The following is a 72089-nucleotide window of genomic DNA, read 5'->3' on the forward strand; positions in this document are numbered from 1 at the left end:
TTTTACTTGAAATGAAAAAAACTTTGTGAAAGTAAATAGTTCCCCATAGTTTTTTTATAAATAATTCAAAGAATAATCTTTTACATGACAAAATAATTGAGAAAAAAGGCAATGATTTAAAAGATCTTGACTCTGGAGGGGCTGCCGTGAGTATGTTTGATCATGGTCTTTATTGATGATGATTTGATAAAGCAACACTATGTTATTGTTTTAAAGAGCATTCATAGCTACCATTTAATTGTTGAATTTATTGGTGTGTTACTTTTCCTACCTATAAACAATAGCAAGCACTATATTTGAGTTAAAGGGTGTACCATAGATCCAGCCAGGCTTTGTGACAAGGCAAAATCTTGGAGGCAGAAGGGTGCGGATTTGGTGGTTTATGCTGAAGGCAGTTTACCCAAAGTAAACATTTTAAAAAATATATAATTGTTAAATTTAGAAATAATATTCATAATTACTTCCAGCATGTTTAGTGACACTGTTAAACATATACCTCCAAAATACATTTAAAGCATATTTAGGTGATAGTTCTAATGCAAGCCTGTGGGAAGGATCCTTCCTACCTTCATTGAAGAGCTGTAAACAAACTTACAAAAGAATCAAAAGAGCTCCGCTAGGCTGCAACACTCCAGAAATAAGGAGAGTGCAATCCAAGAACAGATGGACAAGACATGAGACAAAAAACTGAGCTACATTACAGCTCCTTACATCAGCGTTTAAATATTTTCAATAATGTGGACTAAATGGTTGTCATCCAGCAGAGTTACATTATGGGCCATAGAGGACAACACAGAAAGATGATTTAGGACAATACTTCTACCTTCGATCGCTTGCCTAAGTATCTCCTTTCAAGCAACATTGCTACACAAAATAGCAATGTCCGTCGTTTCACAATCTACCCTTTGGATAATGTCTTCAAGAATTCTCATTTCATGCATTAGATTATCTCCCTCATTGCAAAATACCTTTACCTGGTCGGTGGGAAGGCCACCACGATTGAGCAGGACACCGATTTTCACGTGTTCCATAAATCAAAAGGTAAACGAATATATGATAAGCCCATGGTTATAGACTGGCTGGCAGGAAGACGTTATGATCCCATGCCTAAGCCAATGATCTACTTCCTTAGCCTAATCCTTCCAATCAATTGTTAGCATAGTCATAGTGTAAGCAATACATACCAAGTTGGAGAAATTCTTAATTGAGTAGAGGTTACCATTGTGCACTGCCTCTTTCCTTAATGCCCCTATTTTTTAGAGGACAGTGCAAAAACAACCCTCCAACTCTTTGACTTCCATCCCTTCTTAAAAGAAGTCGAGTACCACTGTTGAATTTTGGACAATGTTATAGCATGCCAAAGTCTTCTCTTAAATTTTCCCATAACATCCCCCACAAGTTAGCTGAAAATTTATAGAGAAAGAAGAGGCAAAGAGGGTCTTCTCCACTACAGTAGCATAGAGCACATCTACTGGGGAGGTGTATTCCCAGCTTTCTTAGTCTTTCTTGTGTTGGAAGCTTGTCTTCACATGCCAAGTATAGCCACCAGCCAGTCCTGCGGTGACCACGGTTTTGCCAAAACTATTCATGCCACTTGTGCAATTGATTTGTTGGTCATATCATCGCCGTACATCCTTCCTCCTCATCTCAGACACATCCTTACCAAGTCATATCAACTGATCTTCTCTAGGAGATCTTCAAGGTGGACCTAATGAAGTTTACTTACAACCATTCTGGTGATATCCTCATCCCAGTCCTATAACTCAAGTTCATTTGATAGAGACTCATGTCAACATTCGGGTTGATTTGGCCTAGGAAATCTATGTGAATTTATTGGACCATGATTGAGTTAGACCACCGGTCCAACCAAAACTTAATATTCCTCCATTTGTAGGGACCCATTCAACCTTATCCTTAACATCTATCCAATGTTTTAACGTAGACTTTGACAATCACCAATGTTGAGATTTCCTTTTGCAAGTTCAAATGTTGTCCTCTTGCAAGTATTTTTTTCAAGATGTCCAACATAGGCTTCCCTTAGTCAACACAGATATCACAAGATGAATCAAGAAAGCTTTGTTAATGCAAAAGGAGAATATGAATCAACACCCCCTTCAAGGTAAGGGATGCAGAGTTGCTTCCATGCTATGTAATGGAGAGTTCAGTGTTCCTAACTACCATTCCACGAAAATTTTACCATTGAAAATTTTGGCATAAATAAGACCCAATACTCTACCATCTGAGAATGAACCTTTTAAAGGCATAGTGTATCAGTGAAAAATAAGGCTTTACTCTTCCACATTGCTTGATAATTGGAGAACTTGAAAATAAGAAAATCACAAAGATTTGTTGTCAGCTTGCTTGTAAATAGGGGAAGCCCAAATAAGAGTTTAGAAGCAAAGCACTATTCTACCCCAGCATTCTATTAATAATACAAAGTCTTTCAGTGCCATGGTTTTTATTCCAATCTAATAGGCCTCTTCGAACATCTTCAACTTTACAAAGAAAGTTAATCAATGTGCATCCCCGCAGCTAACTACACCACTGCTCAACAACAATGTTGTGGCAAGCCTTTTATTACCCCAAAAAAGCATGTACTTGAAGAGCTTTTTTTCCAAAATAACAATTGATGGGATCATTAGTAAGCACCAATAGCATGCTATGATCAAATACCATTCTAGGATGCACTCAACTTGATTCCTATAATAAAAAAAAGCTCACCATCTAGGGCTAGCAAAGGTCCAATCCAATCTACACTAGATATTCCTTCCTTCTTCCATGTTGTTACACTAAGTAAAATGTTTTATGGATACTTCAAGAATGAAAAGTTGGCAATAAAAAAATGAAAGAATTGAAGATCGTGCATGAGTTCTGGTTGGGAGGTCCCCAATTTTATCCCCTTGGTTTCCTTGTAGCATTAAAGTCACTTAAAATGACACGAGGGAGAGAAATGTGATAAAATAAAGATGGCTGAAGATCACGATGGAAGAATTTCTCCTAAAATCAAGCAGTTGGTTGAAGATCATGTTGAAGGATCTTCCTAAAATCAAGCAATCAGCTGAGCATAAAGAAAGAATTTAAAATTCAAGGGTTACCTTGTTTATCTAAATCAAGATCCATGATTGTAGGATCTTTGTTGTAACTCCAACTATATATATCAATAAAGGGCTCTCTCCAAAATCATTCAGAGAGAGAGAGAGTTTCCCTCTTGTCGTGGATGTAGGCTGAGTTTAGCCAAACCACGTTAAGTGCTTGTGCCTTCTATTTTCTTCTCGTTTTTCATGGTATCAGAGCTAGAGTAATCGTGAAGAACAGAGGAAGAATAGAGAGATCTACTGTCTATTCTGTGGCTGCCACCAGAGGGTCACTGACTTCAACTGTTCTTCTTTTTTCTGTCGGGCATGCTTCCAATTCCATCTGGTGCTTTCTCTCTATCGTTCAAGATTAAAGTCATTTTGGCCTCTATATTTTTCTCTGCATATCAATATTGAACATGTGGTTATCACCGGCAGTAAAATTTCTGCCTTTTTTTCCTTTTCTGGCAAACTGATATCTATCGGCGAATGGTATCCCATACAAAAGATCAACAAAAATTTTGTTTTGATCAGTTCTGTTGGTGTGAATGCCTAAAGTTATAATGACAGCCTAAATTTTGCCCATGTTTCCGTCCCTATTTTGGACGCAGAACAAAGCACGAACTGCCCGGGAACCTGTCGCAAAAAATGGCTGGCGTTGTCAGCTCCAGTGACACCAAGGGTCGAGCAGTAGCTCATTGGAATCGTCTCCTCCTAAGGAATCTACATACCAATTTTTAGAATTTTTCTCGTTGTCTGTGAGGATATATGAATTTTGGAAGAGGAGCCTGTCGCTGGTAGCTCTCCAGCAACTACGACCTTTGAATCCTCTGCTTCCCTAATTCCTTTCCACGAATTGGGATTGAGGAGTCATCGTGTGATCATGGCACTTGTATCCACTGGTGTTCAGCTCTCTGGTCATTCTGACTATCGAGTAGTAAACTCTTGGACGTCCAAGAGTCCCCAAGAGGTCTCTGTGCAATCTCATATTTTTTTGAACCCTCAGCACGGAGCGATCAATTTTTGTGCGACAGCCAGCAAGCGTCTGGTCTTTTTGCTTGTCGACAGCCAACGAGTTCTGCTTTTCATCTTCATTTCAGCAAGGATCCATTGTCTGCTTCTTTTCTGAGGTGAATCATTAAGAACCTGCAGACATAGAAGGTGCTAGACACGTCTGTCATGTCTGCTGCTAATTCAACCACGTCTAGCTTTACTGCTCCTGCTTCTAATCCAAGAACTCAATGGAATGCATTTTCTAGCCTAGTCTCTATCAGGTTGAACAAAAACAATTATTTGCTATGGCATTCACAAATTACCAGTGTGATGAAAAGTCAAGGCTTGCTGAGGTACGTTAATGTTCTCTTAATGCCCCACCAGAATTTCTTGATGCTGATAAAACTAAGCCAAATGCAGAATATGACACATGGGAACATGCCAACCAGTTAGCCTTAAGTTGGATTATGGCAACTATGTCTGCACCTATTTTACCTCAGTTAATTTCCTACACCTCGGCCCGTCAAGCGTAGTGTGCCCTTGAACAACAATATGCATGTCTAACTTGAGGATCATTCAGTTGAAATGTGATTTACAAAATGTGAAAAAGGGTGACATGATTATTGCTGATTACTTGAATCACGTTAAGTTTTTGCATGACTCTTTAGCTACTGTAAATCATGTGGTTTCTGATTCAGATCTGGTTCTCTATACTCTTAATGGCTTATTGGCTTATCTAGTGATTATGAAGCGTTTATCACCATCGTTACCACCTTCAAACAATTACAAAGTTTTTTTGAAATCTTTTATATGCTGGTCATTCAATAAATCATCTTCGCATTCTTGCGCCACCATCATACAATAACAGCGACTCTTCCATTGTCACCTTTGTGGCCCAACATGGGCGAGGCCGAGGTAACTTCAACTATGTAGGTCGAGGTAACTTCGACTATGCAAGAGGTAGAGGAAGTGGTCGAAATGGTGGTCATAGTCGTAACTACAGCAATAATGGGCATGGAAACAATGACCCCAACACCAATTTAAAATCCGCTCAAGGAATCATATATCAATACTGTGGCCGCAGAAATCATACTGCCTGCCAGTGTTATGATATACCAAAAACGTTTATGGCTATGGCACTTAATGTTGGAGCAAACACAAGTCTAACCAATAATGATGCATCTCCTTCAAATACAGCTGATGACAATCAAGAGTGGTACTCTGATACAGGAGCCACACACCACTTGACCAACACCAATCAATCTATGCAAGGTATTGTTTCTTACTCTGGAGCTGATTTTGTTGTTGTAGGCAATGGAGAAAGACTTGCTATTAAAAGTATTGGTAATATCTTGCTACCATCCAAAAATACTGCCTTTACCTTAAAGAATATCCTGCATGCATGTACTAACGTTACAAAAGAACTTACTTTCTGTGGCAAAGTTTACAAAGGATAACTCTTGCAAAATGGAATTCACACCTCATGATTTTGTTGTTAAGAATATGCAGACGGGGGAGATAATACACAATGGACGTCTTAAAGATGGATTATGTTTGTGGTTCAGTGCTCTTGGAGACATTGCAGCTGCTGGAGCAAGGAATAAAGTGCGACACAAAGGTTGCAAAAGTTACTGTTATGTTGCACAGAGAGATGTTTCTAGACATTCTGTAGGGGACTCTAATAAGTTATTTGATTTATGGCACACACGTTTGGGACATGCTAATGCTCATTTGATGAATAAGATGATTGCATCAAAGTTAATTTCTGTTGATTTTGTGCATAAATATAAAGTGTGTTTTGTGTGTGTTTTAGTCAAGATGCATCAATTACCCTTTCCAAAAGCATATTTCAAGGCATCCTCTCTTTTAGAAATACTTCATGCAGATCTATGGGGACCAGCTCCATGTACATTTAGGGAAGGGTACAACTATTATCTAGTGATTGTAGATGATTATTCACGATTTACATGGATTTTCTCTTTAGTCAAAAAATCAGAAGCTTTTGCTTGTTTTCAGAATTTTCACAAGATTGTTGAGCGGGAACTTGAACACAAAGTGAAAATCTTTCATAGTGATTCTGGTGGAGGATTCTTGAGTCACACCACATCAAAACGGTATTGTTGAGTGAAAGCATCAACATATTGTGGAAATGGGATGGAGTATCCTCATTCAGACAAGTATGCCCACATGTTTTTGGATTGATGCTTTCAAAATGACAGTTTACATTATTAATAGGTTACCTATAATTGATATAGAAAAGGTAACACCATATGAAAAATTACTTGGTGAAAAACCTCAACTAGAGCATCTAGAAGTTTTTGGGTGCATGGTATACCTTCTTGCTAGACCTCACCACAAATCCAAACTTGCACCAAAATCTTATGCTTGCATTGTCCTTGGGTATGCTAAATGTCATGAAAACTACATTTGCTATAACCCTTTAGACAAACGTGCCATCATATCTGGACATGTCTTATTTGATGAAAGTACATTCCTTTATTTAAGCACTTCACCACCGACCACAGCTAAAGAATTGTTCAATGCTTGTGTGCAATAAACCCGATCCACCAATAGTGAAGTCTCTAATTTTTTTGCCAAACCCTTTGAACCATGTGACCAAAGTCCCAGCAATGAAGGTACCGAGCCTAATCCTACTAGCATTGAAACCAATATTGAACACACTGAACCTCTTCATCAACCTGAACCTCAACCACCATCGTCCCATGCCAACCACATCAGAACTCACCCTATGATCACTAGATCTCAAGATGGGAGACGAAGACCCAAATTTTTCTCTTATATGCTCTTCACAAAAACAAGACTTGGGAATTGGTACCTTGTCAACCTCATTATAAAGTTGTGGGTTGTCGGAGGATATACAAGGTCAAACGACATGCAGATGGCTCTGTGACACGATTCAAGGCTGTCTTGTAGCCAAAGGGTGTAGTCAAAGAGAACGAATTGATTATTCTGAAACTTTCAGCCCAGTCATTAAACCAACTACTATTCTATTGGTGTTGTCTATTGCTACTAGTCAGAGGTGGACTATTCACCAACTGGATGTTAACAATGTTTTTTTTTGCATGGCACACTAAAGGAAAAAGTATATATGAGCCAACTGCCAAGATTTGAGGACAATGATCATCCTGACTATGTGTGCAAATTGAAGAAGTCTTTGTATAGACTTAAGCAAGCCCTTCGAGCCTGATTTGGAAGCTTGAGTACGTATCTCATATCCAAAGGATTTGTAGGATTCAGATCTGATCTGTCTTTGTTCATATACACTTTGCCATCATGTATTGTGTATATTCTCATATATGTTGATGATATTATTTTGATAGGAAACTCCCCACTTGAGATACAGAACATCATCAATGAGATGAGTAACAAATTCTCCATCAAGGATTTGGGAAAGATCCATTACTTTCTTGGGATAAAAGTTGAATATAATGGATCTGTACTTTATCTTTCACAAAAAAAAAAATACATAAACGACATCCTTGTTAGAGCTCAAATGGGAGAAGCCAAAGTTGTTGTCACTCATGCTGCACCTAACATATTTCTCTCAAGATTTGAAGGAGAAAAACTCAAAGACGAAACACTTAACAGAAGTGTTGTGGGTGCGCTACAATATGTAACTATCATACATCCAGACATTGCATTTGCAGTTAACAAGGCCTATCAGTTTCTTCATGAACTCACTAATCTTCACTGAACTCATGTGAAACGGATCCTTCACTATCTTCAAGGAACTCGAACTTATGGTCTACATATACGAGCATCTTCACATTGGAAACTTGAAGCTCATTCAGATGCTGATTGGGCCGGTCACCCTGATGACAGAAGATCCACAAATGGTTTCGTCACTATGTTGGGAGGAAACATAATCTCTTGGGCATCAAACAAACAACACATAATAGCTCGTTCAAGTACAGAGGCAAAATATAAAGCCATGGTTGGAGCTACTACAGAGCTTACTTGGCTAAGGCACCTTCTTAACGACTTACAGGTTCCACTACATGAAGCTCCTATTTTAAAATGTGGTAATCTGGGAGCCACCTATCTTGTAGCCAATCCTATCTTTCATGCTCGGACAAAGCATATCGAAATAGATTTTCACTTTGTTAGAGAGAAAGTCACTAAAGGAGAAATTCAAGTTGAGTTTCTCAAATCTGAATATCAAATAATCGATATTTTAACTAAACTGTTACCAGGGTAGAGGTTTCATTTTCTCAAAGACAAAACTCACTCTTGTTGACACAAGTATTGGTTTAAGGGGGCAGATAAAATAAAGATGGCTGAAGATCACGATGGAAGATTTTCTCCTAAAATCAAGCAGTTGGCTGAAGATCACATTGGAGGATCAATTCTTAAAATCAGCAATCAGCTGAGCACAAAGAGAAAAAATTTAAAATTCAAGAGTTACCTTGTTTATCTAAATCAAGATCCATGATTATAGGATCTCTGTTGTAACTCCAACTATATATATATCAATAAAGGGCTCTCTCCAAAATCATTGAGAGAGAGTGAGAGTTTCCCTCTTGTTGTGGATGTAGGCTGAGTTTAGCCTAACCACGTTAAGTGCTTGTGTCTTTTGTTTTCTTCTCGTTTTTCAAGATGGAGGAGACAATCTGCCAAAGTATTCACATAACATGAAAAGCAGATGAATAATCATCTGTTTCTGGAAAAAATCGAAGAAACTCATATACATGCCAATCACCATAAAAGAAATTGTCCCTTTTTCAAGCACGACCATAGACCGAAACTCAAAGCGTGCAACGCACCAACAGGTTAAATGATAAGGCCACCACACTCCAACTATCCAACCAAGGGAATTGCTGTCAGGGTCATTAAAAAACCAAGCATAGTGAAAATGGTGTTTAGTTAAACTGTTAAAATTTATCCTTGTCAGCATGGTATCAAGGAGCAAAATCATGTAAGGAATGCCATTAGCTAAGGATTGCGGAAGAGCTCACCTCACTGTGTTTCTCATGAGGCCTCTTACATTTCAGGTTGTGACCTTCATCCAATGTAGTGAGAAAATTTGGTTCAACCGGTAGCATAAGGTTACTTGCATAGGTTCCCCTTCTAACTTGCCCCTTAGGTGATCCGAGGACTCGATTTTCTTTGCCACTTGCAACCACGAACACGGCACCCTTCACTGGCTCTATGGCATTCCTCCTCCACAAGATATGTCTGTCACATAGGTTAGATGTCATCTCATTATAGACTTTTGACAATGTCTTTCATTCATAAGTCGATTGTGCTTTGTATAGACTTCAAGCATGATTGCCATCTTGAGGAGATTTTCCTACTTCAAATGTGACCTAAGAGGTCGTTTGATTGCATTGGAACACCACAAAATAGAACAGACACGTTCTGTTTTGATAAAATCGACACAAATGCCAAACAGAGAACTGTCAAGACACACCGAACGAAGAACAGGGGGTATAAATAGTCGAGGTGTTCCAATGTGTTCCGTGATTTACCACGGAACAGCAGCACAACGCGTCGAAGGCCACAGACTCTCCCCGACCCCAACCTCTCCCGACCCTGACCTCTTCTTGCCCTCGCCCTTTCTCTTTCTCTCCTTCTCCTTCGTCTTTGCTCAAGCCGCTCCTTCTCCTTTGTCTTTGATCAAGCCGCTCCTTCTCCTTTGTCTTTGATCAGGCCGCTCCTTCTCCTTTGTCTTTGATCAAGCCGCTCCTTCTCCTTTGTCTCTACTCAAGCTGCCCCTTCTCCTCGGTCTCTGCCCCATCGCTGCCCTAGCCCTTTCACTTTCTCTCCTTTTCATATGTCATTTTTGCTTTTTTTGTTTTTTTTTGTTAGGGAAAATCGTGCGATGGAGGAGAGGAGGAAGAGAAAGGAGGAAGAGAGGAGGAGGATGGGAGTCGCTGCCCTAGCCCTTTCTCTTTCTCTCCTTTTCATATGTCTTTTTTCCTTTTTTTGTTTTTTTTTTGTTAGGGAAAATCGTGCGATGGAGGAGAGGAGGAAGAGAAAGGAGGAAGAGAGAGGAGGATGGGAGGGAGAGCTCTTCACCGGCCGACAGCCTAGGCACCTCCATCAAGCGGCAGAAAGGAGAGAAGGACGGAGAAGGACGAGGTTTCTTCCCGTCCTGCCGCAACCTGATGGTGTGGGTGGTGCTGTCTGGCAGCTCCGATGCCAGTGTGGGCACTGCTGCCGACCAGCTGATGGGAAGGGGAAAAACCCCTCCCTCCTCCTTACATTTTTCATGTATATGCTTACTTTTTTGTGCTTTATCTATGTTTGACTAGAATTGTCGTATGCAAACTTGAATTTTTTGAATTTATATGCTTTTTTGCTAGAATTTCTCATATGTGAAGTTGATTTTTTCTCTACGCACATGAACTTAAGCATGTTTCTTTAAAACTGATCAGACATGTCATAAGTCTTATATTTCTGCTTTACAAATTTTTATTACATGGCTCAGTTTATGATTCTTAAGTTCTACTGGGTAGTTAACGAGATTGACTTTTATTTGGTGAGATTGCTCCTCTTGTATTCCCAAGTGCAGTTGTAGCTTACCTAATTGGTCTTGCTGTATTCCCAACTGTAGTTACAGTTCTCAAGACTGCTCTTGCTGCTCTTCCCAATGTGGTTGTAGTTCAGCAAATTGTTCCACAAGTGCTGCTAAATGTAGATGCAACTTACTGGACTGCTCTTGCAGCATTTTCAAGTGTGGTTGCATTTCATCAGGCTGTTCTTGCTATAAGTCCAAGTGTTATTGTAGTCAACTAGACTGCTCTTGCTGCACCCTGAAAAATTGCAGTTTAATGGACTGCTCTAGATGTACCCCCAAGTGTTGTAGTTTACTGAAACGCTCTTGCAGTCTTAAGTGTAGTTGCAAATCACCAGATTGCTTTTGTTGTATGCCCAATTGCAGTTGCAGTTTACCAAACTGCTCTTGTTCTATGCTTAATTGCGGTTGAAGTTTTGTTGCACTCTCAGGTGCACTTTGATGTAAATGACCATATTTTGGTGTTTTTAGTATTCTTGATGTAAACAATCGTTTTTTGGTATCTTTTATATGTTTATGTAAATGATCCCAAGAATAGTATCTTTTGTAGTAATCCTATAAATGATCCCAGCAAATTTTTGTGTTCCTCATTTCCCCTTACAATTTCTAAATGTCGACGTTATGTTTTCTATGACTTGCAGAACACTTGATACATGAAGCATATCCATAAACCAATTACAATTTCTAAATGTCCATCTTTTGAGGTTTTTTATTGTTTTTTTGCTAAGGTTCATATTGATTATTAATTATGTAAAAAAAGTTGGAATAATAATATAAATAGATGGCAGCTCATGACGAATAATACGATTAGTAGCCAATATGTGTCAAATCACATTGAAGTCACACTCATAGTTTTGTACAGATATTATACTTTAGTTTGTATTGTTTGCAAATATTTCATCATTCAGTCTTCCTCAATGACACCGGATAGAACAAACGGTTTGAAAAGAACATAACAAACACCAAACAGGATAGACAGAACAAACAGAACTGGAAGACACGAACAAACAAAATGGATAGATCGAATAAGATATAAACAAACGTCAGACAGGACGGACATAACAGACATATGCGAAACAAATGCCGGATAAGAATAACATAGTGTTCTGTTCCTAAAGTCATCAAACGGTGGACAATGAACATCATTGTCCATGAGGACATGACAGTAGTGTAATAGATAGAACGTCTTGTCTGTCATGTTCGAGTGGACAGCAATCAAACAACCTCTAAAGGAACATCTGGTGCTTCTTTCGCCGCTGAGGGTAAAGGACGCGACAGGCAGGGAGCGAAGGGGTTCACTCAGGTTTTGTACAGGGGCACAAGCTGGGCCAATAGGAGGGTCAACTTCATCTGTCTAGGCCTTGTCGCTTCTCCTGAGGCACATCCTTATCTGGACTAGAAGGCTCTAATCCAATATTCATTGGAATCCCACGACTTTTTTTTTAAACTACGGTCTGTTATGTACCGGAGGTGAAAGAAGGGAAAGTTATGGTTCCACACATGTAAGATAGACTGAGAGGTCAAGCGACGCATGAGGACGGAGCCACCTGGATTGACTAGTCATCAATGTCAAGAGGGTTGGAAGGAGTGCCCTTCTCCTCCTCCTCGAGGTGCTTCAAGCTGCTAAAGCGGTTCAGCTGGAAACTGCTCTTACATGTATCCCGATTACACTTGTTATGCATATTTCTTTTTTTGGGCATCACTTCTGCCCACGGGAGGGGGACATCACTTCCTTTTTTGGAGGATTTTGGTTCCTTGTGCACCAATGGGCACCTCTCTAAAAGATAGGAATTGGTTTTGCATTTACAGTAGAACCTAATTCTGCCTCATAACAGATTTCCTGCATTAGTATGACATCAAGTTGAAAATTAAGAGGAACTTCAATGCACATGTGTACATAATCGACTCTTTGCGTCTAGACGCTAATGGGGTCAACCGTAACGAGGTTGTCATGTAGGGTTTTTGCTACACCTCATTCTAGAGGTTTGACACCAACATTGGGAGTTCAACCCAAATAAGCACTTGGAGGTTAGTTTTTATCTCCATGTCCAGAGAGGGAGTCACTGGTTGACAACAAAGCTTTTGCCCATTACCTTCCAAGCCTTCTACCTCATGACGAGCCACATATCATCCGCTTCTGCAAATCTGACTAGGAAATCACCTTTTCCTAGGGCGATGAACTGGGGTGGGAGGGATGTCTTCCATGATCTCTTCAAAGCCTTTGAACTAAACTTAGATTCAACAGTAACTCTCTTTGTTCGATAAAAGAAACACCCTAGAATTGACCATTGAAATGGTTCTTTCATAGCTTCTAGGGATGTACAATGGACCATTATTTGGTATCTACCTCCCATGTTGGTGACCTCCAACTCCTCCATGTCCTTACAACCCTGACTTGCATGCCCATCCATAATATTCACCCAAGAAACATGCGATGAGTTCTTCCATGCAGTCTGGGTTCTGCTATCCTCGATTGTTTTGCCTCCCTTTGTCCTGCCCTTTTCCGTATCCCCACGGTCCATCAAAAGCTTCTTTTTGCATCATTGATGGGCGGAGAGCCTCGCAGAGCTCCTGAGGGTATTTGGCCATCTATGCACAACGATCCTTCTTCATCTCTGAGGGATAAGGACATGCAAGCTTCCTGTGGTCAGTTGGTTAACTCGAATCAGCGGCTCAGCTGTCGGAGAATTGGCAGCCATGATGGCGAGGGGGCTCCTAGTCCTCGACACCGCAGGTTGAAAACCTAGCAAACTTTCTCTCACCTCCAGGTTGGGGGATTTCATCATTTAGTTTAAGATCAGACCTTCTCCCTCCTTTCTTAAATAAGAGTTTTTCTCAATGCAAGATGAAAAAAATGAACCATAGATTTTGTCATGAATCTTTCACTATATCAGTTAAAACATATTACATCAGATTTATGATTTTAAATCTAATGGTTTGTTTGGAGGGAGAGAAAGAGAAGGAAAGGAAGAAGTGAAAATGAAAGGAAAAAAAAAAGAAGAGAAAGAAAACGAGAAAAGAAGGAAAAGAAATGAATGAAAGAATGTGATTATAATAGAAATGAAAGAATTGTTAAAATCATGTTTGAAAATGATAGAATTTATATTAATTTACAATTAAACCACTACACCAGGCAATGAAGATGAGAAAAGATGTGTTGTGATAAAAAGATAGACAAAAAAGAGAAAAGAAAAGAAAATAGATGAACCTGAAGAAACTTCTTTATTGTGATGGTTTAGGTGAATAGTGGTGAGAAGAGACTATCTAAAAATATGTTGTTATCATGTAAAACATTGTTCATGCACAAAGAGAAAGAAAGGGCATATATGATAGAAAATGATAAGTTTTTCATTTCCTTTTCAATCTCTTCAATTTTGAAGGAATTGGATTTACATTTCATTCCCTCTTTTTTGTTTCTCTCCCTTTTACAACCAAACAAGTTTTTTACTCTCATTTCTTTTTTTCTTTTTAATTAATCAACCAAACAATTGATTGTTTTTTCCTTCATTTTCCTTAGATCCAAACAGGACGTAAGTAATTAAATGCCTTCTATTCTATGAGGTGTTTAGCAATCAAAACAATCACAAGCTGTTCCATATATATATATATATATATATATATATATATATACAAATTATTATATGTCCAGTTACGAGTGTCGTTCGAACAAAACCAGGTGCTTTAGTTGTCTAAATAAAAAAATATAAGCCGTGTTTGGATGACAAGCCTAAATAGCGTTTCAGTTTTGCCTTTGAAACAATGTTTCACGTATGTTTGGGTGTCATCGAAACCCAGTGAGGTAAAAAACTCGGATTGCTTAGGAGGGTGAAAAACCTGGACCCCCGGGTTTTTCACGCAAAATGACGATTTTGGGTTGATGGTGGGACAAGAAGGTTTATGTGAAGGAGCAGGAGAGAAAAGCCAGAGAGACCTAGATTGCCCCCTCCCTATATCTATCTGGCAGTAACTTCCCCGCCTACAAACCCATTTTGACGCTTCCACCGCTGCCTTTGCCCTCCAAGTTCATGCCCACAATAACCGAAACAATCTTGGAGAGGGAGATCTACGATCCAATGACATTCCAAAGTTGATGCCCACAATTTTCACATAGTTACTGCCTTACATCGATACTTATCAAGTTCGATTGTATGCATTTGTTCAACTGTTATCCAACTGTATTCAACATTCATCTGAACTTTCATAAAAAAAACATGAACGGCGGGAAAACCAGGTTTTGAGGGGTGCCGTCGAGTGTGCTTTTAAAACGTCTGTCCTCGTAAAACAAACAATCCTGCCTGTGGCCTCGGGTCGGTTAAAACGTTTAAACGGTTCGGGTCAAACATCATTTCCAGATCCAGTTAGTAACTTGGAAAGGGGGATTCCTCTGAGCAAAAGAGTGGGAAGGAAAGGGAGAAATCCTTCGATTCGTAGCTTCACTCTCTCTTGTGCAGCCGTGCTTCTTCTTCGTCTCCTTTCGGGAAAGCTGCTGGGATTAGGGTTTCTTCTTCCTGGTTCTTTCCTGTGTTTGCGTCCGTGCACCTGCGGTTGAGTTTTCTTTCTTCTTCGTCTTCTTTTCGTCGCATCGTTGCGGGATCCAGAAGGAGGAAGGATGGACGTGAATCTGAATGCTCCCCACTCCATGGGCACGACGATTATCGGAATCACCTACGACGGGGGCGTTGTTCTCGGCGCCGACTCTCGGACCAGCACTGGTACGCTCATTCTCTTGCAGACGGCTTTTTTCTTCTCGCTTTTGTTCATTGGTTCGTTTCATTTCTTCCTGGTTTTGTACTGAGTTCTTGGTCCCGATGATTTATCCTCCTATAGATTCCGGTACGCTTGGGAATTCTGTGTGTTGCGCCATGGTTGATCGAGAATGTAGTCGCTGGTATTGATTTTCGTAGTGGTTGCATTTGATTGAAGTAGATAAACAATTTGATCAGTTGAAAAATGTAGTTCCTCGTGCGGTATAAATCCACATATTGTTAGGATTACGTCTGGAAATAGAATTATGTTTCTTAACAGAATTCATCTCCTTGATGGTGATAAGAAGGTTGTGTTTTTGCGGATACTTACGGATGGTTTTCGAGATTATGTTTTTCTGCAATTGCTTGATATTTTTACCCGTTTTAATTCTTGATGGCCAAAATGAAGAAATTATTCTCAATTTTGAGTTTGAGAGTGATGAAATTATATCTGTGGCACTAGGGATGTACGTTGCAAACAGGGCATCCGACAAGATCACGCAATTGACTGACAACGTCTATTTGTGCCGCTCTGGATCGGTAACACTTCTTTCTTTCAATCTTTATTTGTACCCAAGGTTTGGGCAATGAGCTTCATTATTATTAGTTATGGTTGTAAGAGAGGTAAAAGGATGAAACATCTGGTGATTTTTGAAGCATCGGTTGCTTCTTTGGAATATAGGTACTTTTTTAGTTTCGCTTTTATATATAAGTTGCCTCTGCTTATCTTAAACTGAATTCTTTTGCTTATAATGTCAGAAAAGGAAAAGATTGCCCAAAAAATGTTGAATGCCGTGTGATACGTCAGTTATAGAAAAGGAAGATATTACCGAAAAATGCTACATACTTTGTGATGCGTTAGTAATAAGGTGATAGAATGGATACAAAATTATCAGACTGTTCTTTTGCCAGTTAAAAACATGCCTAGACACCCGTCTGGGCCAGCGGAGGCACTGGGTGGTATTCTAAAGACCTGGTATGAGGAACCTAGGCTGTCCAAATGGAGAATATTAATTTTTTAGAATTTTAACCCTAAAACTTTCTTTTTTCTTTTGTTTAATCTTCTAGTATGTTGATGGAAGTGGAATTTCCTTAAAGCCCTTGTTTGGCTGTTATCCTATTTTTCTTTTTTTCTCTCTTTATATTTCCCCTCCTTTTTTCTATGATTTTTTTTTTTGCAATTTTGTAGCTCATGCATGATTGTGCACACACATGCCCTGCCATACCTCATACTCATTTTTTCAGAATAGCCACATCCAAACCCGTACCTTTGTATCTGCACTGGTGTATCTGCACTGGCGCCTGCACCCATGTGACTTAGCATGTTGTTTTGCACTACTTATTCTTTTCCTTCTCCTTTTTTCTTGCAGGCTGCTGATTCACAGATAGTTTCTGATTATGTTCGATACTTTCTTGATCAACACACGTAAGTCTTTTGCAGTCCACCTCTCATTATGCTTATTTTCCTGGTTAGAACTCTTGTTTTCTTGGAGTAATGACACAAGATTTCAAATTCCGTTCCACAAAGATGGTTTTTTGTTGGGAATATCCTGGAAAATTGGAAATAACGATTCATAAACTATACATAACATGTACTAGATACGAATATGTTAGAGGTCACCATTTTCGAAATAGGTTGTTGAAAATGATATGTTTTCATGGGAAATGTCATGCTAAATCAATGTCATGAAATTGTGCGTAACGTAACCCATACTAGTAGGATCTAAAGTTAGGTACATATCCTGATATGATGCAAAAAAATTGCACATTTAACTTTTTAAATAAATTTTTTCTAAAAATAAAAACCAGAAAAATATAACATAATAAGAAAATTTGGAAAACTAGGAGAAAATCTCCTTATGAAAAAACATGGGGTGCATAAAGATAAGAAAAAAAAAAGCATATGCTACCTACAACATGCTCGCTTTCATTTGGAGTAATAAAAAATTGACTACTTAAATTACTTAATGGGTACCAGAATAAATAAGTTTTTATGCATTATGCTCTCCTTAAACAATTTAATGGTTATAAAGTTTGAACTTTTTTTAGTTCTGAGTGCAGATCTAGGCTACTACAAATTTATAACAAAAACCATGAACATTCTTGTTTTTTGTATGAAATTAGCCATAAACTTTATGTTTTTGCTTTAAATTTGTAAAAATGCCTTTCATGTTGAACTTAATAGTCAGCCTTAAGAAATTTATATAGTCCAAACAAAACTTTTTTTGATAATTTTTACGTTTTGGAAAAAGGGGTGGGGGGTGCACGCTTGTATTGTAAGTTACAACTATGGTATAGTTACACTCCTGAAACTACTTTAAGCTGTGTATCATATTGTTTCCTTCATATGATATGCTCTGTTACGTGTTACAGTGCATCAAATCAGTGATATTTTTGAAATATCAGTCATGTTGGTGAGTATGTGCTCTATCCTGTTCTTTTAAACTGAAGGATGTTACATGGCTAAATTGCCTATTTGCTGTTAGTTGCTACATAAATTAGTTCTACTCAACCTTATGCTTGGCTATCTGTTTTCATGTTTTCTTATACTGTTACTCATTGGACTTAAAGACATACAATCAAGATAACAGTTCTTGATTGCAGAATACAACTTGGACAGCCTGCTACTGTTAAAGTTGCTGCTAACTTAATACGGCTTTTATCTTACCAAAACAAAGTAAGTGATTTCCCATGATCTTGTAATAAGCTTTATGTAATTTTCATTAATGAATATCTTGGAATTCACCATTTATATCTGTTTCCATGTAATCAAGAGCTACCTTTGGTTCCTAGGAGGTCAAGTGTCTAGACAGAACTTGGCAGCCCAAGAGCTACCTTTGGTTCCATGTAATCAAGAGCTACCTTTGGTTCCTAGGAGGTCAACCATTTTGTTTACTTGTCTTGGTCTCCCTCCTCATTTATTTTCCTCTTGATCTTCTCATTTCTTTCTTTCTTTCTTGCTGATTGGGATGAGGTGCTGCCTAAGCTCCACAAAACCTTTTCACTGGTTATATTGTATAGGTCCCACCTGATGTTTTTGACTAGGTCTGTATGGTTGTGCACATGCACAAAAGTACATGCTATTATTTGGATATACAACTTGGTTTCTTGTATTTGCATAAGTAAGAAGTCTTTATTTTGTATCTTGCCGTATCACCCATATGACATTCACATCTTATGTGACTCTACCTTTTTTGCTGTCATTTGGTAGAATATGCTGCAAACTGGCCTGATTGTTGGTGGGTGGGATAAGTATGAAGGGGGACAAATATTTTCTATACCCCTTGGAGGAACTATCCTGCAACAACCTTTTGCTATCGGAGGTATTCATTAGTATGTTGGCTTGTTAGACCCTCTTTGGCTCTTTGTGCACTGGCTTTTTTCATTTGAATAGATGCATATAGTTATTGGCTCTCTTTCTTTTCTCTGGGGCTAAACAAGAAGATAAATGTCTTGTTGGAAAAGAATGGTGAGAAGCACCCAGTAACATGGTTAGAGTTCGATTCACAATCCCGTAACCTGTGATGCTGAGAAAGGCATATCAATGTGATTCTCATTCTTGAGAGATTTATATTCCTCATGTTGGACATAGCGCTACTCCGAGATTGCCAAAATGTCTACATGGTGAATTTCTGGGACTGTAAGTCTGTAATATATTGATTCAAAATAGTGGTCCTAAATCCTGAAAACTGCGGATCTTGTACTGTTGCCAAACATATTTGATGAATATCTATGCATTGATTGATTGGTACATGTAGACTGAGAAAACTAAATCAATAATGACATATTAGAAAGGATCTTATTTTTGGAAGGTCTAGCGGTCCTTATTATTAAATCTCAATGGAGTGTCATGATCTTTGTTTTAATGCAAATTTTACTTGGTTTCTGTTCTTAGCTCCAATTCCTTTAGGTACTTTTTGTTAATTCCTCATGCATGAATAGAATTCTTGATTTCCCACAACCAACTAATCTTGCTTTAAGTAATGGAAGATTGGTTTGAAGTTTAATATGGTCCCAAATAAGTAATAACTATATTAGCCTGTTCACATTGCAGGCCTGAGCTGTTATCAAATTGTAGTTGTTAGGCACCCGGTATAAAATGGATCGGATCCTCACTGGACTGATCCAAGAGTGCTTATAAATAAGGTCAAAGGACCTTAGTTGAGGAGGATGAAGCATATTTGAGCGTTTTACCTTCTGGGAAGACCCAATTGAGAGTAAGACCCAGCCCTGCCACTTGTAAAAGTAACCCCTAAAGGACCCTCATGATGAGTATTTTCAGGATGAACCTCTTCATGTGTATCCTTTCTCAAGGAAGAAGACCTTGAAGAAACAGCTGCTGCAGCTTGAGCTTCTCTAAATCTTTTCTCATTCCGTCTCTATCTATGTCACATAGGTATGGGTACCGGTGCCGGTTCGGGTATCAGTGCGGGCATGAGTACTGACCATTTTCAAAAAACTTGGTTGTGAGGGTACGGCCGTATATATATATATATATATATATATATATATATATATATATATATATATATATATATATATAAACAATAAGAAATACTTAGAAAATATGTATAAAAATAAAGAATATACGTCAACATAAACAAATAAATAACATAGAAAATATATATCAACGGCTCTTGCAGCAGTGTGTTTAAGAAACCTATGAAAAACTTTAAACATATGGACAAAAAGATGTACAAAGGAGACTTGATAGTGGTATCGTCCAGGAACCCACAGTATCCCCATAGCCAGCATAAGTGTTAGCTCTCAGTGTCAACCAGCATGGTTCTTGCCAAGAATTGCAAACCTGAGGAACTGTTATCTTCACATCCAACAACTTGTTCACTTAAGGGAGAAACTAAATCTGAACTCCCAGGCAATAATGCCATGTGGCCCCTCTAAGGTCATTTCCCAACTCCCCTAGTAGCAGGTCAGCAAACGCATTGCATCCAGATCTGCCTCTAGCATGTATGACGATTGAGCCTTGGCTATCATGAATTGGCAGCGATAATACCTGCTGCCATGAGAGAAATTTGTGTAACTTCTGCGAAACATGATTTTGGGCATTTCTAGTTTGGAACCCACACTTGAAGGCACCTTAATGTTCTTGGTCTCCACAATTCTTTCAAATGTGAACCTAGCTCCTCCCAAATGAAACCAGTGTGATTCATGCAAGATGGTTTCCACTCAGGCACTAATTGAGATCAACGAAATCAATGAGCTCAGCAATAAACGTAATGTCCTGGTTTGAGATGTCCAATTGCTCCACCATCTTATTGGCAACTGAAAGTGCAATATCGCCATCAAGGTATAACGGGAAGTGGACATCCTTCCCTTGTTGTGTATATCTTTGATCGCTCCATGTGGCTGCTGCCAAACTCTCCATGACTATGGGTTTGGTTGCAAAATCCCACATTGGTAGCTCTCAACAGAGCCGATCCACACACACTCACACCCCTGCGAACCCCAGTTTCGATTAAGGGAAGAACTCAAGTTTCATTTCTTGCTTAGGGTTAATCTCCACTGAGGCAATATACTTATAGTTCCTCACGGGTGGGTTATTACAGGATCCACTTATGGGATCAGCGTCCATCTAATGACCCGCTCCTTTCATCCTATTCCTGAAGACAACAAAGAAACACAAACAACCTGAAAATAGAACAAAACAGAACCAGTAAGAGAACTCTGACAACAAAGACCCAATATGCATAGCTGCTGCCGTAACATGGGGCCTAACAAATATTCCCCCCCAGGAGGAACACCATGTCCTCAAGGTGTGAAATCGGGAAATCTCTTTTGTATGTCTTCAGCTAGTTCCCAGGTGGCTGGAATATCCTGGTGGTCTGACCATTCAATGAGCCATTCCAATTTCCTTCCTGCCCTCTTTAATTACAGACCTGGACCCCAACCTGCGATAGGGTGTATGCTGGGTATTTCACTTAAGGCTGGGGCATTAGCTACTTCACTCTGGCTATCTCCTGCGAGCAATACTTAAGCTTTGACACATGGAAGGCAGGATAGCACTCCCTTCTGGTAACTGTAATTCATATGCAAGTGGCCTTATACGCCTCAATATCTTGTATGGACCAACATACTTAGATGCAAGCTTGGCGTGTCCCCTTTTTGAGCTAAATCTTGTCCCTTGAATTGACCTGCATAGGTACACCCAGGACCCCACCTCGTGCTACTGATCCCGATGCCTATTGTTGTATTGAATGACCATGCGGTTCTTGGCTTGCACTAGATGCTGCTTCAGAATCTCAGGTCATGCAAGATGTCATCGCATCAACGAAGGTGAATTATCAACTGTGGCCTCCTTGGCTATTCCCGGTTGATATTGTCTAATGTCGGGCGGGGGTCTCCCGTAGACAGCTTCAAAAGGACTAACACTGGTAGATGAGTGCCAACAAGAGTTGTACGAAAGTTCAGCCCATGACAGGTAATCGGCCCATACCTTAGGTCTTTGGCCAGCAAAGCATCGCAAATAGGTCTCCAAACAATGATTGACAGCTTTCATTTGCCCATCAGTTTGAGGGTGATAGCTTGTGCACATTTGCAGCTTCCAGCCCTGCATTTGAAAATATTCCTTCCAAAAATTGCTTAGGAACAAGGGGTCCTTATCGCTGGTGATCGATCTAGGCATTCCATGGAGCCTTCCCATACGATCTTGGAATGTCCTAGCAACAGATTTTGTTGTGTAGGGATGGGCCAAGGCAATAAAATGGGCGTATTTAGAAAGTCTGTCCACCACCACTAGAATGACTGACTTTCCATGGGAAGAGGGTAATTCTTCCATTAAATCCATCAAAATGTCTTCTCAAATCTGTTCTGAAATTGGTAAGGGCTGTAAGAACCCTGCTGGCCTCATCATTTCATACTTGTTGCGTTGGCATGTGTCGCAGTTCTTGATGAAATCCCTGGCCTTCTTTATCCCGGCCAGAACAAGGTGTCACGTATCCTTCGGTATGTGCCCTCTACCCCATCGTGACCTGCTGCCTTGGTCCCGTGGTAGTGAGCCATGAGGGTCTATGGCAGTTCTGTCTCAGGAGATATGTAGATGCATCCCTGGTAACTTAAAATAGGGGTCTGTCCACTGGTAACTATAGCAACACAAGGGTTCTGCGTTCAACCGTTTCCTAATCTCAAGAACTGAGGCTGCATTCTGGTGGTAACGCCTACAAAAGAACTGAGGCTGCATTCTGGTGGTAACGCCTACAATTCCACCTGTATGCTAGACAACGTCATCAACACATGAGCTGGAGTTACCTTTGCACGTGATAGGCCATCAGCTGCCAAATTTTATTTTCCTCTTCGATACTGTCTCAAAATCGAAACCCAATAGCTTGGGCATCCACTTTTGGAGTGTGGTTGTCAAGCCTTGCTATTGCAAACAAAATCGTAAGTTGTTGTGATCAGACAAAATCGTAAGCTGTTGTGATCAGTAAGCACTGTGAAGCGCCTGCCCATTAGGTAGTGCTTCCACTTGGTGACCGCAAGAACAACAACTATCAATTCTTGTTCGTAGGCGGATTTGGCAGCAAAAGTCACTCCCATTGCCTTGTTGAAAAAGGCTATGGGGTGCTATCCTTGGCTAAGGACTATGCCTACCCCCAAATCAGAGGCATCCGATTCTACAACGAAGGTCGTCTGGAAATCAGGCATCCTTAGCACTGGTGCTGTTGTCATAGCCTCCTTTAGGCCTTCAAATGCACCCTCAGCCCTGTTGTCCCATGAGAACTTTCCCTTCTTGGTCAGTGCTGTTAGTGGGGCAGCTAGTAATCCATATCCCTTAATGAACTTGCGGTAATATCCTGCCAGTCCCAAGAAGGCTCTTAGTTCCTTCATGGTGGTAAGGCTTTTCCAATTTCTCACCGCTGACACTTTCTCATTTTCCATCCTCACTTGGCCATTACTGATCACGTGTCCCAAGTAGGATATTTTTGTATTGCCAAATGAACATTTGGACAGCCTTGCCTTAAGCTGGTGCTGGACCAACAAGGACATCATTGCACAGGTGTGCTAGATGTTCTAGCTCATTCTTGCTATAGATGAGTATATTGTCAGAAAACACAAAGATGTACCTGCATAAAAATGGTCAGAATATATCATGCATGACCAATTGGAAGGTAGCAGGCACATTGGTCAAGCCGAAGGGCATGACCTTGAACTCATAGTGCCCCTCCTACGTGTAAAATGCTGCTTTCGGCACGTTCTCCTTGGCTACCCTGTCTTGATGATACCCTGAACGCAAGTCTAACTTTGAGAAGTAAACAACTCTATGTAATTTGTTTAGAACGTCTTCGATGATTGGGATAGAGAATCCGTCTTTCACGTTAACGGCATTCAATGCGCGACGCTAATTTTTGCCCTTTTTATGAACCAATAGGAGTCGAGAGGCAAACAGACTGTGACTTGGTTGAATGATGCCCTACTTGAGCATCTCCTGCACCAAACCTTCCAAGGCCTCCCTCTGCATTCGATTGTACCTGTAGGGCTTCAGTCTCACAGAGAGGCCAATTCGATTGTACCTGTTGATGTTGCCTGTAGAAACAGTAAAAGCGAGAAGAACACAGATGTAACGTAGAAACCCATCAACAAGAGAGAGAAAAACCACAAGTGGTGAGGAGGTCTGGTGCCCACTAGCCGCCAGACTCTTTCTCTTTTAAAACTTCATTCACTCCAGAAATTAGGGTTACAAGTCTTTAAGTAAGGCCCAACAAGGGCTACAAGGTGGATCGGGTCTGGACCAGTCCCAAGACCCATCTTTACATGCTTCAACACTCTCCCTCAAGTTGGGCATACATATCAAACATGCCCAACTTGGATACATTTCTCTCAAAAGAAGTTGAAGATAGAGCTTTAGTCAGAACATCAGCGGTTTGGTTTTCAGATTTCATGTAAGGTAAGATTCTCCCGTAGCAATAGCTCTATACTCAGCCTCTGCATTAGATCGAGAACACACATCTTGCCTCTTGCTTTTCCAGATAGCAAGGTTTCCTCCCAAATAGACACAGTACCCTGAGGTAGACCTTCTAGTATCAGCACAACCTGCCCAGTCAGTATCGGAATACCCTTCGATCTCAACAGGCTCTTGTTTCACATATAAGAGCCCTTTGCCTGGATTCCTCTTTAAATAACACAATATTCTGTCCACAGCCTTCAAGTGTGCATCAGTCGGGGCATGCATAAATTGACTCAGTACATTCGCAGCAAAAGTGATATCTGGTCGAGTGAGGGTAAGATAAATCAACTTCCCAACAAGACGTTGATATCTTCCTTTGGCTTCTTCACAAAGCAACTCCCCATCTCTAAGGCTCAACTTGTGCCTAGCATCAAGAGAAGTAGAAGCTGGTCTACACCCCAGCTTACTGGTCTCCTCCAATAGATCTAGTGTGTATTTCCGTTGATTTAACACAAGGCCGGTACTGGACCTAGCAATCTCAATACCAAGAAAGTACCTCAGTTTACCAAGATCCTTGAGATCAAATTCGACAGCCAGTAACACTTTTAGCTTTGTGATTTCATCCTTATCATCACCTGTAACAATCATGTCACAGCCAGTAACACTTTTATCTTTGTGATTTCATCATTATCATCACCTGTAACAATCATGTCATCCACATAAACAAGTAACAGAGTGACTTTCCCTTCTTTCCTCTTCACAAACAGAGTGTGGTCTCCATTCCCTTGATTATAGCCATAATGTTGCATTACTCGTCTGAGTCGTTCGAACCATGCTCTGGGCAATCTGAGGCCATATAAAGCTTTTTTTAGTTTACAACATTTTTCTGGTTTTTCATATCCTGGGGGCATACGCATATACACCTCCTTTTCGAGATCGCCATTGAAAAATGCATTCTTAACATCCAGTTGGTACATCCTCCACTCCTTCATCACAACTAGGGAAATAACAACTCTAACTGTCTTCATTTTCGCAACTGGAGCAAAGGTCTCTAAGTAATCAATCCCATATTTCTGACTAAACCTTTGGCCACAAGACGAGCTTTGTATCATTCAACACTTCCATCTGGTTTGTATTTGATGGTGTAGACTCACTTGGATCCAACCAAGTGAGTTGCCTCAGGGGTCTTTACAACTTCCCATGTCATGTTTCTTCTCAGGGCTTCCATTTCTTCTTGCATCGCATCAACCCACTTGGAATCACCTTGAGCTTCAGCAATAGTCTTGGGAATCACACCCAAAGAAAAAGAAGATACAAAACACTTGTAATCTTTGCTCAGTTTAGAATAAGATATGAAATTACCAATAGGGTGTTGAGTATATGACCTGACACCCTTTCTAAGAGCAATGGATAAATCTAGGGCTGAACACGAGTCGAGTCGAGCCCGAGCTCGGTCAGCTTGAACTCGGCTCGACTAAGTAAGACACGAGCTCGACTCGGCTCGAGCTCGAATATAGCTCGACTATCCTGACTCGAACTCGACTCGATAGTCACTTGTCGAGCTCGAGCTCGACTCGATTAAGCTCGATAAGCTCGTTTACAGAAATCCATACTTGTTGAGCTCGACTAAGGCTCGAATACGTGAGCTCGATTAAGGCTCGACTAAGGCTCGAACCGATATTTTAATGACGAGCCGAGTTGAGCTTTAATGAGTCCACTTGAGTGAACTCGAACTCGACTTGATTAGTTAAACGAGTCGGCTCGTGAACTCGAGCTCGACTCGTTTAACTAATGAAGCAGCTCGAACTCGCTTATGAGTCGAGCTTAAACGAGTCGAGCTCGAGTAGCTCGACTCGTTGTGCAAACCTAGGTAAATCTTCACTTTTAGCCTCTGCCTGAGTACCTTCAACTGACATCTCTTGGGCACGACTTGGGTCATCCAGGGAAGGAGTAGCATTAGGATTTGGAGTAGGATTTTTGTCACCAGAGGGCATCGCTTCGTCAGCTTCATCAGTGGGTCCTGCTGCAGGCGACTTTCGCCTAGAGTAAACCTGCCCAAACAAATGGTCATGTCCCTCCTTATCCACAGTTGAACATCTATCATCCTCATTGTGCTCTAGAGGGTTAGTAACCTCAATCTCTTCCTTCTTGTATTCCAAAAAATCTCTAAACTGAATCTCTTGATTGGGAGAATACTCTTCTCTCATTGTAGACTTTTCCCCTGAAGAGAATTCTCACCAAAATATGAAGCATGTTCTAGGAAGGTGACATCTTTGGTAACATAGGCATGACCTGTGGAAGGGTCTCGACACTTATATCCTTTTTGAGTGGGGGAATAACCTAGAAAAACGCCCTTAACTGACCTAGGATAAAGCTTTTTAATATTAGAACTGTGATTGTGAATAAAACAAACACATCCAAAAACTCTAGGTGGAGGAGAGAAAGGTTCATAACTCCCCGGTAACATAGAGTGAGGGGTCTGCCCATTCAACACACGACTAGGCATACAGTTAATTAGATAAGCACTGGTCAACACAATAACCCCCAATATTTTTTTGGAACATGACGTTGAAAAAGAAGTGCCCGAGTCATATTCATTTGGTGATTCTTTCGTTCAGCAACTCCATTTTGATGAGGAGTATAACTACAAGAAGTCTCATGAACAATTCCCTTTTTTCGAAAGAAGCTATCAACAGACTGGCACGTATACTCACAAGCATTGCAAGACCGAAAGGTCTTAACAGATGCTCCATATTGAGTTTCCACATAAGCAATGAAAGTCTCTATGACAGTAGGAACTTCAGTACGGTCTTTCAGCAAATAAACAATGGTGTTACGAGAACAATCATCTATAAAGGTGATAAAATATTGAAAACCATGACAAGAAGGAATTCCCGAAGGCCCTCATACATCAGAGTGAATCATGGCAAACACATCGTTAGAACGATGGATAGACACAGGGTATGAAGCCTGAACATGTTTGGCCAGGTGACAGATATCACAAGACACCATAGTCATATCTAACCTGCAACACAGATCAGGAAATAACTGTCTTAGAATTCCAAAAGGAAGGTGTCCAAGGCGCTCATGCCAACGCAGAATCGATTGAAGGGAGTCCTCTCTACTCTTCGTTGTTTTGCTGGCAGTTGTCATGAGGGCAGTAGCAGCACGCATAGGTAAACAATATAGCCCTTCAGAAGAACAAACCAATCTCAATCCTCTTCCCTGTCACCAAGTCCTACAGAACACAACGATCAACAGAAAAAATAAGTTCACAATTCAACTCTTTTGTAATCTTGCTAACCGACAAGAGGTTCAAGGGAAGATGAGGAACATGTAGAGCATTGTGGACTAAGAACTTGTTCAAAAGTGAGAGACTCCCTTTTCCAGCCATAGAAATAAAGGAACCATCGGCAAGAGACACCTGTTCCTTTCCTGACAAAAGCTTATACCCATGAAATACCTTATGATCGCCAGTCATGTGGTGGGTAGCACCACTGTCAATAATCCACTCCCCCATATGAGAATCCGCCACCACGTCGGGTTCACCAAAGCATAAAAGGCCTAACCAAGAAACAGGTACAAAGAAGGAACAACAAACGGCAACCGGAAACAGCAGACGGGACAATGTTGGGTGGTGACGCAAGGAGCTGACAGGTCAGTGTGACAGATCTCCACGGGCAGGAAGAAAACAGCGGCAACCGACACACACCAGACGACGACAAACAGCAAGGGAGGCATCAGGCAACAGCAACAGAGCACAAAATGGCGGGCGACAGTGAGCGCTGAGCGATGGACGACGCTAGGCATTGACAGATGCTGAGCGACGGGGACTTAGGGTGACGGCAGAGAAGGCGGAGCTGTGCTGCACTGGTGATGGAGCACGACGGGCGTGAGCTGGGAAACGATGCTGGGCTGCAGCCAGAAACCAGCAGCAGGAGCAACTGGAATCGGCAGCAACAATGGAAGCGGCGGCAGCAGCGGCGGCGGCGGAATAAGAGCAGCGAGCGATGGAAAGGTCAGGGCCGGAACTTCACGGCCGGCAAAAATTTCCACAAACTAGTCACAGCTCTGATACCATGTAGAAACAGTAAAAGCGAAAAGAACACAGATGTAATGTGGAAAACCCTCAACAAGAGGGAGAAAAACCATTGGTGAGGAGGTCTGGTGCCCACTAGCCGCCAGACTCTCTCTATCTTAAAACTTCATTCACTCCAGAAATTAGGGTTACAAGTCTTTAAGTAAGGCCCAACAAGGGCTACAAGCTGGACGGGTCTGGACCCAGACCCGGTCCCAAGACCCATCTTTCATGCTTCAACATTGCCCAATTCTGCTACAACTTGCAGAAGAACGAGTCTTTTGGGCACAGTTCGTTTAAAATAGCTATGGGGTAAGAACCACTAATGGCACACACTTTTGCTGCCCTTGAAAAGGGAAGGCCGACATTTACCTAATAGTTTGTCAGGGACTGGCAGGAGTAGACAGAACTCCCCAAGGCATTCTTGCATAAGGCTGCCAAGAAGATGAAAAATGGGCTGACAAAGATTGATAACTTGTCGAGTTTCGAGTTGAAGACTAGGTGCTCGTGAAGCTGTATCCTAATCGCACGGGTATTTTTCTTAGGCGACACTGTGTTTTGATCTGGCAGTATGAAGGGTCATTCACTATGATCAAGAAGATTGAGAAGCTAGCATACAAGCTAAATCTGTTGCCAGATTTCCATCCAGTATTTTACATATGCAACTTGAAACCCTTTTATGCTGATGTTGAAGATCAAAAGAGGAGCCAATCTTGCAAAGAGCACCTTCAGGCAAGCGTGCAACAGACAAGCAGTTGGAGCAAATTCTTGCACAAGATCAACTATCTCGGCATGCCGAAAAAGTATTTTGTCAAGTAGGCAGATGAGGAGCAGCCTATGTGGGAGTATGTGTTTAAGATGAAGCAGTGCTACTTAGAAGAAGTTAGGGCATACCACAACGCAGTTGGCACTGAGGACGACACATGATTTGAAGGGAGGAGCTTGTTTTCCTGTGTTCGTGTCTGTATAGTCTTTCTTTTGTTTACAAGGCTCATTTGTATATGCTTGTTCACTTGTAAGGGTGTACCCTCCCACCTGTCTAAGTGTCATGTTTGAGATTCCTTTCTTTGGGTGTTCGGCATAAGGATCCTTGTATGAGTCTTCAGGCATATAAGTAAAGTCCAGTCAATCTCCTTGTTTGCCTTCTCTTGTGATGTAGTACGTTTCTAAGTGAATGAAACAACTCATTATAAGTTATTCTCCTCTTTATGTCTCTTTATGCACTGTTTGTTTTCGAGTTATCTGTGCACTCGCTTACCCCATTAAGCTTGTGCTGGTTTGAAGAGCTGTTGGACTGCATGGGGCGTGAGAACAGTCGCCCCGTGACGGACATGATTAACAAGAAATTAGAGACAATAAAGAAGAGAGAGAGAGAGCAGTTTCTCCTCAATGAACAAAAACTTAGTCCCATTGCATTCTTTCATTAACTCAGCCTTTATATCATGTGGCTGAGTAAAGTGGGTCTAGCATGGGGACCAACATAATTTATTACATCGTGACCTTACCCAGGGCTATTATTTACTTTTATGTTTTTAACTTACTATTTTCCATTTTTTTATTTTTATAATTTTTTAATTTTTTTATTTGTTGAGATTTTCCTTAGAGTTTCTAAGAAATACAATTTTGCAGTATTATATCCAAGAAATACCTAGTCGTATAATACCCATAAACGATATATGTGACAATGCGTTCTTGATATTGGGAATTAGGATCTATCTTAGGAGCTGGGATTCTATGTCTGTGCTGTCGAGATCCTTGGTCCTGGCTATCGGAATTCCTATTCATGGGCATCGAATTTGATGACTAAGAATCAGTTATGTCCTGAGAAATTAAGAACTAAGATTTCCTTTTCAGAAAATTCCCATTTCTAGAGTGTGCAATTTCTTTGCGAATGAATTAAGATTCTGATGTTTCTGCTTCCTGCTTTTCTTAGTATGTCAGGTAACTATGCGGTAACCTGCCATAAACACCTGCAAGAATTCTTAACTTGATATGAGTGAAAAGGAGTGATTCAAGTGAAAAGAGCATTAAAGAATGAAGACTTGAAAAGGTAGCATTACTAAGAGGTCGTTTGATTATTGTCCATTGGGACAGGATGTCCTATCCATCACACTACTGTCTTGTTTTTATGGACAATGATGTTTTTTGTCCATCGTTTGATGATTTTAGGAACAGAACACTATGTTTCTTCTTGTCGAGTGTTTGTTTCACATATGTTTGTTCTGTCCGTCCTGTCTAGCGTTTGTTTTTGTTCTGTCTGATCTATTCATTATATCTGATGTTTGTGTCTTCCATGGTATGTTCTTTTTGTTTTGTTTGGTGTTTGTTTATGTTTAGTTTGAACTGACTGTTCTATCCAGTGTTTGTGTTTTCTATAATCAGTTTTGGTTATTATATTTGTTTTGGCCGCTATATGAGGACAAGAATATCTTATCTTTTGAACATGTTATATCAAAACAAGTAGAAAATTCATAACAACTAACAACATGCTATATGCAAATCAATACATTCGATAACACGAAACTAAAGAAGACGTTTTGATTTGTTAGAATTTAGAAATAATATCTATTAATAAAACAGTTAATGTGATTACAAACAGTTAATGTGATTACAAAACATATTCAACTGCGTTGTGGTTGCACAAAGGAGAAGTGGCTGGACAGTTTGGCCTATCAATTACTCCAAAGCTAACAGAAGCGAAAGGAAGAGTTCTTCATCCTCCATATCTGGTCAAGATAAAAGAAAGATAAAAGAATGGAGTTAGATCAAAACTGCCAGTGGAAACTGTCGCAGTATCAGCTATATGATCCCAAGGCAATCAATTTCTGGGCTATGGTCATTTTTGTGCCATCCGACAGTTCCAAAAGCACCAATCAGATTTCTCAGTTTGCTCAAAAATTGACTTCGAGATGCTATGAAGAATTGCTGCAATATACCGATGCCAAATTCACTAAAAAGGACCATAAAATCATTCAAATTCAAGACAACAGTCCCCTCGATTCATCGCCACATGACATAGCAAGCAATGCTTCAAAGTCTCCAAATTTGGCATTAACAACAAAGAAACATAAGTGATGGTAAAATGTATTAGTGACACTTTTTCTTCATGTTGAAGCTCCACAATTGCACGGACGGATCAATTCAACATCAGAGTTGTTGTGGGCCACTGTCGCTTCAACTTCGTGGCCCTATATATGTTAGTGTCAATGCTTCGGTTATCAGTTTTACTGATTAACAACATGCTATATGCAAATCAATACATTCGCTTTGATTATTGTCCATTGGGACAGGATGTCCTATCCATCACACTACTGTCCTGTTTTTATGGACAATGATGTTTTTTGTCCATCGTTTGATGATTTTAGGAACAGAACACTATGTTTCTTCTTGTCGAGTGTTTGTTTCACATATGTTTGTTTTGTCCGTCCTGTCTAGTGTTTGTTTTTGTTCTGTCTGATCTATTCATTCTATCTGATGTTTGTGTCTTCCATGGTATGTTCTTTTTGTTTTGTTTGGTGTTTGTTTATGTTTAGTTTGAATTGACTGTTCTATCCAGTGTTTGTGTTTTCTATAATCAGTTTTGGTTATTATATTTGTTTTGGCCGCTATATGATGACAAGAATATCTTATCTTTTGAACATGTTATATCAAAACAAGTAGAAAATTCATAACAACTAACAACATGCTATATGCAAATCAATGCATTCGATAACACGAAACTAAAGAAGACGTTTTGATTTGTTAGAATTTAGAAATAATATCTATTAATAAAACAGTTAATGTGATTACAAACAATTATGATTACACATAAATTACAAATAAAAGCAAACACTAAACTCATTCAGTCAAATGCACAAACACTTTATATACATCCAAATGACCAAAAGAAAAGGGAAACAGAGAGAAAATCCTTAAAGAAATGCACCTACTAAAAAAAGAGGCTCGTTTCAATGAAATGAGAAAAAATGACCCACCGATAAGCCCTACAAGCTGGACTGGATGACAAAAAATGAAGTGAGCGAGAAAGAGGGATGGAGACTCACTTGCAACTGCAATACTGTCCAAGATTGACCACATCCCATTCATAGTCAAACCCTAGGTGACAACTGCAGAAAAAGGGGCCAATAGAGGAAGAGGGGGAAGGAAGAAGAAGGTAGTAAGAGGAAGAGAGAAAGAGGAGAGAGCAATAGAAAATGAGAGGGGAAGCAGCAAGAGGGTGGGATGGAGGGGCAGGGGTGAAATCGGGGGAGCTGCAACGAGGTCGGGCGACGGCGTTCCATAGTAAACCACGGAACACTAAGGAACAGAACAAAATATTTATATCGTCTGCTCCGTGTCCCATCTGTCTTGACCGTTCCGCGTCTGTTGTTTGTGTCATCATGGTAAATTCAGAACGCGAGCTGTCCATTCCGTTTGGTAGGATGGTTTTTCAAACGACCTCTAAGGTTATAAGTTGGTTGGAGATACAATTCTTGATAAGAAAGAATGGGATGGACTTCTACTCAACTTCACGTGATTGGTTCTGGGTTGATGATGATGATGAATTTCCCATTATTGCTCTCTTGTTGTCTTTTGCCTCATCTGGCATATGCCATTTGCTCATTTTCATCAAAGTAATGCCATTCAATTCAAAGTTGTGAGTACTTTGTTCAAGATTTCGCTTTGCGAGTGCTTTCTTAAGGGACACATTGAATGGCATTAGTGCTTACCTTTGAGTCCAATTCAAGCACTCCTTTCAATCTTCTCTTGAAGGTCATGTCACGTCATAACAAAGCCTTCTTTTTCATAATTAGAGCCTAGTGCTTTTGATAAGAAAGCACTCTTTGGCTTCCCTATAGTCCATCATGTCATGCCATTTTGATAAGTCCTACGGTTCACTTTGCTCGTGACATGACGCCTTTCAAGGTCAGCATTGTAATTTGCCTATTGGCACAAAATTCAGGGACAAAGGTCAAGCAAAGCAACGTCATGTCCTTTTGATAAGCCCACAAAGCACTCACAAAGCATAGGGCTTTGCCAATGCTGACAAGGCCCCTGGGCCTACTGGGACAAATTCAACAGCCATCTCTGAGTGTCTGAAGAGGTTTAATGACAAGGTATTGACATTTGATACTTTATGGTTCATCTTGCAGGATCTGGCTCCAGTTACCTGTACGGTTTCTTTGACCAAGCTTGGAGGGAAGGGATGACAAGGGACGAAGCTGAGGTATGCGTAATCTAATTCTGTAAACTATGGTCGTGCCTTGTGTTCTTTTGGAAAAACTTTTCACCTCAGTCATTTGCAGTTATAGGAAAAATCTAGTATTGCTTATGTTGGAAGTTGCCACTTAAATGTAGATATGTACCTTGTGCTATGTCTTCTTCGTCCCTTCCTGCCTTGGTATCAATTATCAAATTACTGAACCAGAACGTCTTTCCTATAGAGAAGGCAATCTGTCCTTTCTACTGCTATGCTTGTGTTGTGAATGTCTAGATCTGGCCCTTTGATTGCCCAGTGGCCCTCCTTTAAAGTCACGGGGATCCATCATGACCCCATTAGACTTGCGTAGAACTTAGGCCACTGGTTGTTTTCCAGTTTTTGTAATATTAATCAACAGTTGTCCCCCTTTAGCATGAGGCCAATATTGGCTTGTGCATGTGAATTTAAGTTGTTGAAGAACAATGTCTTTTATCAACTGTTCCACTTTAATCCATCGGCAACCTTATTTCATTATGGAACTGGTCACTTTGCAAGATCAACATTTGTACCCCTTGTGCATACCAAGTATGTCTAAAAAAAGGTTCAACTTAGTAAGATCAGGAATCTGTTCTTTGAAAGGAAAGTTGCAGTTCATTCAGGTAAAAATACATCCAACAGGGCAGCTATTGGTGAAATGAGCTCACTGTCATACTTTCTAACGTTCCATACTTAACTGCAGAATTTAGTGGTGAAGGCTGTGTCTCTGGCCATAGCTCGAGATGGAGCTAGTGGGGGAGTTGTGCGCACCGTCACTGTGAGTGTTTTCCTCACAATCATGGCTTGTATTACTGCATCTTTAAGCACCCCTTTTCAGTATCTAGATTTGCTTGTTAAAGCTTTGTTACTCCTGTTATCTAGTGCCCATGACATTTTATTGTTTAGTGGATTTATTTGCTTATGGCCATGATAACATTTTCTTCGTCCTCTTTGTCAGATAAACTCTGAGGGCGTTGCAAGAAAATACTATCCAGGAGACATCCTCCCACTATGGCACGAGGAGATTGAGGCAACCGGCTCTCTGCTGGATTTGCTTTGACATTCTAGTCCTGAGCCCATGACCTCTTGAGGCTTTTTGGCTGCCTTCATGGGTTTCGTGCTTAAGAAGTCAAACTCCTCCTCGGGTTATTGATCCTTCAGTTTCATTGGTTGTCTTTCTACTTGTTCAGGACCAAACAGCCATGTGTTACTCTTTTCTCTTCTTAGTGACAAATGAGATTGCTAATACACTTATTACTTTTGCCTAGTCTTCAGGCAACCATGGGGAGGCCTGCAAGTTCTTACCGTTTTCTTCCATGAGATTTTAGGACGTGATTTGTGCCCTTGTATTGGGGAAAAATCAAAGGAATGCTCGTTCTGTTAATTAATTTTTTCTTGGTATTTTGTGGCACATGCATGCACGTGTGTATGAAAATATTTACTATCTATCCTCATCCTCTTGGAACCCCACTTCCGAGATCACCAAACTGAATCGGAATAAAGAACACTGATTCTCTTTTCCAAGTCCTCAACGCAATGCTGGTTGGCCTCCAGCCAGTAGAACCCATGATAAGTCTCCTGCCGTCACTCGACTTTGGCTTTTTCTACAAGAGATGCATAATGATGCGGACTGATTGAATTCGAGCGGTAGTGAGACCTGGTTCTTTAAACTTTAAAGGCTGGGCCAACCTACCAGCACAACTTAAGAGAGAACATGGGCTTCCGTACTAGAAGCTATGGAGGCCGCACCTTGTCAGCTATTTGTCGAAAACGCAAGTCTTCATGTGACGTATAGCCATGTAAATGTCTTATTTAATTGAATCTTAGCGACTTGATTAGAGGCTAAATGAGTCTTAGGATGATGATCTTCTTGGTATTTGTCCTTCAATTCATCGGTTTTTTATAGGTTAGCTAAACACTTGGGATCGAAGGCGCACAAGTATATCCAAAACTTCAAATGTTTGTTATTTTTTGCAGAATTTGGCCACAATTCTCGAAGGGTTGGTTGAGAACCGTAACAGTTATGTATTTGTCTTAAAAATAGGTAGATTAATGAAACACTTTTTAAAGTGTCTAATCAATCCAATCAATACGTGATAGTAGGACAATGTTATCATTTCTAAACAGTCCCTTAGATTACGGGATTTTTTACTGCATATGGGATTTTTTACTGCATATGGCATTTTTTGTGACTCAAAAATTGAGCCAAAAAATGGACTTGAAACCTAATTTTTATCAAATCAACCATACATGACAAAAGTGGGCAAGAAATTGTCATTCTTCTAAAAGGAATGTAAGAAACTTTTTCCCTGTTTAAAAATCGTACAAAATCCTCCGTCTATTAACTCTTAAATTTTTGCAACTGTTTACTTCACATGATTATCCAAAAAATTGGTTTTACGTATTCTTTTATTAACTATTCTGATGCCAAATAACAAGCTATGGTGGCGCTCCCTTGACTAAAGGAAATTCAACAAAGAGTGATCCTCGCATAGTTGTTCAAGTGGATCACTTTCTATTTATCTGTAGGTTATTGTGAAATTTCAGCCTTTTGATTCATATTTTGTGTCAGAACTATATTAGTATACCATCCAGAGCATCTGCGATTCTGCGACAATTGCAGGTTTTTTTTTTCTTTAAGAATTTACAGTTGAAAGAAATTGAGAATCGATACCTGCTATATTTGGTAGTCGATTAGCAGCATGTGATGTGGGGGGATGACGTTGTGCTTTTTTTCAAAGCATTTCCAAGGCTAGAACAAACTTTTGACTGTATTGATCCGATGGGAACAATTAACAATCTCTCTTCTTCGTTCATGTACTTTTTCTTTTCTGCAACGTGGCTGCTGGAGATGAAGTTGATCTATCTCACTTTGTTGTTGATATGTACAATTTTATCTCACAAAATAGGCGGGCATAGCGATGATCATGCACAGGTTGTATGGAGCTTCCATAGATTCTTTTCTTTTCTTAACGAGCCAGCCATTTCTAAGCGATGGGAATCGATTATGTTCTGGTAAATAAACAACGCGAGAAAAACGCTTTTTTCAATGTTAAAATAAGCTTTTAAAGATATAAAATGAGTCGCAGACGTCGTGCCATTGGAGAGAGAGCGAGGGAGATAGATAGATATGGCCGTCTCTTCATCTCCGTCTTCTGCACTCCATAACGTGTTTGTATATGGCACCCTGCTTGCAGACGAAGTCGTGCATGTGCTGCTGAAGCGTGTGCCAGACTCTGCTCCTGCTATCCTCCCCAACTAGTGAGCGAATGAATCTTGCCTTTTCTTTTCTCTTTTCTTCGACAGTACGAACCTTCTTAGTTTCGTTTTTTTTTTTTTTTTTTTTTTTTGGGTTAACGCGACCATATCACCATCAACGATTTGGTTGTCCTTGATCATTTTTCCCCATGCCTTTCGAATTAAGCTTCTTTCTGTTAACGGGTGAAACTATCTTTTTTATGTTATGCACTGAATTTATGGACATCATGTTTCCGGATGTTGTTTTGCGCAAAATCCCATCGAAAGAATCGTACCATGAAGACCATGAAGAAGTTCTTGGATCGATTCTTTGGTAAGAACTTTTTTGTGCCGTAATTGTAGCTTTGTTCTTTGTTTTCCTGTAGAAATTTTTTCAATTGGATCTTTACTACCACTTTCTGCTTTCTTTGAGTTGTAAGTTTAGTCTATTTTCTTCTTTCGACTTTACAATCTCTGCTGAAAAGTGGGATAATCTTCTTTTCTGTTTTAATTTTCTGGATATCATGAATTCCTTTTCGGTTTTGCTGGAATTTTATATATTGAGAAAGAACATGTATCTACTTCTTAATGATGTGTTGGAGAATGGTGTAACACCATCTCCTTTGATTTTTTCCTTTTGGAATAAAATTCCATTAAAAATGTCCTCATGAGCCTACTTTGCATTCCGTCTTTAAGATATTCCTCCTTTGGAGGACATTCATTTATGAATGTTTTTCTTTTGAAACATGTAAGGTTCTTAAGCTTTTCCTCCAAAATCTTTTGCCTTGAACATGTTGATTCTTTTTTCTCCTTTGCGATCTTGATGTTTCTCTTACTCCTGAATTTTGACTTAGATTCACTTGTTTCTTTTCAACCTATAATTTTTGGCGTTCCATATTTTGATAGCTTTTGCGTTGCAATTTTATGTTTAGTGGTAACTCTGCTAGATTGAAGCTAGTCTGATTCATGTTTCAATTTCAGATAATTGTTGCTTTGCAGTGCAGCCTGCTCATTGCAATAAATTGCTGCAAACAATCCTTTGTGACTATTCCAGTCACATCTTTTTTAGGTTATTCTGCTGATATGAAATTTATATTACAGCCATAGGTATAGTATCAAGAATCGCGTTTATCCAGCTATTTTACCTGTTGATAAGATAGAGGTAATTGGAAAGGTACGTAGTAGAAGCTCTCCATCTATGAGCTAGAAACTCATAGCCCTTCAGTGTTTCTTACTGTTGTGAATTCACATAATAATCTTGAAGTTAGAGTACAATGATCTCCCTTAGCATGCACATATTTTTATTGGGATCTGAAGTGTCAACTGTCTACTGTGGTCTGAAGGTGGTACTTGTCTGAGGTTGAGCTATCTGATATCTTACAGGCTGTAAGCCCCACCATATTACATGTCTCGATTCTTTGGCAACTATTTTGATGGATAACCTGTTTGTCCACATAAAATGTGGTCTCAATTCAGATTCTGCAGCTTTATTTGTAGATTATCTTTCAAATTTCATGCCTTTCAATTGTGTTAAACATATAGAAGTCAGCTATGTCACATGGGTGCGGGTACGATACGGGTACGGGGACACGGCAATTTTCAAAATTTTTGCACATGCAGACATGACAAATTTTATACTCAAAAATGAAAAAATGAAAAAAAAAACATTAAACTAATAGTTCACTCTTACAATCTCCTAAGAAAGTTTGTTTTAGCACAAAAGTGCTGAGTATTTGAAAGGATTGTTCATGGAAATAATTGGATGCATCACAAAAAAATGATAAAATGAGAAAAAAATAAATTAATAACTTTTATTTTTTGGTGTGTCCCAGCTGTGTCCCGTGTCGGGATCCGTGGGCAGTCTAGCTGTGTCCGTGTGTCATAGGAAGTCAGGCATGGTTCGATGCTAGAAGAATATAGTACAGGATATTATGATGAATATCATTGATAAAGTGAAAAATGAATTTGTAAAGAAGAATATACTTAATGGTTTCGTGGGAGTTTCTCTAGCTGGATGAACTTTTTTGTTGTCTCGCTTGAGGATAATGAAGAATGCTGTCGGAATTGACAAAGGTTTTATGAAGGTTGCCAACATGACATGCTTAGGACAAATAGACATGGATGTCCTGGTTGCTTTAGTTAATCTAGCTTCCCTCAATTGTTGAACCATGCAGGTCCTTTTTGGGATTACAGATCCTGAGCTATGCATATTGGATGAATTTGAAGATTTTGAATATGAAAGGAACGTTGTTGAGGTGTCTTTGGTGGTAAGCTTTCCGATTCTACTTTTGTCATATACATTGGTTAGAAGTATGCAATTGGATGTTTTAATTGGCCTTGTTCTGAATGCTGATGGATGGGAATATGTACCATTGACTGAATTGTAAGCTAATCAAATTAGTTATTAGTTGGACCCCATTTTATGTAGAAAGTATCTCAGATTGGTTGAGGTGCATTGTATCTTCACTGATTGAGTTTCTCCTGGTAAGATAATGAAGTCGGTTAACTCATGTCAAGGCACTATGAATATCCTGTCTCAAAGCTTTCAAACCATCAAGTTATATTTTTTACTGTTAATGATTAGATCCTAGACCACACAGTTCTTATTGGCTGCATGCACACACACACACACACACAGAGGGAGAGAGATACGTGAACTGGTCATCAACTTACCAGCTGTAAAAACAAGATTGGATAACTTAAATTGTTTCACCAAGGAAGTAACCTATGTTCTGCACTAAATGATTTCAAATGAAGTATCAGCCATGTCCTATGCAGAGAGATAAATGTATGGATGTGAAATTTTTTGTACCTGCACTCGAAAATGATATGTGGAGTTTGAAGGTAAAAGTATTGATTGCACATAACTTAGAAGTATCAAAATTGCTGGAAGACATAATGCTTCAAACCCCATTAATAAGTCGAACATCTTTTGTTTTCACAGAACATGTTGACTTGGTAATATGTCTCTGTCCACGTGGATATGGCGAGTGTGTTTAGGGAACATGCCTTCAAGTAGCTTAACGTGAGTCGGTTCCTCTTGGTTCCTAAATTCATCTCGATGAATGAAGTCAAAAACTGTTCGCAGAGTATACCTGTAAATGTTTGGTTGACTGACCACTACTGTCCTTTTATGTTGATGATAAAAAGTAATGCATGCAATTGCAGGAAAGTTCTGAAATATTGCAGGCCTATGCTTATGTGTGGAGGAACAAATCAGATCCAGATTTATATGGAGATTGGGATTTAAAGGTAAATGCCCTTCTCTCTCTATCTATCTCTCTCTCCTTGTGACCACCAACCGGAATGTATAATTGTAAATGTGCTTAAGTGATATTCTTTCACTCTGCACCTGGTCATGCTTAATTAGTGATTGAAATGGAATCACTACAGTGCCAACACCTTCTAGTACTGATACGAGCAAACAAGGCCAAATGCTGTTGACCGCAATATTTGATTTTTCGTGTCTAGATATAATAGCGAATAAAGAACAGTGAAAGGCGTTATTTTCATCAGTCATATGATTGCCATGTGTTTGTGTCCGATCTGTACATTATGCGCTTTTCATTTCTTCATCATGCTATTTTGCAGGAGTGGAAGGAAAAACATATAGACAATTATCTTGTTATGACCTGTAGTTTTGCAGCTGAACTTGAGGAACCAGAATGCTAGGGTGGCTGCCTATGAGTGCTCCTTCCATCAGGGCTCATGATTCATGGAAGTGGTTTATGAAGTTAGTTTCAACTTCAAAAAGCTTCATATTGTTTGAGAAATTTAATTTATCACTCTAATTTGTATGTAGTTATCATCTTTGAGTGTTTGCTTTTCACATGCAAAACATGTCGAGTGGTTGGTTGACACCCTCAAAAACTGGCTAATTGTGAAAACCTGGTTTACCTGTTTGAATGACAAGGCAAAAACTACGTTTTCACTTTCTGAAACCTGGTTTTTCTTTGGATGACAAAAATTGAGTTTTTGAGGGTGCTTATAAAAAATAAGTTCAGTTGGATGTTTAACATCAATTATGTTGCAATTATAAGTATTATATATATGTGGGTGGGTGTGTGTGTGTGTGTGTAAGAGAGAGAGAGAGAGGGAGTGTGTATATATGTAATACATATATATTCAAATAAAATAGAGCGAAAGTATTCTTAAATGTAAGTTTCATTACATACAGTCACTGTTTAGTTGTATGAATCATTTATTTACAAGAAATAGATAGGGACAACATCAAAAGCCACGTAGTCCAAATTATGTAATAATGTAAAGTGCACCAATGTAAAGTATTGTAAATTTGTGTTTTCATTAAAAAATATGAAAAAAAAGAAAAACAAAAAAAAAGAAGAAGAAAGAACTAGGAAAAAGAACTAGGAAAAAATAATAAACTATCATTCTTATGGAAAATCAAGATGGAACATGTCCTACATAAACAGAGCAGAGTAACAAAAAGCAATCATACTTTAACTTAAAGTCATTGTCACAAAAAACACGTTTTTTTTTAAACTTGATAAATTAAATTTCAATTTAAACGCGTTTTTTTTTACTTTAAAAACGAAAAAAATACGTTTTTAATGGTTTTTTCACGTTTTTATGCTTTTTTTCATTTTTTCATGTTCTTTTAATGCCAAAAAGTTTTTTTTTTCATTTTCTATTTTTTATTTGTTTCAAATCTACTTATTTTTATGTTTTTGTTATTAGTTTCTTATTTATTTTATTTTTCCTCCATTTTTAGTTTTTTTTTTAAAAAAATTACCATATTATTTTCATTTTTTTTCGAGCTTGCTGTATTATACCTGAAAAACACCGTTTAAAACTCTGGAACGTCATTTGTAACTATGGTCCAAATGAACATAGAAAAAATGGAACGCAAGTATACCACCAAGCTTTTACATCTCCAACAAAAGAGCTTGTCACAAGAACTGATGAATGTTAGACTGGAAATCATCATAAATGTATTTATATTTTGCCAAAGCGTGATACATGATAACAACTGGTATATATCAAATAGGAAATCAGTTTGTTTCTTTTTTTAGGTTAATTTCCACCCAAAACTGTTTTGGATGAAAAACCTAGGGGTTACAGGTTTTTTGTCTTCATATGAACACACAGTTTTGTGAAAAGTGAGTTTTCATAAAGGACTGTTTTATGTCATCCAAACACCAAGAAAAAAATCTGGTTTTGCTTCCAAAACCAGGTTTTTAGGTTGCCAGCCGAAAGGCCTAAGGTAGGAGTGGGGTTGGGTACTGAAGCAGTGCTGATTCAAGTGAAGCGGACCCTGACTTGATTCATTTTATTTTTATTTTTACTTTGTTTATTTACTTTATTTGTTTTGGTTGGGACATGTTATTTAGTTTCTGCTTTGGATCCAAAAGATCCAAATCGTGTGGAAAACCCTATCAAGGGTACCTTGGGATGAAAATGAAGATTGATTGATTGTAACTAGCCATAATCCCTTTCTCCTTTACGTTCCTTTCCCTATTGTCTTCGTTTAGTTTGTTTCCCTATCAAGGGTACTCTAATAGTTTGCACTTCCGCAACTATTAGAGTGTGGAACTCTAAAAACTCTAATCGCTGCATCAGGTACCCAAACTCAGTAGTTGAACTAAGGTGATGTAGGTCCTTCTCATTTAACATCTAATTAGATTGGGTCCTGAAACTCAAATATGATTAATAATAGGTACAGTGTTTTCTTAACAGCCGTGTTACTCAGACATATGCTACTGTAGTTCAATCCCCGGGTTACTGACCAGCACGTGGTCATCTCATCAAACTAGTGAACTGAATCAAGATGGAGGCTTGGCAGGACATCAGCTGAGTCCAATGCATATGCTACTCTAGTTCAATTCCCGGTCCTATTCAGTAGTCAGATTGCCATGAATCCAGTCAATCATGACAATATAATGTAGACGTCAGCACAGAAGTTTTCTGATGGACCGATATATAGCTTGTTTGCAGTACCTTAGACAGTTGACAAAAGATGTTTACCGTGTGGACTACAGGATCATAAGTAGAAGCCATGATGTATTAACCACAAAAAATTGTCGTTCTTATCATTATTTACTTGCTAGTGATTGAGTATGCCGTAACGAATCATCAATGTAAAAAAAAAAAAAAAAAAAATACTGCACAATTTTTCATCATTTCACTAAGCAACAGCTTCCCAAACCCATGCCTGCACAATTTCTGGAAAGTATTCTTTTCATATGAAGTAGGTTACACCAGCGCACTGACAAAAGAAAAAACATCTACATTGTTTTTGTACATTTAGAGCCTCCAGTACAAGTTTGATAAGGGCTTCTAATTTTTGAGAAGTTGAAATATCAGAAGCCAATGCTTACAAGCATGGTACCTGAACAATCAGGTATATATCTACTGTGTTAAATCTGGCCTTGGTCCATCCTCACAAAATCGCACGTTGCATAATGGCAATTGCATTCTTGCAAACCAAGTATGAATCTTCTGCTCCAGTTGAGGATTAAGGCTTGGTATAGGTATGAACCTCTTGTGTGCTTTAATCTAATAACAGTAACATGTCATAGTATAAATTAATCCCCATGCATAAGTAGTGGAAAGGCATAAAGGATCCCCTAAAAGAAGTATATTAGGTTGTTTAAGATTCGAGAAGCCTCCAGTTCATATTTATGAGTGATCTCCCTGGTCCATATTGTAAAAAATTGAACTCCAAACTTTAGTGCTCAAATGATCCGGCAGAGGGGTTGCTGGAGTTTTGATCACATTGACCCCTCCATGCATGACCACCATCTGAACTACTACAGGCCTGATTCTGCAAGACGTTATTTGTAATCTCACCATCCAAGCTCATCTGTTGAACTTCTGTAGGTGATAGAATCCTGATGCATCGTACACAGTTCACAAATTCCCTGAGGCATATGACCAACACATCAGTTGCAGCTGGTGAGTGAAAAATATACTCAAGTTATTGATTAAGACCCATATAACTGGAGAAAGAACCGTCACTAGGGTAGTTAGGTTGTGTGATACATCAACGCAACTCATTAGTTGCCACTAACATTAGAGAAACTCCAATTGCAAACGTAATTGAACTTTAACCAAACTTCAAATGCAGGTTCTACCTGAAGACTCAGTGGGACTAGTTCCTACTGTTAACTAATTCATATTTGAAAAAGGAAGAAAGATGAAAGGATCATCAAACTTACTCCCAAGGATCATCACCAACGAGTAGGACATCATTTTCGTGATCCACATAGACCAGTTTCCAACCAGTACTTTGAGGATCCTCAAGCTGGCCTTCTATTCCAAACATTCGTGCAAGATCATGCTGGAGCTCCTCATATCCTTTGTAGCGACTAACATCTATGGATCTGCCTACTGCACCTCGCTTGTAAACCTTCAGAGCAAAAGAATCGAGTCAGCCATCATCAGCTCAAAATAATAGATATGTACATATTTTGTACTTAGAAACAAACCTTTGTGAATGTTCTCATTCTCTGATACTGTGGTTGAATCACCGACCCTCTGTTTAAGAAGTTGCCATCATTGATACTTGAATCCACAGAAACTCTTGAATTAAAAGCCATTGAAGGGACACCATATGGCTGGGAAACCACGGAGGATGACAATTCAGGTTGAATTTCCTTTGGGTTATTGAAATTATTCACAATGTTCCCCATTGAAATGTGGCTTTGAAAATCATTTGCAGAGGTCAAGCTTCTTGTAAGCAATGGATCAGGTGAAATAGGGACGCTTAATTGGTTATCAATGTTGATTCCGAACAGGACACCATTTCTAGGATCATTCTGCACGTCCCCAACGTCTGATGTATTTCTGAACATCATGGGTGAGAGGTTGTAGGAATTAGGCATAAAGTTCTGCTGAAGAGGCCCATCTGTCTGAGAAATGCAGACAGAAGTTCCAGAAGATGATGAGTCGAGGTAATCTATCTGCATGGGATTCGTGTGTATCTGAGAACTAACTTGGTTATGTGCCTTTGTGAGAGGCACTGATAGCTTGGCTTCAGTTCTTGGAAGTTCTTTGACCAAGTTGTTTCCATTTGACATAGCATCCAAGACACTGGGACTCAGAACGGTTGCCACAGGTTGCCCGATTTCCTCTAACAAACCAATACTTCGACTACTCTTTGTGATGGTTGACTGATTAGCTAAAGGAGCACTGTTTGTGGAAGGTGATGTAGAACAAGATGGCACATCATCTGTGACTACGGATGGTGTCCCATTGGCCATTACACTATTAGTAGACACTGACATAAAATTAGTTGCTGATGGCAGCGCCAATCCAGCCAAGTCCATCAACGGGCTTGGTTGCTGCTGAAATTTTTGCTGCAGAGGTTGTAAAGTTTGGACCCATGTCTGTGAGTTCTTTGCAGCATCCTGCTGTTGTTGCACCGGTGTCACTTGCTGGGTTTGCTGTTGAGCCATCAACTGCACTTGTGAAAGTTGTGGTGTGTCCAACAAAAGCTGCCTTTGTTGCTCAAGCAACTGGGTTGTTTGAGACTGTGTGACAGTAGATTGTGACATCAGCGACTGTTGCTGAAGTTTTTGCAATAATTGCAACTGAATCTGTTGTTCCGACTGCTGCAACTGCTGCATGTGTTGTGGTAGTTGCTGGACGGCTTGGTGGGTCAGTGCCTGTTGTTGCAAAAGGATGGTTTGGACGGGGATCCTGTTTTGCTGCTGGCTCTGAACATTTATTTGTTGAACTGGCTGCTGCTGCTGCTGGTTTTGCATTATACTAGGTATCCCCTGGGACTGCAGAAGCAACTGTTGCTGTTGCAGGTGACTTGGAGACAGGAGTTGAGATTGTAGAAGTTGTGTTTGGGCTGGAGTCTGCATAAAAGCTTGGCTAGCCAAACATTGTTGCTTCTGCTGCTGCTGTTGATTAATTTCATCTATTTGCTGCAGTTGCTGCTGAGGACGATTTACTGCCCCAGGCTGGCTTACTGTGGGTGGTAGCTTCTGCAATTGATCAACCTGTTGTGGTTGCTGCAGCTTTGGAGGGTTGAGCTGGAAATTGTTCTGCTGCAACATCTGGGATTGCAAGCCCAGTTGTCTTGACACATCAGCTGTGTTCCCAAGGCCTTGTAGTAGGGGTGAAAATGGTGATGCTAATTGCCGTAAGTAGTCAGGCTGGAGGGCCATATTTGGAAGGTGCGAGTTTTGCTGCATGCTCATCCACTGAACCAGGCTTAAGCCAGGGATGATGGAATTCTGAGTTTGAGAATCCTTTATGCAAATTTCCTCATTCAGCCATGGCATAGTTCTTTTAAGAAGGCTCTCCATATCAGACTCGTCATCTGCAGAAGCAGTTCTACAGAAGTTTGGTTAGTCATATCATTTCCCCTTCTACTAAGATATCTACCCTCTCTTATATATGCTGGCTCCTGTGGTCCAGCAAATAAGAACAAGTACTTCAGTGTTTGGGAGTTTGAAAACTCAGTCCGGATGTGGCTCCAAAAAATCACACTTGAAGGCCTAGAATGACTGATCATCATGTCCATGAAATATATTGAAGTACATCCAAGATACATAGATCGTAGCTTCTTCATGACGTACCTGGCATGCCTGGTTGTCTAGGACGCTTTGATCTGAAAAATGGAGGTGGACAAATGAAGAAAGGAGCAGCAACAGGTTCAATTTCCCAAATTGAAACCCGAGTACGCCTTTCACCTGCAGCTGACTCATCCCAGGCGACCTGATTCAATAAGTAAAATGTTAACAAAATAACAGGAAATAATATTCAAACATGGGCATGTCTTCCACCATCTTACCTGCAGGTTTCGCCATTGTGAATTTTTCCACCGAACAGGGTCTATATCGCTGATACCAGTAATAGTGCCCATGTATCTGTGTGACAAGAGTAGTTGCATCATACACTAAAAATTATGGAACATGAGTTGCGGCCTATTCTTGTGATAATCAGGAAAATTCAGTAGCATAAATTTGAGATAAAAGTCTGGAGAATTCGGTAATAATAATAAAATCTGATTACCTCCGTGTCCCAGATTCTTCAGTTTCAAACATCATTCGGAAGCGCATACCCAGAGAGAGTTGATTAGTGTACACTGCCTTGTTGTACTTGGCTAACGGAATAACAAACTCTGAAGGGCTTGCCCTGTAAGCATAAAGCGTTCAGCATCTAGATTCTCACTAAATGAAAGCAATATATACCTAGGGTGGAGAAAAATTGGAACAATGATAGGCATGCATTGATAAAAAAATGTGAAGAATTTGGCCATAAAATTAGAGGAAGCATGATACAAAATTAACTACATCGAGGAAAATTAGAAGAGATGCTAATCTGTGACACCTAAATTTCACTGTACAAGCCAATATGGGAAACACACACCACCTGGTAACTAACCTGGGGTTGTAGAACACAGTGAAAGGACTACTGTTCGCAGCAGCATGAGCTGCAGCAGCAAGAATTCCAATGTGCATGCTGTCACTCGACAAAACTGATGAGGATATGTTTGTGGGCTGCCTATTAGCCCTCCTTATACCCAAGAGAAGCTGTGATTTCTCATCCCTGCTCATCACCAGAAAAGTGAAAACGTCAACTCTGGCAGTGACTGAATAGCAAAGAACCAACATCACGCTATCGTTTTCCAACTTGTTTAGGAAGTGAAGTATGGTTTGATTTTTTTGTGAATTCAGGTGGAACTAACCTGAAAAAATTTCCATATGAAGACATTTGGACACATTTGCAGCAGAAAGGAGCTTCTTGAAATTAATGTTAGTTGAGCTACTTTCTTCTTCGATAACCCAAGTCACACAGATGTAAAAAAGATGGTGTCGCACCCAAGTCAGACACGAGTACGGGTGTGCCCCCACAAGGCACCCGACTCTGCTGACCGACCGGCCCTTTTTTCTCTTGTTTTTCTTTCCTTTTTTTTCATTTTCTCTCTTCCTTTTTCCCATTCTTTCTATCATCCTCAACTTTTCCCTCTTATTTCTCTCTTTCCATTTTTCCCTCTCTTCTCTCTCTCTCTCTTTTCTATGGAAGAGTCCTTTTCAAACGATCAGAAACTTGAAGTCTTTTTTAAAGACATCAGACTTTATTGGTCTACGTTTTAATTTTTTAATGAAGGTTAAAAGTCTGCTTATCCTTTTTAAACAACTAAGAGTGTTGACTACCTTCCTTTAAGGAGGACGACCAGGCCTCATCATTCTATTATTTTATTTAATATCTGTATATGAGGTTAAGGTAACCAGTAACCAAGACAAAAATATATAGAGAGATAAATAAAATTACTTACATAACAGATTATATATATATATATATATATATGCAATCGCCGCAGCCACACCCAATGTGATATAGTCGACAACTTGTATATGACATCTTGCACCCATGTGATATAGTCGATAACTTGTATATGACTTCCACCCAAGCTGCTCAGGAAGAACGATTGCCAGGTCTCTTTCATTCTAACTTCAGCAAATGGGAAAGCTGTAGCTAACGCTACTAGAAGAAGATCAAGGGTGGGTATTCATTCAAGTTCTATTTACCGGGTTATCCGACTTGCAAACTTTGAGAATTAAGAGACTTGAAGGTTCTCCTATTTCATGGTCTTTTGCCAAAAGAAAAAAAAAAAAAAAAAAGGTTTTAGGGCATCAAGTTCCGATTCCTCACTTAGAAAGGATACGTCGTTGATCATACCTTATAAATAAAACAGAATCACCAGCAAGGAGCCTCTTGCCACTAACGAACAAGCTCCACCCGGTTGTCAGAAGATGGCGTTTTGGTTGACCTGCAGAAAGAAGCAAAATAAAATTCTTTAGGCACAGACGCTTTAAAACATCAACCGATATGAAACGGTATCCAGAGCCACAAAATATCAGTATCATAATGGATCGTGTCTGAACACTTCGTCAATAGAGAAACCAACTTAAGAACTTACCCCTGTAGATGTGGCGAAACGTCCAAGAGTTATCATGCAAATCTCTCGCGACAAGCTCCTGTGCAGGTGGTTGCATTGCGTAATCCTGACTCCAGAAGAAGTTATGAGTGAAGATAAAAAGTCTACTAGTCAACTAATCAAAAAACAATAGGTCCATATATTCACTTACAAGAGGGGGAAAGATCTTTTCTGCTGCACGACGGGGAACAGAAAATCCACCATGTGTGCTTGTATCACTTGCTGTCAGAGTCTTACAGAAGAACTCAGTCTGTGGCTTGTTTTGCTTGAGTGCCAAATCAGACGCCAATAATGCCTCCTTGTCATACTGGTATATGAAAAATCAAGTCCTAAGGTGAGGAAACGAAGAATCAAGCTGTGGACTGTCAGACACAGAGGACAGTGTTTAAGTGTGAAAAAAAATGAAAGCCAGACAGCATAACAAACCACTGCAATGGATTTTATTTTCATTGGCTTAACCTATGCAAAAGACCATGACGACTATGAGTAACTTCTTTTATGCTTTGGTAAGCATTCTTTACATGTTACAATACAAATGAAAGGAAATTTGTGCGCAGTGGTGTGTGTGTGCACGCATGCACTGACGTTTACCTAGCTAATTTATTACCATCCGTAGGTCATAAAGTAAGTATGTCAACGCACCTCTGCAATCAACCTCATGTTAACATGATACTTGCGGAAAAGGGAAGGTCGATATGTTCTAGTGTACTAATGAGCTCATAAACGTCCTGTTTGATATTAAGAGTGCCCATTATAAGACAGACAGTAAGTTCTTCCCCTGGCCTCTGCAACCAACCTCCAAACAATGAACCTCATGTTTAACAGGATAACTTGCTGACGCAAAAGGCAAGTGGAAGGTTGACAAGGTTGACATATCCTCGTGTCCTAACAAGGCTAAAAAACATACCGCTCAATGTTAAGAGTTCCAGTTACAAGGATACATTCTAGGATCTTACGCCCATTTCACTTTAATAGCTAACGTGTCTTTGCTAATATGTACACCATTTTTTTCTGTCTAGACTCTAGACTTATTTCTACTTCATATTCCTTTTCAAAACTAACACGTCACATCATAATAAAGAGAAGTATTACTTCAATATAATATGATGCATTCTTCAAATGACAGAGCCAGGCAAACAATATCTAACCCTTTCGCTAGTATTCCATGCAAAACAAGTAGGAAGGTGCTCACTGTATTGACAGGCTGCAAGGTCATCTGAGCATAGACTTCATCCGTTTCTGCATCAGCCTGGTGAAAAGGAAACATAAGGAAAACAAAACCTCGCCAAGAGAACTATAAGCCATTTCTATAAAAGCCTGTGGCTTTCGAAAATTATAGATTTGCAAAGGAAGCCAAAATTTAAATGGAATACATGCAGTGTCACATTATGAAGCAGGCAAATCAACTTTGTTGGAAGATTTGGATAGTTAGGTATCTGGGGTTCGCTGCCCTTCTGCATAGAAGCTGCAACCTGAAAATTGTAAAAGGAAAATATCAGGGACTTGCAAAGCGTAAGATCTCCAAGAATAACAGGGAAACAGCAAGTATCATTAGCTTATGGCTACGAAAAGTGAAGGTTGAAGAGTGAAGATCTAGGGGCGTTCATTAAGAAAACAACGGAAGAACCAATTGTCTGACGAAGAACGCCAATATACAAAATCTTTTTTTACTCCTCTAGCCACAAATTATCACATTCTCCCATATCAGAAACAGGCGCAAGGTAACAGAGCGTAACCTCTCTACCCACCTAATAAAACCATACTAGGCATAACCGATTTGGATCATTGTGGATCCACCTTGGATTTACTTGGCAAGAATGAGCTCATTAACTGACCAGCCATCGTTGGAAAATTTCTTCACAAACATATTATTGGCCTCAAATGCTTCTCATCATGCACTAGGACAAAGCAGGTCCTTAAGTATTAAGCACAAAGTATTGCAGATGACGGGATATCACGAAATTAAACGGTAAGTCCTTTCTCTCATTTTTAAATTTTACTTCTATTCAAGATTGACATAGTCCGATGGCACTACTTGATCGATGTTTGAATAGATAACAAATTTAAATGCTAGCATCTTCATGTAAAATTGCTATCATTGCGGATGTGCCCAATCTTCATGTTTCTTAAACTTTCACGATTACAGATTGGTGGTGAAGCTGTTATGAATGAAAAGCCAGCTATCGCCCTTTCTCCATGCATATGTATATCTATCTATGTGTGTCAGCGGATGTGTGTGGCCAACTAACAGTAGTAAAGCAAGCCAGGCGCGCTTATCCAATCTCAGCCATGCTGGCCATTTTCTGCGTATAAAACTTTAAATTTCATGACGATAAAATCTAATCGAAAGAGCACAAAGGATATCTCAGCCATGCTGGCCATTTTCTGTGTATAAAACTTTAAATTTCATGACGATAAAATCTAATCGAAAGAGCATAAAGGATTTTTTTTCAAAAAGTAGCAGATTAATACAAACTCAAGTTTAAAAGAACAATTTTTTGTTTTTTTTTTTTTAAAAAAAAGAGAACCACAATATCTTTTTAGATCCTCTTCAAAGACCAAAAAAAAGGAACACAAGACTCAAAGAGAGAAAAAAAAAAGAAAGAAAAAGTGATACGCGTCACTACATCTGATCCCAGCCGCTGCACCGAATATCTGAAACACAGGAGGCAGCATAGCAATGGCGCACAGATTAAGTTTCCCCTGACCGCATTCCAGCATCCCCACTGCTTCCGCACTTCAATGCCGTGCGATGCTCCGACCCTGCAACTGCACAAGCTTGTTTTTATGGGCTAAATCAAGCCTCCCCACGGACACGCGGCCGGCGCTTCAGCACGGAAACCGGAAACCTATTGTGTACTGCCCCACCGCGTTGCACCCCAAAAACAAACCCCCACGCTTTGATGCTCCACCGTGGTGGATGGGATCAAGGGTTTCGCGCAGTATGATGCGTATTTAGACCTCTCATAATAAAGCGTAGCTTGACCGACTTAAAAAAAAAAAAAATTGCTACTGTAGCTTGAAAATTGCTAACATTGAAGTATTATTTATAACCAAAATCAAGAACACTACTGTAGCTCCGCACATACTTCCATGTATGGCCAGCCTCTCATTTTGTTTTTGCTTTTTTTTTTCTTTTTTCAACCAAAACCTCTGAATCATAGTATTTTAATGGAAAAGCAAAGTCTTCATTTTGAATAAGCCGCTGCCCAGTTTGTTTTAGACAAAGAGGGATGCCCGCCGATCGAGCATATCGACGAAGTCATGAGCTTTTGGGCTTCTGGTTCGGGTAATGCAAAAGAAGAGTTGCGAAAGACAACCATGGATCGATCGAGTCCACGTCGGGTCTCCCTGACTCTGCAGATACAGTCACCTCCCATGCATCGCAAAAGGAAAAAAAAAGAAGGAAGGCAATTTTAAGGAACCACTAATGAGGGGGGTGGCGGGATGGGGAAGAGAAACGGCAAGCCATGCATCATTCATCGGGAGGGGGACCATGGGCACTTTGGTCATTTTATCGCGCACCCCTAAATTAATCTTCTTCCCCGGCACGTCCCTTTCCTTTGTACAAGTTGAAGAAAGGGGAAGGGGCCGGGTGTCGACCACCCGACGTGGTCCAAGAAAGGCGTAACGAACCCGCGGCGCAGCCAGGATTGGCCGGAAAACCCCCAAAAAAAAAAAGTGGTTGTTTCCAAAAAGGGCAAGAATGATCGGGAACGTTCCACAAATAGAGGGGCAAACCCCTCCATTACTCCCCAAAGGGCAATTCGGTCAACCGCGGAAAAGCCAGAAGAGAAAGCCTTCCACGTCGGCCCCTGAGGAGGGACGAAGACGTCATTTTCCTAGACGACTGGCCCACTGAGGGGACACCGAATGCCATTAAACCCCCCATAATGGAAGGCTTCAGAGGCGTTTTGAATCATTAATCCTACTTAATCAACTCTTAATCATAGTAGCTGCCGTTCTTACCCTTAAGAAAGCTTTAAATGACCAGTGAAACCCGTGGACTTCGACTGGAGCGAAAAGCACCTCCTTTTTTCGCAACCTGATGACTCCGTCCCTTTAGACCACCCACTGTGAACTGAACGACCATAGAATAGTTACAGTTCTCGCCAATATTACGATGCTTTTTTGTTAAGCTCTTCAGTTTTTCCGGAAAGAAAAGTCCGTGGAAATATGTAAAAATATATATATAAACAAAACTATACGACAACAGGAAAGAACAGAACAAAATCTGCTTAATTTGGTGTAAAACAATGAAGTTTTCAAAATAAGGATCGTGTTTTTCCCGAGCATTTAGCGAAAAAAAAAAAATCCAAAACTTAGAAACAAAAGGCCGGTGCTTGTAAAACCAAGTGGTGAACACGCAGAATGCTGCAGAGAAACGAGGGAAGAAGACGACGCGGGGAAGCTACAAAGTGAGGGTCCCAGTCAAGCTCGAGGCGAAAGAGAGGAAGGACGACTCATCTTGTCAGCTAGGTGAAAATAAAGATGTAATTAACGGGTTAAAAACAATGTCGGGGGAGTGGTGGAAGATGAAGGTTGTTGAAAGGAAAGAGAAGGGGCAGAAGAAGGGTGTGATCACCTGCTCGCTGTGGCCCTGTGGGAAGTAAACGACGAGGCTGCCCACCGGCGGCAGCAACACCAGCGGGCCGGCGCAGGCATGCCACAGCTCGGGGTTGATGCTCTTCCGCTCCCCTACTCCATCACATGACACGTGTCAGCCATCCATTCGCTTCGATCGCCGGCAGCGCCGCCGCTTAGAGTTCCATCCCGTCGGCGTCGCCTCTCCGGCAATCGAAGGGAAAAAAAAAAACGGCGGGGAAAAAACCGAACAGGAAATCAGAAAGAAAGAAACGTTTGCCTCCCTCCCTCTCTCTCTCTCTCTCACTCACCTTCGACGGGATTAGCTGGTGCGGCGGCGTTGGCCGACGCCTTCATTGCACCGGACTATTGGCCACGCCCTCCCGCCAGTCAAGCGAGCGGTCTCCCTCTCATTCTTCGGAACGCCGGATCCCCCAATTCCCGGCCGAGCGGAAAAGGCGAACTAGAAAACAAATAAAAAATAAAAACTAGAAGAAAATCTCCAGGCGTCCGAAGTTCCGGCCGCTTGACGTAGTAGAGCAGCGGAAGGCAGGAACATGCCCCTCCGTCCTGGCAAAGAACACCTCGAGATTGGGCACGTTCCAACGCGATAGCATAAGGACTTCCAAAAGCTCGCCGGAAATTTTTCTTCTTTCAGTGGGAGAGGGGAAAAGGAGAAGATTGTGGCCGGAAAGGTCGCCGGCAAATGGGGGTGGAAGAGAGAGAGAGAGAGAGAGGGGCGGGTTTTAGTAGCCGACAAGGGAGGGGAAGGAGGGCAGAGGTTGCTCTCTTGTATTCGGACCAGAGAGGCTCATCTTTGCCGTTAACCAAGCCAACAACCCAACATCCTTCCCTTTTTTACTTCCCCAACTCTTTTGTCCCCAACAATTTTCGCTTTTCCTTTGTCTCTGGGTTTGGCCCCTTAACCATGGTTAATTACTGTTCTTCTTTCCATCCCTTCCTCATTTTCCCCTTTCTTTTCTAAAACTTTATTTTGATATATAAAAATAGCTTCTTTGTCGAAATTGATCGAATGGGCAGCGCAGCGGTAAAAGCATTTTGCTTTTTGTGTCCGCCTTTTTGTGAAAAAGACTGGGACACTGACCACCCCCTTTTAAGTCAAAGACGGCTCGAATGGCGAGGAGGACAAATTTGGGGTTTGACCTTTTTATTCAAAAAAAAAAAAAAAAAAAAAAAACGGCGTTTATAATCAACTTCCCCTTTTATATCTCCATTTCACCGACGCTGCCTCATTATTGAACTCTTGACCGTCGTATCGAGTCATTTTCAATTTACCGCAGTTAACTTCGGTTAAAATAGTAAACTAAATGTTAGAAGTTAGTGCTTCAACTAAGTTTACCTCTTTACATGTGGTCCACGTGGTTGCTTGCTATATTTGATAAAAAAGGCATCTTTAAATTGCTATAATCCAAGTGAAAATCCGATATTTTATTTAACACATCAAAAATTTGATCATCTAACGAGGAAAGATAAAACATATGTCAAAAAATAAAATGACATTGGCAGCACATGCACGTTACCCGCAACTGTTTTTGGGTGCAAAGCCGAGTTTAAGAAGCACAATGTGGGAAAAACTTTTCAAATATCGACACTTAAAAGGAATAAGCAAGTTTGCAGGAGGAGTAATTTGTGAATTAGGTCCTTTGATCTGGACGAATAACTCATACACAAAGTCATGCAACTTAGAAATTGATCTTACCAATGCAAATATGCAGTCATTATTTTGTTTTTTATTATGATATTACCGGTAGTCAAATTCTTAAAAAGAAATGACAAATTGAACCTACCAATATTTAACGATATATATATATATGTTAAATAACGTTCGTTTTCAGGGTTCATTCTGGTTGATCTTACGTTCTGAAACTCGAGGAGTCTGCTTTATTTTCCAACTTATCTGCTTTATTTTCCTTGTGAATTTGTTGTGGACATGGACACTTTCCGTGTTTCCGCAGTCGAAGGTCGAAGAAGAAGTGATGGGAAAAGGGTGGCAGTGTGATTGTTAACCAACGGTGAGGGGTATATGAGTCATTATACTGTTGCAGAGATCCATCTTTTCTGTGTCACCCTCTGACACTCTTGCCGGTAGAAAAAGACCAATTTATCCATCCCGATGGACCCTCCTTAACTTGGATTTGGATTTTAATAGATAAGGAATTTCGGACGTTGATGATGGCATGTGTTTTCCCTTGATAGTCATTTCATTTTCAATGAACATTGAAAATTTGAATTATATATATATATATATATAGTATACGGTTCAATATGATTGATAACAATTGTTATTGAATAACGAAACCAAGCATGCATGAATTTCAGAAACGAAGAGAAAGCATAATAAAACATGTGGGATTTAGAAGTACAATTTGCATGGGAAAACCATGACCTATATATATTAGAGGGAGTTATTTCAGTAGAGTGACGTCAACATGTTTAGACAGTTAAGTTTGTAAAATGAAATATCGAGTTGCTTGGTAATTTCTACTAAACGTCAACCTTATGCTTTTACGACCAATACAATGATGTATATGACTTCTCATGTTTTGCAATCTCAGTTTCCTCATGCATGCTTGGCTTTCCTCAAGTTAAAAAACATTTGAATTTGAAAATTCAACCCCAGTAAATCTTTTTAAAAAAATATTATTTGACCGTCGTCAAAATTTTAGAAATACTGTTCGAAAAATCTAACTCCGCCTGTAAGCGTTGACACGGAGAGAGTTTGCCTTAACCAACGCCGGACTCTTAAATTCAAATTCATTTGGAAGAAGCAAATGATTCATAAACTTTATACTTGGACCATAAGAGGTGGGCCGTGGCGGGGTAAATTGGTACTTTGGTGAGGGAAGGGACGTGGCCCCCGGAGGCCGGCCGGGAAACGCGGCGCCGCTCGCTCACATGCCTTTTGGCTTAAGGGGCTCCCATGAATCCCTCCTCTTATTTCTTTATTCACTAATTTAATCTCGTGCGAATTTATTTATTATTTGTTTTTCACAGTAACACAACCCCTTTATTTTGCGGTCCTCATACCTCGTCTGGAGAAACGGGATTCGCAATTTTTAAAAATTTCGAAATCTCCTTTTTCCTTGGCAATTCTCAAGATAACCTCGAAACAGAGTTTTTTTTTTTTTTTGTTTCACATCAATCAATGGGGATAGGTACGCTTGAAAAGCATTACAATTAGGTGCTAAATGTGCTTTTAATTTGAATTTAGAAGATAGATGGAGGGAGGTCTCACCGTTAGTATTGTTGGCCACACTTATGAAAATGGTAAAATTCAAAGGGCTTCTATGAAATTAGGATTCATTTAGGCGTTCGGCGTGCTGTCCAACACTTGCACGAGGCCCAACTCTCGCAATTCCTCCGTCATTTTAGAATATTAAATAGAGAAAAGAAAAAAAAGGGAAGCGGGGAGCAGTCTCCTCTCTCCTTTCTTAAAAGAAGTTAGGCTTTTTGGGGAATGAACAAAGGAAAAGGAAAGATGCGAATTTTCGCTCAGCGTGACTTTTTTAAAATTACGTAAACGTCCACTCGTGTCAGACTTTTTTTACCGTTCACTGTTCCTTTTTACGGGGGTCCGACGACTTCACATGCACGCTTCCATCCGTTTCCTTAAAATTATAATTTACTCACCAGCGAGTTTCCGAATTCCTTTAAACAGTTCATCGGAAAATATTAGAAGAACTTAAATTTGGTACTTTTATGTGGACCCCAAAATTGAAGATGGAGGAAGCGAAGACGGTCGGTCGATTCACAACAAACGCCGAGGTCGACTCAAACCCAACTTATTAATAAACTAGTCATCAAGCTCGAATACAAATGTTTGTTCAAAAGAGTAAAGTTTTGTGAGTAGACAATGAATATTGAATTGTAACATTAACACATATATAATTTTGGGGAAAAAAGGATCTCGGGTGATCTTAGTTTAAAATAATATGTTGTTTACTATTAAAGAAAACTAATTAAACATAAAAAATAAAAATTGTTCACTTTTAATGGAACCTTATGTTATTTGATGCACAAAGTGGCGCAATTGAACTTGAATTTTTATGGATGGAGAAATCTTCCAAGCTCTCACAACACATAGTAATATCGAATGGTCGCGATTGAACGAAAGGTCCAAGTAGCTAGAGGATTTCACCTTCTCTCTCTCTCTCTCTCTCTCTCTCTAAGAACCATTTCAGCCTTTGTTTTTTTTTTTTTTCTAGATTATAGGTTCACAAAAAAGAAAAAGAAAAATTGTGAATTAATACCAAATGACAAAAATACCCCATCTTCGTATATTTGCATAAACATAACAATTTCAATTCAATCATGTCAGTTAATTTAATTACAGCTCTTATTTCAAATGTGTTTTGTCAAAACTGATAAAGAAAAGTGAACTCAATTACTAGCTGGTATTAAATTCAATATGCAATTTCATGAACAATCCGATGTAGATTCGATAAAGAAAAGATCAAGTCCGAATTTGATATAAATTTATGATCTCATGCTATCGGGATTTTACAAAGTTATCTATTTCCAAGAAAAGTGAAATCCCGTAATCTTCCAACCCTAGATTTGACCAACAAAAAATAATATTATAAAATGAATTCCCCAAATCCCCTATTGTGGAATTGACCAGCAAAAATAATTATGATTAGCGTTGATTTTGGTTGTTTAGTTGCTTCACGGCAACAGCAAGAAGAACAAAGCGACCCTTTTCACTGCCTTGTAAATTTCCACACGTCTTCTAACTTGCGAATAAATTTCTTTTAAAAATTTCACAATCTTGCTAAGTGCTATTTGTTGATTCATCAATAAAAGAACTTAACTATCCATTCTGTCAAGAACATGGGTGCTCAAAAACTCACCCCAAAAAAAAAAAAAAAATCATTTAAGGTGCATCATTTCAAAGTAAATATAAAATGATACAGACTGAAAAAATGAAATAAACTAGTCTTCTTTCGGCATTGAAGGCCACATCAAGGTATGTGAGTGGCAGAGGAAAGGGCACATGGGCCGGAGTTAGTAAGTTCCTGAATTTCCTTAGAGTTTTCTATTCACACTAATGGCATGGGTGCCACTAAAACCCTGCTTTTTTTTTGGGGAGGATTGAACGCCTTCGTATCATAGATGAACGAACTTTTGTCTTGTCAAACCTATGGCCGAACACTGAATTTAGACGTTTGTATCCATTTAGATAGAACGAATCAAACATGTTTTTAAAACCTTTCAAGTCGTCCAAGAACTACTCCATTTCTAAGTGAAATCCTTCAATGAATTGAAGAATCTTAGATACCATCTTCCTCTTTATATATACCAAATCGGTCATAAGATTCATAGAGTAAGGTTTTATGAAGTTTTGACCCATAGTCTTACTTTCGGCCGATGATGACCGGCATCCTCTATATAGATTCAGGTCGATGGATTGGCGATGCTTTTCTTAACCTAATGTCCCTGATGTAATCGGATTCACCTTGGTCACATCTAAACCATCGATAGCATGGATTAATTAATGGTGATTTTCTTAACATATATATATATATATAAGTTTAATATTAATATTTAATCCATCCCAAGGGATGGTTCTCTTGGTATACCATTTAAGAAGAGTAAACTGAAAGAGATAGAGAAGATGGCAAGTGATGCAAGGCACATATGATATGGCTATGAATTAGGTGTAATTCATAATGAGGAAAAGACTAGTTGGCCTAACATTTTAAGGGATCGACCTGGCCGTTCAAGAAACCCGGACTTCTAAAGCTACCCAGCCGTCAAACTTTGACAAAGCCATCATATCATGCACTTCATTTTCCTCCTCCTCCCGTAGCGTCACAGATATCGCCAACTTTGAAGTTGGCCACTACTGTACCTTGCAGGAACTTAAGTTGAATTGAATATATATGCTCCTTGGCAGAGCGTTAGAGATTAGAGCCGGCTTTCACCACTAATGGTGAGGACCATGGCACCAACTATACTGATACAAGTAGGTCTGGGCATCGGGCCGGCCCCAATAACGAGTCAGCTTGGGTCGGCCCAACACCCGAATCGAACATAGTCTGACCCGATGCAGGCTGAGTCGAGCCGAGTGCGAGGTATTCGTTGGGTACACGACCCGATGCAGGCTTAGATACGAGCCATAAATTTTTTCATGAAAGGGCCCCTGTTATAATAGAAATTTTTAATTTCAAAATTTGTAAATAACACATGATTTTTTTTAAAAAAAACTTACATGCAAATTATCTTTTCTTTTTTTCAGGCTTGGTAACAGAATGTTTCTTGTTATATTTTTAAAATTTTGGATCAATTTTAAAACTATTTAAATTGTTTTCAAATGAAAAAGTTTTAAAAGAAAGCAATATTTTACCCAAGCGGCAGTTTAATCTCAATTCTTTTTATAACGCGATAGAGAACCTCAAGGATCTTACCAACTAGAGGTTAAGCAAAATGAAGTTCATTATCACAGACAAATTTTTTTTTTCTTGTTTTCTAAGTTCTTTCAACTTTTGCTCGAAGTCTGATAATTTTTTTAGTAGAAACCTTCTGAAACACTCTATCACAATATTTAATTTGGCACTTGAAGAACTACGAAGAACGATAGGTGACAACTTGTTATATATTCAATCATAATTAGCAGTGATATATTTTTTTCAATATTTAAAATATGATGGAATCCTTTTTTTTTTTTCAGAAAAGGAGCATGTTTTACCCATCAATTATATGTTTGATCTGGAGAGCCTCAGTGGATTGAAGATCAACACAATCCATACTTCAAGAATTGCAAGAGTCTCAACAACGTTAAAAAAAAAAAAAAAAAATTATAAGGCTCCACCTCCAAAGAAAATGAATATTCTACACTAAGGGCATCCTTATCTTCTCATCCTATTCTTGAAGAAGGTGCACTTTATGTTAATACTTTTTTTAATGCTTTTCATATTCGAGAGGTCAGTCTTTCTAGAAGCATGACAAAGACTTTGGTATTTTGTTCTAGAAGATGCAGTTAATATTTAAAAGAAGCTTCCTCTAATAACTATAGACAAAACGTTCGTGTCGTAAGCGCCAAAAAAGCTCATGATGTGTGTTGTACCAGCAAATATGAATCAGCCCCAGTTGTTCGTAGTGGATGATGCTGAGAATGTAGGTGACAGGGGTTGGAGAAGTTATGTTAAGTGGGATACATGTTCCCACATGATTTTCGTTCTTGTCTGTGAAAAAATGCAACCAAATTCACTGCACTCCATGTAAATTGTAAAAAAGAAAAGGTCATGCTCTGATTCAGGCTTTTCCTTGGTTCACGTGTGCCGTCTGGGGGGGGGGGTTAAAATAATATGTTTCAAGCAATTTTCGATGACTTATGTTCATAGTGACTAAAGTAATCTAGGTAAGTAAACATTAGCATCTATTAAAGGGATTGAACTTAAGGTGTCCAAAACTCATAGTTGGACAAATAGGTGGCTTAGTTAATGTCTTCAAGTTCAAGAAAATCACCAAGGGAGGCTCTGATTCTGATTGGCTCCAAATATTTAGTTTAACTTGTGATGCAATAAAATTTGGTGCATTGGTCTGTTCCGGAGAGACCAGAAGGAAATAATGGTTGTGTCTAAAGACGCCCTGCGGAAAAGGAGATTGAAAGCTGAGATTGGAGGAGGAAGGAGGAGTTGGCCCACATGATGGCGCAGCCGAAGAAATCTAGTGAGCAAGAGAGAGAGAGAGAGAGAGAGAATAGACAGATGATACTTTTTTAACGTGGTTCAGAAACTCGTCTTACTTCCACGATCTCAATTATCAAAGATTGGATGATTGGTGCCTTTCTCCAATGCTTTTATATAAACCCATTTATAATTCAACTTATCATTCGTTTCCTTGAATCTCTCTTCTTTCAATTTGGTGAATCGCTGGCCTCCTAATGTCTTCATGATTTAAATCTCCCTTTCCATTTGAAACTGATGGTATCTTCAACGGCTGATTTCTTAACGTCTCCATGCGATGCGATGTTTTGTAGAGTTGCCTTAGCTAGCTGTTGTGTGGTACCATTATCATCCCCTCTCAACCGAAAGGGTAGGGTACAATACCAATATGGCAAACAAGGAAATTAAGTTTCTTTTGGCTCAGTAAATAAGTCAGCAAGCTGACGAAACATGCTTTTATACTGCCCAAAGCAAAAAGCAGGCTCTATAGTGGTTTCAAGAGCTGAAATATTATCACAAAATAACACTGGAATTTTGGATAAATAAATCCCAAGATCCCAAAGAATGAAAGTAATCCATGTGAGCACGGTAATAACGACGGCTAGAGCTTCATACTCAGCTTTGCATGATGACCACAGTGACAATTGTCTGTTTCTTGGAGATCCAGGAGATGCAATTGAGACCCACCTATTGTAGAGTGGTGTGTGCCAAGGCATTTAGCTCAATCGGCATTAGAGAAGGCATGAAGCGAGAAATCCTTAGATTTGAAAAGTTGAAAACGACAATTTAAAGTTCCCTGAACGTATCAAATAATGTGCTTAAGGAGTTGAAAACATTTCATTGTTGGAGTATGCATAAACTGTTATGCATAATTAACTGCATAAGAGAAATCTGGCCGTGTAAGGGTGAGATATTGAAGTGCTCCGGCAAGGCTGTGGTACTCAGTAGAATAAAAATAAATCTCGTTTCTTTTGACAAAAGATACAATCGGCGTAACAGTAGAGTTGCACAACTGCATGTTGGCACAAGAGATAATATCGCGAGCATATTTATATTGATGCAGAAACAACCATGTAGAATGCTATTCAATTTCAATTCCCGAAAAATAGTTAAGATCCGGAAGATCATCCGTAGCAAATTACTGTTGAACCTCAGTGATAAATGATGAGAGAAACTCGGTAGAGCAGTCAATGAGAATAATATTGTTATTATATAACAACAGAATAGTGACAACTTTATCTTGACACGGAACAAACAATGAGGAATCAAATATGCAGGCCTAAAAACCCTTGAGAAAGGGACCTGCACAGAATGATCATACCAGGCACTCAACACTTGTTTGAGACCATAGAGTAATCTATTGAACCGTCAAAGATGATGAGACTTATTTGGATCCTTAAAAGCATGATGATTGTTCAATATAAACCAATTCACGAAGATGGTCATTAAGGAATGGAATGCATTTTTGACATCTAATTGTTTAAGTGGTCAATTAAAAGCAAAAATAATAGAACGAACCATCAGAACAGTAGCAAATTTTACAACTAACGAAAAAATTTCCAGAAGTCAATCCCTTAAATGTGATTGTACCTTTGAGCAACAAGTTGAGCTTTGAGTCTTTCAAGCCGCCCATCTCCTCTCAGTTTAGTTTTGAAAACCCAAGGACTTCCAATAACATGCGTGTTGGGAGTCCGTGATACTAAAGCCATGTGTCACTGGTCTGGAGAGCAGCCCTTTCGTCCTTCATAGCTTGGGTCCAGCTGAGATGTTTGAGAGCTTGAGAATAGTGGGGGGTTGGTTCCGTATGTATTGAACTAGTAATGAGAGCAAATTTATGCATGAACTAGCAATGAGAGCATATTTTGGATTGGGTTTGACAATACCATATTTTTTATGGATAACCATTGGATGAGATAGAGGAGCAATTTCAGAGGAGATAATGGACTTAATGATCTAGAGGCTGATGGAAAAATTGAAGGTTGAACATCATAATGTAAATGAAAACTAGGTAGATCACTAGGTGCCTCCTCTTGATTGTGCATTTTTGCTACACGTTGGGCATCAAGATAGTTGTCATGTGGGCACTTGGAAAAGGAGACAAAGTTTGCTTAAAAGTTGATCGCTTTAGGCGATAAATCTAAGATTTGAAAAGGAAAAGGGGTTCATCAAAAACAACATGGAGGGAGATATAAAATCGACTTGTGGTAAGGTAAAGGCATCTGTACCCTTTGTGATGGTCACTATAGCCAACAAAAACACACAGGAGGGATTTAGGCCAAAATTTATGGTTACTGTAACTGCGAATGTATGAAAAATCGACTCCCAAAGCTCTAAGACATGAATACTTTGGACACTTTTTGAAGAGCATCTCATATAGATGGTGTATATGCAGTGTTTGAGAAGGAAGGTGATTTATGAGTCACACTGCAATAGAGAAGGCCTTGATCCAATATTGTGCTGGGATGCCACTATGAGAAAGCATTATAAGCCTCAACTTAGTGACAAATCTATGCTTGTGCTCAATAATGCCATTTTGCTCAGGCATTTTGGGGCTAAATTTTTTTAATGTGTAATCTCAAGTTCTTTAAGAGGTACTCCACAAGAGTAGAGTTATTTAAAAAAATTAAAATTATCCAAAAATACTTAGAATTTTCATGATAATGTCGTTAATTAAAAACAAATAAATTTTGAGTTTTGGCTATAAAACTCATTATAAATGCCCCCAAAATCTTCTCTCTTGAGCATGAGTCAATCCTTGGAGAACCTCTAGTGCTTTATCATTTGAAGACTTAGAAATTTTCTCATAGCTCTCTCTCCATTTCTCTCCTCTTTTTCTTCTTCTTATTCTCCAACCTTGGGAGCAAGCTTCTCCAACTTCCACTCTTGAAGGAAGCACGAGGATGATTCTCAGAGAGACATCTTCAATACCTCAGAGCTCTATTCGAGGAAGCTTTAGGTTCATCCAAAGTATGAGACTCATTTTCTAAAATCATTCTGATTAGAGGTATGTAATCAATATCTCAATCATTTTCTTTTTTTTTTTTCTTTCCATATTCTTCATCTTCCCATTATCATATAAGATAACTCTCAAGTCTCTTCTCTAGAGTCACGAACTATTTTTGAGTACACCGAAAGCATAAGAAGGTGAAAGAAGATTTCATTCTAGGATCAAAATATGTCTCTCTTCTCTTGAATGCGTGCTTTGTGTTGAGATGTTGTTTAGTTGATTGATTTTTTTTATTTATATACGGATGAATGGTAAGAATAAGTGCGTACACCGAAAGCATAAGAAGGTGAAAGAAGATTTCATTCTAGGATCAAAATATGTCTCTCTCTTCTCTTGAATGTGTGCTTTGTGTTGAGATGTTGTTTAGTTGATTGATTTTTTTTATTTATATACGGATGAATGGTAAGAATAAGTGCTTGGGTTTAGATTTCTTCATTACTTTATATTAATTTTTTAGGTTGAGATTTGTTCAACCCGAGAAAAACCCCTTACGAATGTGTGCATGTTAAAGTGCATCTTCATAACATTCTCATATTTAGCATTTCTTTAATCACTCAGTTAGGGATCCCAATGAGAGCTTTCTTATGCTATTAACTTTCTATTTTTGTGCATGCTTGATGTTATTCCATATCTAATAGTGGGACAAATAAAATTTCTTGTAATAGATGAAATAACTATTGTTTTATGCTTATATATGAAAATATTTGGAATCATGTTTTCAAAAGAATTTTGAAAATATGAACTCTCTTCAATGAGACCTTTGAGACTTAGCCTAGGCTATTGCATGAGCTTAAGTTCCTCTCCGGCCTACATAGAAAAGTCAAAGTTGGAAATGTTGTGTATGTGTATATATATGTTATATACATATACAAGTACATGAACATATCTTTTTATCCTCATCTCTCTATGATTTAATATATTCCTTTGTATATTGTCATATACATATACGTATAAATAAGTATATATATATATATGTATTCCACTTTCTCTCTTTTATATATATATATATATATATATATATATATATATATATATATATATATATATATATATATATATATATATATATATACACACACACACACACACATATATATAGTATGCATATATATACATTTCTCTATCTCTCTCTCTCTCTTAGATTTAAGACCTTCATTTTATAAATTTTCACATACGTATGTTTATACAACTATATACACACATACATATTCATCCCTCTCTCTCTTTAAAATATTTCTTTCTTCATTTTCAAAATCTCTTTCTCTTTACTTTTCTCTTTATTCCTTTTACTTTAAAAATTTTCTTTTATTTCTTTCTTTCTTTCGAATATTTCTTTCTTAAGATTTAAGATTTAACTCCCATTTATCGACTTGATTAAGTCCAAAACTCAAGTAATTACTCAATATTGAAATAATGCTTGATGATCTACAAACCCATTTTACTTTCAAAATTTTTGATTTTTCATGAGAATATTTAAAGCAACTATGTAAACAAGTCTAGATGTATGTGATGATAGGGACATCTTTAGATGGATAATATGGTAGGAATGAATAATTTGTTTTCAGTCATATAAAATCAACACATTCATGCATTCACATTCACTTGTATAATTCACAAATGATTACAAACACCTCTCTAAAAGAACTTAAGCAAAATGCAATGGAGCTTTATCTAGGTAGTAATCGAATTAGAGCAAAATCTTAAACTTACTTAATTCTTGAAGAACATTAAATTGACTTGTGATCTTCAAAATACCCATATTATCTTTCAAATCTTTCCAAATGATATTATAAAGATTTCTTAATTCAAAATCTTCGACATCAAAATGGTTTATACTCAAATGATTTTTCAAATTTTTCTCATCCAAAAATTTGAAACTCATTTAGAATAAAAATGATGTTTAACTACAAAAAAAATGAAATGCATAAAAAATAAGCATAACCCTTGGTTTGGTTACCCTGGTAAAGGCATTAGAAAGGACCAATCATCGTACCGATGAGCAAGTCCCTTTCTCTCTCATTTTAAAAATAAAATTTTATATTTCTAAAGCACCCCAAAAACCAAAATAAATTTTAAAAATGCAAACAGATACAAAAGGAACGAATTGGCAAAACAGTTAAGAAGAATGAGAATAGACAAAAGAAGTAGAAGAAGGGACTCAAAGATCGATACTACTGCATTTGGCATGTTTCAAAAGATGCTTCTAAAAAATGATGAACAATAGTATGAATTGTGTTGGAGCATCCAATTTCAGGAGCAGAAAGGGTTTATCAAAAGGAATCTCCCATAAATCTGCTGACACCATATTGTCATAGATCGAGGAAATAGAGAAGACCATCTAGAGAATCCACAACTAAGACAAGCATGTCTATACCTGAAAAGACTTGTATGAGGGTTTAGTGATGAAGACCTCGTTGGCATGCCTCATGAGTTTAGTAAATTTAAAGGCACTGAAAATCCTCATGGCCATCTTGTCATCTTTTGTATATAATGTAGGAAAATCCAGATTAATGACAAAACTCTTTTCATTTGTTTTCTCAAGAAAATCCTGCAGCGAGTTACACGAAAGAACTTGGTCTCAACTCTTTGCAAGGCTAAATTCATGCTTAGCGATAGGGAGGTTTGGAAAATTTCTTTTCTTTTCTTCTTACTTAGCAATATGTCTTATGTTTTATTGTTTTTGTTTTTCTCATGTTTAGTATAATTTTTATTTTCTATTCTAGGGTGCTTCTGTGCTTATGTTTATTTAATTCTTTAAGCATGTTCTATGCTAGTTTCCTACCTTTTTAGTAGGAATTTGAATTTCTGTCTCTAGGCTAGGCATGAAGGTCAGATATGCCTCATTCTCTCTCCTTCTCAGTTTCAATTTCAATTTAAAATTTTATTTTCTATATGAGTCATATAGTTTTCTTTCTATTTATATTTATCCCACATAATCTGGGTATGAATATGTATTTTATTTTTATGATGCAATATACACAATTTGTCCAAGAACTAAAATGAATATAAAATTATCATACTATTGACGACAGTCTATATATATGAAAACTCACTTTTATTTTAAATTCTAGATAATCTCACTTTATAAACCATAGTTTTAAAATAATCTCTAACATCATTATCAAAATGTTCTCTAAAATCCTACGTCCACACATAGTAAGGATGTAACCTAGGACTAACCTATATATAGCTCTTATAGGGCTTAGCTCAGACCGGTCATATAACTCCCAAATGTAAATCAAACTAGACCTAGGTCATTTTGCCGACTCCTAAGAACCGTACTTCAATGCCTATCCTAACTTAGTGTTGAAGCCAACTACATGAAAACCCTAGTCTAGTTTTCCAAGCCAATATACATAGACTAGGAAAAAAAATTAGACCAGACATAATTAAATTTGAACTCTATGACTTGAAAGAAGACTTTTCCATCTTCAATTTCTATTTCAACTTGGAAATCGACTCATGACCAATAAACTTTTTTACTTAGATGCAAAGTTGAGCCTTTGTAGTGCGTTAAACATTTGATTAAAGCCCACATGTTTACACATTAGCATGAAGGCAACAACAGTGAGAATACTCTCATTCCAAATGCATAATTATAAAATTTGGAAGGTGGATCGAGAGTTTCACTTGGCTAATTTCTTTTACCTTCATTGGTTATCCTATCCACCATTTATTAGCCATTAAAACACGACTGCACACCATTTGTGTGTCACGAGTGAGGATGATGCTGAGCTCTTCCTATGAAGAATGAAGATGCTCTTAAAGGAAGTTTTCATTTCCAACCCTTGTAAAACAAATTAGTAGAGGATCTGGCCACAACTTCCTTAGGTATACAGATGTAATCAAAATCGCTTTTCCAGTTTTTGCTAGCAAATGCAGCTATAATAGCAAAAGTCCAACTAGTGAGTCATTTCCCTGAGTTAGTTTGAGGATGAAAAGCCGTTTTTTTCCTACAAATGGTGAAGAGCATGAAAGATCTATGTTTGTTTTGCTTCTTCTATAATTGAAACCCGCAATCACATCGAATCAAAACCTTCGATCAAGGATCACATCTTAACTCTCTTCCAATGAGCCAAAACTTGCTCATCTCCCATCATATTAATCTCAACATAAACCTAGACCCCATCAAAAAGCCCCACTTGCATCCAAAAGGATCTGCTGGAACTCCACCACAGTTCATCCCCCAAGAGGGGAGGGATGATGCCGGCATCTTTACCAAAAGAAGCCCTAAAACACCTATTTGTAGAATGTGATTTTTTGTATCTTCAAATTAAAGTATCTTGCTAGAAATCAAGTATTTGAAATCTTAAAATCTAAGATTTTGTATAATCTCATATCTTGGATTTGAGGTAACTAAATGCCCCTTAAGGGTTTCATAATTGGGGATTAATGTTTCTCCTATTACATGCTAACACAACAAGGTGAGTTTTTGATAGGAAAATTGGTAAAACAAAAAGTTTCTCAAATAAACATAGTTCAAACAAAGACCCTACACTATGAACAAGATGCTAATAAGTGTCACAAGGGGATGTTAAAAAGATTCAACACCCGACCTTGACTTTACATACCCCATGTTTCAAGTGGAGAGCAGATGGTCAAACAGGATTTTGAAGGGCATTAAGCTGAAACCCTAGCGATCGATCAAGTCCCAATCTTACAGTTTGTGCATTTTTATGGTATTATGTTTGTGGCTCACTTGGATCTTTTTTCCCTTTTAGAGGACTTCATTGTTATCTGCAAGGTATTATTTTAGCAAACAATAATTAAGTACAAAAAGTTGCTGCTCATTTTTTTTTTATTGTCCATTTTTCAAGAAGTTTTTGTGTGGCAGATGAGGGACATTTTGTCTCCACCATTGCAAATCAAACATGGTGGAAGGTATCCTACGACACCCTTCACTGAATCATGTCAAGGAAGGCATTTGCACCAAATCTTTTCTTACCCCTAGGAAGTGTGACAGAAAAGTTGAAGAAAAAATGTCAAGAATTTCCCACCACTCATAGAGACACAATCTTACATTGGTGGCTTGTGCACATGTTTGTAAAGCAACCAATCAACATTGGTAACATTCTGCCCAAGAGAAAGCATAATTGTTTGCCATTGGAAATCCATTTTCAAGGAGCTAAAAAACTTATAAAAGAGATAAGGATTAAGAACTCAGTTCTGGAAGGGGAAAGACAACATTGACAGAAAATATCTGGGCATAAGGGTTGGTGGTAGCAGTGGAGCCGATGACAAGAGAAACTTTATCTTATGATAACTTCTTATAAGAATCACTTGGTAGCATTTGAATCGTGCAAAAATGAACTCAATTGCTTCTGAAGAAAAAAAAAAAAGAACAAACGAGAGGAAAGAGGCGATTCCTTTTGAAAACGCAGCCTGAGTCAAACCAAATCTTTTGGCAGATCATAAGGAATGAGACTCAAAACCACTTTGTCCTCTACAAGTTGAAGAGGCTTTTCAAAATCGGACTCAAAAGTTGCTCTTAAGTTTTGGATTTCATTAATAGGAAAAGTCAAGATCTATTTGATTTATTACCATGAACAAACAAAAAAAAAGGAAAAAGGAGTACTTTGTGGCAGTCACTGTTCAAAGATTTCAGTTTGCATTAACATTTTTAGAGGAAACTTGTTCACATTTAAAAGCTAATCTAGGTCTTTATCAGATGTTAGAACTTAAGAGCAAGGTGTTCATAGTTTTGAAAGGCTAAATCAGTGTGACCAAGTCTCACTCATGTAATGAGTTTTTCATTGACGGAGGACAAAAAAAAAATGAAGAAGAAAATTTGTAGTTGGTATGTCCATGTCAAACTGTATTGTTTTAAGGATGAATTAGAAATTTTTACTGTGCACCATTAACCTGGACTACCATTGCCTCTGTCAAAAGTTTGCAATTTTGATTTCTTAAAATCCAGTTTCACGTGCATATATCAAATAAAACAATAGTCGTTAGCCAGTCAATAGCAAAAGCCAGAAATTAATTTAAAAAATTACTTGCCTTTAGGGACACAATTATATATGGATAATCAAATACCTGATTATCACAATATGAAAACAAAGGTATTTAGCAGGGCTGGTGTGGGCAACTGCCAACACTAGCCTACATGTGCCTCCACCATTATAGTCAGTAACAAAATACCTGTCCATTTGTTTCACTCAATTTGTTGTGGCTGTCGATTCGTATTGTATCAATGCTTCAAATTGTATGAATCGGTTCTCATGTTTTCCAACATTAAATTTATGTGGTTTGTTTCTGAGTGTTAAACGAGAGCTTTGCGTACCTGCCAAAATGTGCTTGACCTGGCCTCATACCATGCTCGTTACTCCACATTCTTTCTTTTCCACTAAAGATGGGGGCCTACAGCCCTTTTTTCTAATCCATTAACCAGAAAGCAAAGGGGGAATTTAAGGGCTGTAGACTTTCTTTACCTATATAATATAATATAATATAATATAATATAATATAATATAAGCTATAGAAGCTGCTTAACTCACGTGAAATATTAAATAACATACTAAATTAATTCAAATATATTCAAAATTAAAGTTACTTTTAGAGAAAAAACAACCTGTGAAGTGATTTGCATAGATTTCTTGCATCATTTTTTAATTCTGCAAAAAAAGAGTCTCTTGTTGTTGAATTTCCTAATGTGCCATTGAAGGGAGATGATTCCTTAGGTCAGTCATATGAGGGAAGGGCGTGAAAGCTCCTCCCTACTTAGGATTTCTCTATCGCCCTCCCTCACAAGCACATGTGCATAGAAAAATGGCAGGCTTTCATGTCCACCTTTTTATGATTGAATCAGGGCTGAGTCAGAAATTTTTCATGAGGAGAGCCAATTAAAGTTTTTAAATTTTGACAAGAGCCAAAATATCATTTTTCAAAGTTTTTATATAGGACAAGTAAAATTTACATGTAATTTTTTTTTTTTTTTTTGGAGGGGGTGCAGGGCCCCCCCGCCCCCTGATTGCACATGTAAACTGCTCTCCCTGATTGAAGGCGGTCAAAATAAATAAGTCCGGAGGTTGAGGATTCCTAATTTTGAGAAAAAGGAAAGCTTGAACACATTTTCGTGTCCCCCAGCATAAAGAAGGTAAAAGCACTACAATGTAAGTCTTCAACCAAGTCAAGTCAAGAAAAGTAAAATTTACCTTCTTATTATCTAATTGGTGGTCTTTCGCACAAGTTGTGGCACATTTTGGACAAATTTTAATAACGAGACGACTTTCTTCCGAAATATTTTTTAATCAAAGGTAAACTTGAGGAAAAGAGCGATCCCAACATGGAAAGAAAATCTATCTCATAAAATGTGCATATTGTAAAAATAAATGGGGCGAAAAAAAGGAAAGAAAATAGCTCTTACAGAGATGCTAACAAGGAACATGTTGATAGGATTGTGGAGAAAAAGAAGTAAAGAAAAAGGAGCAGCTGCTTGCTTGGGTATGAATGAAAGCGCACAAGCCTTCAATAATAGTGGCTCATAAAAAGCGGTTCTGGCTTTTCCTTTTCAACTTACACTAAATCACCATTATCCTTCATGATCTCCCACTTACCTTCATGTTAATGTCGTCGACAGTAGTAATATTTTGCAAACATACCCATAATTGAGTCTTCATTTTTAGGCCTGCTTTTCGTGCTTTACATGTGGGAAACTATTGAAAAGGACACCTAAAACTTTGACAATGTACAGAAGGCTGCTCTTGAAGTTTGTTATCCCTTGGCTAACAAACTCTGCTGCTATCTGATTTTTAATAGCTTTGCAGACAATCATCTGGTAGCCCAATCCTCTATATTGGCCCTACATATATCTAAACCCAATTGACCATAGCATAGTTCCTACCTCAAATTTTAAAAACTTTAAAAATTTATATGTAAATTTCAAAAATTTTAGTTTAACATGTATAAAAAAGAATTTAGAAAATTTTCTTTTGGCCGTTGTTGAAATTTTGAAACTATAGTTTGGCCCCTGCTATGAAAAATTTCTTGCTCCGCCCTTAAGGTTAAGGGCCGTCTTGCCATTTTACCTTGGCGACAACCCAACCCTCTCTTCCTTCCTTTTGTAAATCAGCTGCACAATATGCACATCAAGCCCACTATCTTTATTCCAA

General features: G+C 38.8%; 3 protein-coding genes across 6 annotated transcripts; 2 read left to right on the top strand and 1 right to left on the bottom strand.

The window, feature by feature from the left end:
• The first annotated feature begins 14989 nt into the window (after positions 1 to 14989).
• Positions 14990 to 34956, top strand: LOC116247948 (proteasome subunit beta type-6). Its single transcript, XM_031620431.2, has 8 exons — positions 14990 to 15317; positions 15814 to 15890; positions 16721 to 16776; positions 17955 to 18027; positions 18562 to 18673; positions 33463 to 33536; positions 34249 to 34323; positions 34504 to 34956. Exons 1-8 carry the CDS (start codon positions 15215 to 15217, stop codon positions 34603 to 34605), a joined length of 672 nt encoding a protein of 223 aa, XP_031476291.1. The 5' UTR covers positions 14990 to 15214; the 3' UTR covers positions 34606 to 34956.
• Positions 34957 to 36486: 1530 nt separating this feature from the next.
• On the top strand, positions 36487 to 40723 carry LOC116248726 (AIG2-like protein D). The gene is given in 6 exon segments (XM_031621676.2): positions 36487 to 36806; positions 37884 to 37956; positions 38957 to 39049; positions 39951 to 40034; positions 40374 to 40447; positions 40449 to 40723. Coding segments are annotated over 6 exon segments (501 nt in total). The 5' UTR covers positions 36487 to 36675; the 3' UTR covers positions 40495 to 40723.
• Positions 40724 to 42939: 2216 nt separating this feature from the next.
• On the bottom strand, positions 42940 to 54110 carry LOC116247281 (auxin response factor 19-like). 4 transcript variants are annotated; one of them, XM_031619354.2, is made up of 14 exons: positions 53595 to 54110; positions 53285 to 53397; positions 50073 to 50171; positions 49892 to 49948; positions 48851 to 49006; positions 48682 to 48766; positions 48441 to 48531; positions 47142 to 47306; positions 46770 to 46892; positions 46549 to 46624; positions 46334 to 46472; positions 44231 to 46074; positions 43961 to 44151; positions 42940 to 43663 (listed from the first exon to the last, which is right to left on the bottom strand). In XM_031619354.2, the coding sequence occupies exons 1-14, from the start codon at positions 53638 to 53640 to the stop codon at positions 43471 to 43473; spliced, it is 3378 nt and encodes a 1125-aa protein (XP_031475214.1). In that variant the 5' UTR covers positions 53641 to 54110; the 3' UTR covers positions 42940 to 43470. The 4 variants fall into 4 exon arrangements, with proteins under 4 accessions (XP_031475214.1, XP_049932360.1, XP_031475215.1 ...); XM_050076403.1 differs by lacking the exons at positions 53285 to 53397; positions 53595 to 54110 and adding an exon at positions 51327 to 51619; XM_031619355.2 differs by lacking the exons at positions 53285 to 53397; positions 53595 to 54110 and having other exon boundaries at positions 50077 to 50165.
• Between the last annotated feature and the right edge of the window lie 17979 nt (positions 54111 to 72089).

Source organism: Nymphaea colorata, chromosome 2, assembly GCF_008831285.2.
Source record: "Nymphaea colorata isolate Beijing-Zhang1983 chromosome 2, ASM883128v2, whole genome shotgun sequence".
NCBI lineage: Eukaryota > Viridiplantae > Streptophyta > Magnoliopsida > Nymphaeales > Nymphaeaceae > Nymphaea > Nymphaea colorata.

Coding starts and splice junctions, on each gene's coding strand:
- LOC116247948 (XM_031620431.2), top strand. CDS start 15,215: ATGGACGTGAATCTGAATGCTCCCCACTCCATGGGCACGACGATTATC. Junction 18,028..18,561: donor TTTTATCTTACCAAAACAAA/GTAAGTGATTTC, acceptor GTCATTTGGTAG/AATATGCTGCAAACTGGCCT. Junction 34,324..34,503: donor GAGTTGTGCGCACCGTCACT/GTGAGTGTTTTC, acceptor CCTCTTTGTCAG/ATAAACTCTGAGGGCGTTGC.
- LOC116247281 (XM_031619354.2), bottom strand. CDS start 53,640: ATGAAGGCGTCGGCCAACGCCGCCGCACCAGCTAATCCCGTCGAAG. Junction 46,473..46,548: donor CACAATGGCGAAACCTGCAG/GTAAGATGGTGG, acceptor TTATTGAATCAG/GTCGCCTGGGATGAGTCAGC. Junction 46,075..46,333: donor TAGACAACCAGGCATGCCAG/GTACGTCATGAA, acceptor CTGCTTCTGCAG/ATGACGAGTCTGATATGGAG.